This window comes from Symsagittifera roscoffensis, chromosome 2 (assembly GCF_963678635.1).
Source record: "Symsagittifera roscoffensis chromosome 2, txSymRosc1.1, whole genome shotgun sequence".
NCBI classification, from domain to species: Eukaryota; Metazoa; Xenacoelomorpha; order Acoela; family Convolutidae; genus Symsagittifera; species Symsagittifera roscoffensis.
Window position 1 is genome coordinate 16,248,643 of NC_087063.1, and position 67,329 is coordinate 16,315,971.

The 67,329-nt window shown below is 34.4% G+C and overlaps 1 protein-coding gene across 6 annotated transcripts; it reads right to left on the reverse strand.

The window, feature by feature from the left end:
• Nucleotides 1-19,128: 19,128 nt before the first annotated feature.
• Nucleotides 19,129-60,483, reverse strand: LOC134840082 (uncharacterized). Of its 6 annotated transcripts, XM_063855765.1 has the most exons (11): nt 59,967-60,419; nt 59,322-59,587; nt 58,373-59,005; nt 54,953-55,193; nt 40,775-40,810; nt 39,350-39,496; nt 32,482-32,671; nt 30,772-30,990; nt 22,611-22,684; nt 22,096-22,267; nt 19,129-19,359 (listed from the first exon to the last, which is right to left on the reverse strand). In XM_063855765.1, the coding sequence occupies exons 3-11, from the start codon at nt 58,602-58,604 to the stop codon at nt 19,228-19,230; spliced, it is 1,443 nt and encodes a 480-aa protein (XP_063711835.1). In that variant the 5' UTR covers nt 58,605-59,005; nt 59,322-59,587; nt 59,967-60,419; the 3' UTR covers nt 19,129-19,227. The 6 variants fall into 6 exon arrangements, with proteins under 6 accessions (XP_063711835.1, XP_063711834.1, XP_063711832.1 ...); XM_063855764.1 differs by having other exon boundaries at nt 58,373-58,783; nt 59,439-60,483; XM_063855762.1 differs by having other exon boundaries at nt 58,373-58,816; nt 59,439-60,483.
• Nucleotides 60,484-67,329: the final 6,846 nt, after the last annotated feature.

Sequence of the window (67,329 nt, forward strand, 5' to 3'; positions counted from 1 at the left end):
CGCCAAATGTCGAGTAAATTAGGTCTGCCTGTCTCAGGGTTAAGAAATTTAAGTTCACTGCCCTACTGATCCACAAACATTTTTTTAATAAAATTATCTTGAAATAATAATCATTAATGGGCACTAATGCCTCTAGCAGGCCATCATTTAGATCAATATGGCTAAATTGCTTGTAGATTACAGAAAACTTTTAAGAAAAAAATTCAGAAAAGTTTTCAATTACAAAGGAACTTTGTGCGGCCTATAAATCTAATTGCATACATCTTCAGGATACTGAACAATTGGTAATTAGTAACGCTAGTTAAAAAATTGAAATTTATCAGCTTTAATTGTAGAAAAAGAAAACGAGGACAGTTTTGAAAGCACTTCCAAAATCTACTTTGGCTTTCTTTCAGCTTTATTTGGTCATCATCAGTTCAACTGTTCAAACTAGGCTGCATCATCTTTACTCACTTGACTCCTGGGAGCTGAGTGCTATTTGGTCAATCAAGAACAAACCAGCTAGAGATGTTAAAATCGTAAGTGAAGTTGAGCTTGCTTTTAGACAACCGCGAACAGAAAATGGTCAAACGAAGATTACTATCGGCAAGAGCTGTATTTGCCAAATCTTGATTGTTTGACGGAAGACTAGAAGACGCGTCTTGCTGATACAACCCTGCAAAAAGTGTTTCTCATTGAAGTGCTCCCTGCATGCCTGGTTAGGAACTCATATGATGAGAGTTATTTTGATCAAACCCTTGTCCTTTATTCCACAATAATTAATGCGGACGCGAGATTTGAACATGAACTTGACATTTGGAAATCACAACTCTTCGACTCCATCTAACATCTGGAAACGCTTCGACTCTTTCCAACTTTAAGGAAACCTTAGGTGAAGGTTCAAAGGCTCTAATGGACACGGTGCACGCCCTAGGTACCCACAGTTTGAACTTGCCGGTTACTGTCAGGACCGCTGAACGCTTTTAGTTGCGACGGCGTAAACTTTCCGCGGTCATTGTCTGTACGGCCGAACGATTTTTTTTCTCTGACGAAGCTTCTCAAAGTCAACTTGAGATCAACCTGTCGGGAATACCGGTTACCATCGCTGACTGTTTTGTTGCATCATAATATCTTGACGTAGATAAAATGACCAAATGATTCGACGTTTACAATTGAAAATTGACGTTTACAATTGCTATAAACATTTGGTGTGCACAATTTCAAAAACTGCTTGTTGTTTTTTCTGTAAATTCTTTCTATTTTTTTCCTGAATTCAAAATTTTTGTTTCATTGAGTTTTTTAAACAACCCCATCCTTCAAAAAACATTTGCGAAAGCCAATTGGTTAAATTAGGTCTGCTTGTCTCAGGGTCTGCCTGTCTCAAAATTTATTTTCACTGCCTTACCGATCCAAAATTAAACTTTCCTTTAACGTTCCCCTTGAAAAAATTATCACTAACTGAGAAATTATTAAAAAAAAACTTTTGAAAACAAAGGAACTAATTAAAAGCCTATAAACCCAATTGCATAATAGATTTCAACATTTCGAATTATGAGTGAAGTTTCACTAAACAGAAAAGTGCAGCTTTATGAGCTATAAATGTATATAAATAAATTAGAACAGTTTTGGAAAGCACTTATCAATTTTTATTGGACTTTTTTTCAGCGTTAATTGGCCATCATCAGTTGAACTGGTCAAAATTGCTGGCTTAACTATGCCCGACACCTTGGAGCTGAATGCTACTTGTTCAATCAAGTGAAAGCCAGCTAGAGACGTTAAAGATGTAGGCCAACATGAGCTTAAATTAGTATATCGACAAGAGATTCATTTGCCATTTCTTGATTATTTGACTTGAAGCAGCGTCTTAATGATGCAACCCTGCATGTAGTACATTTCATTACAATACTCCCAGAATTTCTGGTTAGGAATTCACGATGAAAATTATTTTGAACAAACCCTTGTCCTTTATTCTGCAATTAAAGCGGACACGAATGTTGAGTATGAGCTTGCAGTTTGGAAATAAATGGTCTGACACTGTCTGCACAGCTGAACACTTTTAATGCCGACAATGTAAGTTGTCAGCCACTGTCTGTACAGCTGATCAATTTTTTCTACGATAAAGCTTCCTAAACAGACTTGAGATCAACTATGCGGAAGTAACGGCTACCTTCGCTTCCCTCACTGATGCGCAAGATTTCAAAACCCGCCTATGCCAGTATTGAAAATTTTGAAGGTCTGCTTATGTCAGTTTTGAAACTTTAAAATTCAAATTTAAATAAGTTTTCTTTTGTAGTTATCCTTTAGTTAGTAATAACTATATAACATAATTGCGTCATCTAGATCAATTTGGCTAAATTTGTTTTTTTTTCTACGGAGAACTGACAAACAACATTAAAAAAATCGTATACGAAGGAATTACTTGTACGGCCTATAAATCTAAATGAAAAAAAAAATCCAGGATTTTTCATCTTTGGTGGTAATTTACAAAATTCAAAAATTGCTATTTTTCGAGCTATAACTATATAAAAATAAAAAACGTGGGCAATTTTTGAAAGCATTTCAAATTTTTTTTGGGCTTTCTTCAAGCAGTAATTGATCATCATTAGTTCAACTGGTCAAAATCAGCTGCACAAAATACGCCAGAATCCTTGGAACTGAAGACTACTTGGTCAATAAAAAAACAGCTAGAGAGTTTAAAGACGTAGACCATATTGAGCTCAATTACAGACGACGGCGTACAAAAAAACGGTCAGCAGAGTACTGTTATCGTCAACAGTTATATTTCCGTTTCTTGACATTTAGATGTAAGACTTGATGGAGCGTTCTGTGGATGCAAATTTGTGAGCAATGAATATCATCAAACTGTTTCCAGCACATCTAGATTGGAACTCAATTGACGAGAAGGTTTTTTCAACAAAACCTGGCTCATTATTTTCCAAAATATTCGGATGCAAACTTTGTAATCGGAGCTTGTGGTGTAGAAAGACATGGTGCGGCATCCATCGCTTTGGCTGCATCGAACTTCAAACTAGATAAAGATGAATGCTCAAAGACTCTAATGGAAGCGGTGCACGCCGCCCTGGGTGTTCAAGGGAAAAGCTTGCCGATCACTGTCTGCATGTCTGGACGACTCTTATACCCATAGTGTATGCTTGCAGGTCACTATCTGAACAGCCGCAAGATCTTTTTCTGCAAAGAAGATTCTCAAAAATTACTTGAGATCAACCATGCGGGAAGACCGTCTTTCTTGACTGTTTTATATATCCATACAAAAAATTTGACGTAGTTGAAGTTATCATACGATTCGGCCTCAAAAGTTAACGAACAAAGTTTCTATACAAATGGTTTTGCTAGTTTTCATAAACCACTGACGTGTTACTTTCTATATATTCACTTTTTTTGTTCTGATTTCAATGTTTTTGAGAAAAAAAAATCCATTTGAATCATTTCATTGTTTTTTTACTCAATTTTAGTGCAATCTCACTCAACCTATTTTTTTTTCTTTTTCTCATTTTTTTTCAGCGCCACGTTTTTCTGATATATTCTGTTTCCAAATTACAAATGCATGCTTAGGGGGATGCTTATAGTGGGAAATGGTGAAAATTCAAGAAGGGTGACCATAGAGTAGGGTTTGATTTTCTTTTTAATAGGAGTATAGGTGGAGATTTTAGGTGTATAGGAGGGATTGCTTACCCAGCCCCCCACTCTCTCTCTCTCTCTCTCTCTCTCTCTCCTCGCTCTTGCTCTCTCTCTCTCTCTCTCTCTCTCTCTCTCTCTCTCTCTCTATCTATCTCTCTCTCTCTCTCTCTCTCTCTCTCTCCTCTCTGTCTGTACCTCTTTCTCTCTCTTTCTCTCTCCTCTCTGTCTGTACCTCTTCTCTTTCTCTCTCTTTCTCTCTCTCTCTCTATCTATCTATCTATCTATCTATCTATCTATCTCTCTCTCTCTCTCTCTCTCCTCGCCTCTCCCTTCGTAAGTGTTGCAATTTAAACTCTACACCTATGCAAGCCCTACTATACAAATAAACTCTACACCTATACTCCTATTAAAATGAATAAATTGAGCAGGGGGGTAGAAAAATGCAATAAAAATGGGTTAAGGGCAAGGGTAGTATAGTGGAAAATAATTTAACTTTCATACAGTTTTTTGTTGCAAACTCAAGGATTGAGTTTAATTTCTCTTTGCAAAAAAATATCAAACAGCAAATTTAAAAAAAGTACTATAGAAAACCAAGTCAAAAAATGGATCATAATAAGGGGTTTTAGAAACTTGATAAGGACAGTTTGTAAAAATATAACTTCTTCAAACTTCACCAAACCAAAAATTTAAAAATACTCAACCGATTGGCCGCATTGTGTTCCTCGAGAACCGTGTATAGTGATTTTTTGTTTACAGTCACCATTAGAAGTTTCATAATGTACCACATTATGAAATTTCTAGTTTTTTTATTCTCATTGGAAAATCACCATGATTTTCATTATTTGTCAATGTAAAACTGTGGGTGGCTTCAAATTCCTTTCTTCTTTTAAAATCATATTGGGTTGTTTTGATCAAAATAAGAAAGGGATAATGAAAAATAGAGCAAGAAACAAAACCCATGAATTGAGGACGTTTTTCATGAAAAAGATTAAAAAGCTTCACCTGAAAAAGTAAATATCTTTTTCAACCTTTGAAAACTCTTCAGATGTTTTAATTAGTTTCGAATAAAATCAACACTCATTGAGATCACAAATTATTCTCACAATCAAAATTTAATCAGCTTGGTGCGGATATTTAAAATTTAATGAAAAAAGGGAAATGTTTGTCTTTAATCTTCGCCGCTACTGGAGTATTCATCATCTGCGTCGGCATCTTTCTTGCGCTTTGCTTTGTTCTTTTTGTAGAAGGGGTCGCATAGCAAATGGTAGATGGCCCAGAAAAGCAGAAGAAAGGCCAACCACACACCCTAAAACGGATGGAGATATCATTTGAGTGCCTGGTCTTCAAAAAGCAAACATTGCTGCGTTTTTATAATTACTTTTATTTTCAAGCAAAACTACACAAGCTCACCGACTCATAAATTAAAGTGGCGGTGTATCGACTAGCATAACAGTCGACTAGCATAGAAGTTTTGAAATTGAAAACTGTATCGACCGGCATGAAAATTGAAACACAAAATTTAAATATTGACAAATTTAAAAACATTACTGAGAAAAAAAAACATAAATTAGAGTTTAGATCGAGTTAACAGCCCCCCCCCTCCACCAGATAGACCACGTTAAAATCTCCCCCCCCCCCCGGGATTTGACCCCTCACCAACTAAAAGGTCCCCCTTTGGTGTTATTTTATGATGGGCTGACGAACCCATCTATTATGGGCCGACGAACCCAAAAGTTTTTTAACGGCGCTTCTGGCGCCAATGTATACTAATTTTGAATGAAGGGGAGCGGCATTTTTGACGGCATTTTTGGCGTTTTTAAATTTATTTGTCAAAATACGGTCTTTATAGTTTTCTGGGAGCACTTGCAAAATCAATATGGTCGACCTAAAAAAATTCTTTTTGTAGAAGGGGTCGCATAGCAAATGGTAGATGGCCCAGAAAAGCAGAAGAAAGGCCAACCACACACCCTAAAACGGATGGAGATATCATTTGAGTGCCTGGTCTTCAAAAAGCAAACATTGCTGCGTTTTATAATTACTTTTATTTTCAAGCAAAACTACACAAGCTCACCGACTCATAAATTAAAGTGGCGGTGTATCGACTAGCATAACAGTCGACTAGCATAGCAGTTTTGAAATTGAAAACCGTATCGACCGGCATGAAAATTGAAACACAAAATTTAAATATTGGCAAAGTTAAAAACATTACTGAGAAAAAATAAACATAAATTACAGTTTAGATCGAGTTAACAGCCCCCCCTCCACCAGATAGACCACGTTAAAATCTCCCCCCCCCCGGGATTTGACCCCTCACCAACTAAAAGGTCCCCCTTTGGTGTTATTTTATGATGGGCTGACGAACCCATCTATTATGGGCCGACGAACCCAAAAGTTTTTTAACGGCGCTTCTGGCGCCAATGTATACTAATTTTGAATGAAGGGGAGCGGCATTTTTGACGGCATTTTTGGCGTTTTTAAATTTATTTGTCAAAATACGGTCTTTATAGTTTTCTGGGAGCACTTGCAAAATCAATATGGTCGACCTAAAAAAATTCTTTTTGTAGAAGGGGTCGCATAGCAAATGGTAGATGGCCCAGAAAAGCAGAAGAAAGGCCAACCACACACCCTAAAAATTCAAGCTTCAATTTGAACAGATTATGACCGTTGTTTTGTACGTCTGAGAAATTAATCTATCAAAATTATGCTAGTCGTTTTCTCATGTTTTCAATTTAAAAATCAATTTAAAAATATTTTAAAAAATGTAGATGTCTTGTCGAAAATGTTTCAATGAGAAATTGTATGTATTCTAGTTATACTTCTAGTTGAATTAAAGGATCTCTTAAACTATATCCCTCTTTTGCAAAAGGGGGATATAACGGTACTAGGTATAAATATCTCATATGCTTAATCGTTGATTCACTTCTTTATAGGGGGAATATTGCTAACTAGGTACCCGAGGGGATATAGTTAAAGATATAATTTTGTCTTAAAATAAGTTTTAAGACAAAACTTGAAGGCTCTTGGTTCCTACTTTCGCGCAAAAGATGGATGATTTAGTACCGCCGTGTTTGTGATATTCCCCGCCCCTATTGCAAAACGTGGGCCTTGAATTTTATAATTAGGTAAAAAAAATTTAATCCACCCCCCCCCCCCCCCACCCACACACACATACCAAAAATAAACATTGGTTTTAACCATTTGTTTTTTTTGGAAAAATGTTTGTACTTGGCAAAACCTCTTCGGACAAAATTTTAAAAAAATCAAAACTGGGCTCTCTACCAGCCCCTTCCCCTCCCCCCCATGATATTCTGAACAGCAAATTTTTTTTGATATTGTAAACTGCAATATAGCGTGCTAGAGCGTGTCAGCAGTCAGAACAAGTGAACCGATTATCCTTTTGTTTCACGTATGCAAGTAAATTGCCCGTACTAACAGTTTCGTAGCAGTTTTACTTTGTAATTTTTGAGGGGCGTAGAAAACAGTTTTACTAACCAAAAACAAAGCTAGACTTTTATAGGGCAGGCAAAACCAAAACGTTCAGGGCTTCGCCCTGGTGCAATAAAAATTTGCGTTGGTTTACGAATCAAGAGAACAATGATGAGCATGAAGCAACTGATGTATGAAATAACCAAAATGAACTGAGCATATAAACTATATAAACTAGCCAAGAAAACTTCGTTTGAAAAAATTCTGCAGATTAGATTGCCAAAACAAAAGTTAAGAGCTTTCTGCGGGTTATTATTAACAATTAAATTTTGATTACGCACCTGCTCATTATTTTTGTCTAACTTGTATGGTAAAAAATATACGGCATGATAATTGCAAGTTCTCCTTTTCTTGAAATTCAGTCGGTTTTATTGCATCGAAGAATGATGGAAGAATGCTAGTCATAGAGTTTTCATACACTTTTAAAATAAAACGCATGGGCCATAGTATAATAAATGTATGACTGGCATTTTATGGCAATCCAAGATACTTCTCAAAACTAAGAATGAATTCATAATTGATGATTGAATTCGAAGTATGATGCATGCAGTGGACTTTTTACTTTTTCTTGTTAAAACTTTGGAGTTATCGAGGTTTTATTAAATTGTTTTTTTTTTGTCAAAAATGACTATTGAATTAGTTTCCACTATTTGCAAAACCTTTTTTTGACATCTGTAAAGTCATTGCATTATTTCAAAAAGATAATTTATCCGTGGAAGATTTTTATAAACTAATACGGAATTGAAAAGGCAGTTTTGATTTATTCAAGGCAATAAGTGTGCGCTGTGCTTCCAGTTTTCTATCAATGCGCATCCAGTTTTTCTGGCTCAAAATCAATCGAAATTAATTTGAGGTTATTCAGAGGAAATTCTGCTTCATTAGAATCAAAAACTTACATCTTCTAAATTGTTGGAAGATCAATTGGAAAACAGTTTTCAAAATTTTTCAGGAACAATCATTGACAAATTGATAAACCAAAGCTCGGCCATAAGATAAAAAATCGTCTTGTTCCGGTTTCATAAGAAAAAATGGTAACAGAATGAGATACATGGAGAGTTAGGTACTCAATTTTTTTTAAATTGTTGCTAGGTTGCATCTCATTAATTAGTTTTCTTGCTTTGAGAAAAAGTAGAAAAAAAGAGAAAATCAAACCTCATTTTCTTTACTCCTCATTTGCTTAAAAATTTTTCTAGCAATTGTTTATATAAGCATAGCCAACAGAAGGTTGGAAAAAAGAAAAAATCAGGAACACAGATTAAAAAAGTTGACTGAAGCTGTTTGAACGGATGGAATTTTTGAAAATTGAAGAATTTCTCAGGTTAAAGTTTTTTGATTTTTGCTATTTTTTGCTTTAACTGTTTTTGATAAACTTAAGCAAACTATGACATTTTCTTTCAGTTGAAATCCAGAATCAAAATACTAAAAATTAAAAATCGAATATCAAAAGTAAAAAAAAATCATTTTTCGAGCGATTGTCGTTGATTGTAGTTTTTTTTCTCTTTGTTTTCCACGCAAAATCAGGTACTACGTTTAATGATCGGACAAATTTGAGTGATATATCAATTTAAGGCTCTTTCAGTCGTAATTCGAAGGTTATTTCAAAATTTTGAAGTTTTTGCGCACAGTGTTGAGAAAAGCCGGTTTCAAATTTTTGATCTTTGGTCTAATTTCGAGCTTTTAAGGTGACAATATATGCTTACAATGGCTTCTTATAGGTTAGTTTAATCATGAAAAATTTAGTAGAAGGAGTTTCTGGAGTTTTTCAGCGCAGTTTTTGGAACCAAACACTTGAGAGCGCAAGAACTTTTTGCAAAAAAAGAAATTGAAAAAATTTTCAACTTTTTTTCAAAGTTAAAAGGTTTTTTTTTTCGTTTTTGTAGTCATTTTTTAGTTCAAATATTTTAAATCACAACATGCAGTAAAAAACGACACCAATTGGTAAAAATGTTTCATGTATCAAAAAGTATGGACTTAAAGTTTTTCAAACTTCAAGAAAAAATTACGAATAAGATTGTACTGATTGATAAAGTTCTGCTGAAAAATCTAAAACTTCATATCCATTTTTCAAAAATGCTGATTTTTGCGCATACCTGTTTTCGTAATTGATTGGAGAGCGAACATTTGGCTGATTAGTTTACCTAACATTTGGTAGATAAATTTGTTCTAAACTGAAAAAATGCATTCAAACCTAAGTGCATCGTATTGCAATAAAATGAATGCACAACTTTAGTTGATCGAGCAGAGGAAAAATTTAACTTTGATCTTTCAAAAAATTTCATCTTTCAATTTTCAAAAAAAAAACATCAACAGTAATTTTTGATGTTTTTCGAATTTCAAAAAACTTTTTCGACATTTTATAAAACGAAAACTTGGTAGGTTTTTTTCTGCTGAAAGTTGAGAATTAAAATCCACTTTTGAAACCAAAAATCGGTCACGTTTTTTTCGAATTTTACATTTATTAAAAAGAAAAACAAGAAAATCATCACGATTTCTATAAAAGTTTTTACTACGTTTTTGACTCTTATTATAATTGTCAAATTTGATGGTGGTTGGAAAAAGCCCTTTTGTTCAACTTAAAACAGCTAGTCTGATTTGTGTTTCTATTTTTTCATCAATGCAGACCCAGTTTGTCGGCCTCGAAGTCAATCAATATCGAATTACGGTTAATAAGTGGAGATGCTGCTTTATCAGTATAAAAAATGTTTTCAACCTTATTGGGGAATCATTTGAAAAACAGTTTTAAAATCTACTTCAAGAGCATTCATCGAAATCTCGGCCATAAAACATGGATCCTTCTTGCTCTTTGTTTTAGTGAAAAAAAACGGTAAAGGACGCTGTGACTATTCCTTAACTGTCCTAGAAATTCCTAAAAATCACTGTCGGCATACTAAAGTTTGCATTAATTCTTGTTTTACTTGAAAGAAGTTGTTCATGATGATGTCAATAAGAGGTTGGTTATAAATTAATTAGATTCTTGAATGCCCATTTGCTTTCCAGTTTTTTAAAATCATTGTCTCAAATCGGTTGATAGATCCCTGTGTTCCAATTAGTAAATAGAGTTATAAGTCTCGATTAGATTATGTTCAAGTTATAGAGTTCAAGTGATATTTATAAAAACAGATAAATTGATAAGGATGATTAAATAAGTATAAATGAGTAATAAATGGATGAACAACTGCCCTAAAAACCAAAAAAGGTGTGGGGTTTTTTAGGTTAACTTACGTTGATATAAACTGAAGGAAAACTTTAGAGTTTTACCTCTGTCAGTTCTGGAATGTTAAATTTTTTAACAGTAACTTTTGTATAAAGAAAAATTAGTGATAAATAAAAAAGGAAAACAATTCTACTCGGTTGAGCGAGTGGGGAAAGGGTTAACTCTGAAGATTCAAGTTGGCTTACTTCCCAACTCTTTGGCTGAGACAAATCTTTACCTGCAGTCTAAGCTTCAAACTTCCTTTTTTTCTTCATACTCTTGTTGAAATTGACATTCGCAACTTATTGAATTTCAGTATAAAAAATCAATAACTTAAACGATCAGGGCAATTTATCAGTGTTGCACTTGCCTTACTTATTTAGAAATTTAAAGTTTTTTTGTTAGGATCGCAAAAGGACTGGGGGCTTTGTCGCCGCTCTGTCTGTTTCTTAAGGCAAGACAGTAACCAGTGCGCCTAACTGGCAAAACTTTTGTTTTCAAAATCCAGGCAAAAAGCAGCAGAAAAAAGTGAGTCCGATCTTGAAAGAGTTATTCAAATCGGAGAGGTATTTAAAATTTTATGAAACTAAGTTAAACCATAAGTTAGTGTGTAGTCTTTGCAATACTACACTAGCTACGCTTGAAAGCAGAAAAACTATATCTGAAAAAAACTCAGAAAATTTTTTATTAACTAATTATGATTCTTGGAATTGATGTACTATTTGCAGAGCAACAAATATTCTCGTCCTTCTCTGTAAGACCCCTACTTGTACTAAATTATCAGAAAAAATATCAAAACCAAAACATATAAGACGCGTCATTGACATACAGGAAAGGTTTGTTGTTTTGAGTCGTTTGCGTCTCGTATTTATTATGTTTACCAAATGCTGGTTGACTGGCTAGCTTGAGTTCAGCTTAAAACCAAATTCAACTGCAGCAAAAAAAATGAATTGACTTTAAAGAGAATAGAAACACTGCCAGCAGAGTTTAATAATTACAAATGAACTCAAGAAAATTAAAAAAAAATGACTTTTTGAAAACGTTCCAGCTTCCGAGTTTCACAAAAATTGTCGGCAGGTAACTTACAAAAAACAACTTGGCAATTGCCTGAAACATTCTGTCTCGACTTTGTCAGTCAATAATGCAAGGCCATGGGTGTTGCTAAATTAATTGAGTTGTTGAGCTTTAAATAAATTTTCGAAAAATCGTCTTTTATTATACGATTTTTCACCTATCACCGGTTTTTGTGTCCAAAGAAGGTGCGCTCCGCCATTTTGAGTTCAATTCTTAGAAGAATTGAAAGAATTTTTTTCATCAATGTGGTTTTTTCTTCAGAAGATTTTTTCTGTCCAAATAGTCGCTTTTGCTTCGATCTGAAAGTGTCTTGGTTTTGAATTAATTATATATTCTCTTTTCAATTCTTTGAAGTACTTTATACGCATAAAAATCAGTTAAAACTGAAAATTTTCCCAAACCTACTGATCATTTTGTTCTGACAATCCAAAATATGGAGCAACTGTGTCTTTGGGTGTGTTACACTAGTGGACAAAACTAAGCGCAAATTCATGTTTTTTTTCTAAACTGCCTGTTTTCAAGAAACATTTTTGTCAATTTTTGCGTGCAATTCTAACAAATTTTACAAAGTTGAGGAGGAAATAATCAAACCTGCTTTCTATGAAATTCTCAAAATTCTGTTCCGAAGACTGAAATGCCAGTTTTCACCATCTGCTCTAAGCTTCACATAGCTGTGACATTTTTTTCAAATAATTGGAGTAAAATAACTCGTTCATGCGGTTGGAAAATTTGTCAGCTAGAAAATTGAAATAATCAGTATGACAATTTAACTAAACTCAGCTGTTTCATAAAACTTCACGTGTTTTGAAAAACTAAGAGCGGATGATGAATACTGGTCTTTTCACATGTGGAAAAAGCTGATCAGCGTTTCAAATTAAAAATTGATAGATTCAGAGAGGAGGTTTCAGATCATTTTATTTTGCTCGAAATAAAAAAATTTGTTAAAATTCAAAGTAAATATTGTCCAAAAAGGCCCTTAAAAGTAGGCTTTTAGAAAAAGAAAACCTTTTTTGCGTTAATTTTGTCCACTTGTGTTTTTCTGTTTTTTTTTGAGCCAAGCAAAACCAGGTATCCCAGACAATCATGCAAACAAAGCTAGTGATTATAGTAAATGCTTTTCAATTGTGGCATTAAATAGTCTATAAAACAATACATAAGTTTCGAGAAGAACCATTTTGAAACTTTTTGTTTTTAGTTCAATTTTATGCAAGTACTCCGATCGAGAAATGTAGTTAGACATCATTCTAAATTTTGTTTCAAACTTACTTCACTTGCTATTAAGTGTCATTGTTGCAGCTTTTCATCATGCAAAAAAAATTTAAAAAACTAATTTTTTCTACGTTTTTCGTTTTTTTTTTTAAATTTTGTCCTTGATTATTTAGATGTGGGTTGTCGGAATTTTCTGTGCAGCTTGCACATCAATCGGCTATACTCGTTTATCTGAGTTATCTGAGGTTAATTTTAGTTTTGAAAAATGATATCGGGCAGGCAAAAAGTTGCCCTGAAAACGAAGTAAAACATTTTATTTTAGAAGAGTTTTTTAATAAATCGAAGTTGCTCGGGTCTTGCTTAACGTTCGCTCGTTCAGGTTTTGCTAAAACCCAGACGGCAATTTTGTCACCAAAAGTAACAAATTTCTGTTCATAATACCTCATAAAAGTATCCATCTTAAACGCTCCACAAAAAAAGCATGGTTTTTCTACTCGCAATTATCCGCAAAGCAGGCGACAATTTTCGTAGTTTCGCCTATTTCACGGATCAATTCATCCTTTTTTAAAGTCTTTTTCCGTTAAATGAGCAAAATCTTTTGCCTTTTCTCCTTAGCATATTCTAACTTAAATTTTTAATTCCTAAATTACTAAATTCTAACTGGTGCAGAGAGGATATGTCAAGGAAATGTTTTCAAAAAATGATCAAAGCCGTTGTTTCATTGAAAGTTTCTCAGAAGAATAAATCCTTGCAGTTAAATTTTTGAATTTTCTTTATTAGAAAAGTCATTGATAAATTTTTGGATACTGAAAGTTGAACCAATTAGGGAGTGAAAAAGGAGAACAAGCAAGCGATACTCACAAACGCAATTGAAGGACCGACAAAAGCTTTGTAATAATCAACATCTCGTTCTGAGTGTTGACACTGTGTTCTCGTCATTTTAGCTGTTGATAAAAAATTTAAGATGACTTGATCTTTGCTTCTCAAGCTTTGCTGGCCTAACTTTACCTAATATGGCAACGTTTTGAGAAGAACAGCAGCAAAAAAACTATGCAAAAATTGCCATGTATGCTACTTTAACTAGCTTAGAAGATTTTATTTTCAAATTAACTTTTGATTTCTTTGATTAAAGCACTTTTTGGCCGAAATTGCATTTTTTGAGGGTTTTTGCAGGTTTACACTAGTGGACAAAGTTAAGCACAAATTAAAAATTTTACTCTGTGAAATTCCTGTTTTCAATGTAAATTTTGGAAAACATTTCCTTCGAAATTTAGTAGAATTTTTACATTGACCGAGACCAAATGATCAGAGCTACCATCTGTGAAAGTATCAATATTTGGTTTCAATGACTAACTAATGTAATTCAGGTCTGAAAATGCCAGTTTTCCTCATCTGCACTAAGTTTTGTAATTCGCATGAATAATTAATAAACGTCTGGGTTCAGTAACAATTTCACACTGATTTTTTCCAATTTCTCGCTGAGTATGTTCCACGTTGCATGAACAAAGTTTTTACTCCACTTATTCAAGAAAAATTTCACTGCGATGCAAAATTTAGTGCAGATGAGGAAAACTGGCATTTTCAGACCCGGATTATTTTGGTAAGTCATTGAAACCAAAAACTGACACTTTCATAGATGGTGGCTCCGATCATTTAATCTCGTTCAAGGTAAAACTTTTACTGGGTTTCGAAAGAAATGTTGTCCAAAATGTACATTGAAAAGAGGCATTTTTTATAGTAAAATCTTGAATTTGCGCTTAATTTTGTCCACTAGTGTGTAGCTAAGAGTTGATTCTTATTTGAGTATTCGAGACTTTTGATTTAATTGAATCAGAAAAACACATAATTTTGTTCACTAGTGTAGCTAAGAGTTGATTCATATTTGAGTACTCGAGACTTTTGATTTAGTTGAATCAGAAAAACACATTCAGAGAATGATTTCTTTTGCATGGTGACCAATCGTACAAAATATTACACATCTTAAGAAGGTTTCAACCAAGTACACAACAGCGGCTCGCAAATATGAGCCTAACAACGCGAATACGTATTTCCAACCACATGCAATGTCAATTACAAAGTGATTTTTTGCCTCTAGTGAGGCGATTTTCTCAAAATAGTTTGCCTCAATAAATATTGGTATAGTTTATATGAAAGAATAATCACCTACAGGCTAATTCAACTGTAATGTTTGTTCTGACCATTGGAAATGGGGAAGGAACTTTGTATTCGCATGTGTTTAGTTTTTTCTACTCAAATTCAAGTATCACAAGTAATAGGTCGAGTAATATATCATTGTACAATCCTTCCAGTAATAGTTCGAATGACACAACAAAATTTTCAAAAATTGTCCCAGTTTCGAGAAAAAGTGATTTAAATTTTTGTTTGATCTGAGATTTTATCTAAATTTGGGCGAGTAATGCAATCGAGTGGCGCTCGTCATATGGAAATCTATTATTAAAACTTTTTCCTTAATTTTTTTTTGTTTTTCAATCATTTTTGAAATCAAATGTTGTTGGTCACGCATAGTTCACTAATTTTCTGCGTAATCGCATAGTTCTCGGAGCCCACTGAAAAAGACGCTATTTTGAAGAAAGTAAAAACAAAACATTTTTTTTTGGATGTGGTCCGAAATTTCTGTGCTAATTGCACAGCAACCGGCTATCCCTGTGTCTATTTGAAGTTTTTTAGATTTAAAAGTTGACAAAAGTTTCAGAACTTTTTTTTTGAAAATGTACCCCGCACCTTTATAAATGTACGCAGTGATCTATTTAGTGTCTAGTAACATCCTCCAGACATCCTCCAGTAACATCCTAGAATTAAACCTCCTCCACACGCTACAAGGAGCCTAAATGCTACAAAGAGACAAAACTATTGGCATTTACTATCTCAAGTTGGCCAAAATAGCAATTTAATAATTCTTAGATTTTTATTAAAAGTGATCACAGATGACCAGTTGTTTTGATTTCGAACAGAAAACGTCACTTTTTTTGAAGATGACATATAGAACAATTTTGTTCAAAAACGGCTCATTAGGACATTAAAAAGCACAAATTTTTTGTCAATTTCTTCAGAACCAGGATTATAACTGGTTAGCCGGCCTGAGGTGACGATGGAACAATTAAGTGCTGATAATTAGCCACTCATTATTAAATCGCGGTACAGTATCAGCATCATAGATAAAACCTTCAGAGCGCGCATAAATTTGCTCAAAACAAGGTTTAATTGAAAACTTATAAACATCCAGAACTTTATGGAAAAGTTTGCAGATGAAACCTATTTTTTAAATTAATATTGAAATAGTTGATTTTCTCATTTTTTTCGCTCCGAATAGTTATTTTAATCGCCAAGACTGATCTGAATAACAAACCGCTGCAATCATCACTGATCATTTTCTACGAGAGTTGAAGCAGTAATACGGGCAATTACTGATTTGCTGACGAAATTGGCAAAGCTCAAAAGCCTACAAAAATAGCAGAGATGTTTTTACTGAGAACACTGAGTAATGATATATTTTAAAAGTAGAAAGGAAAATCCGTTCAAAAATTCAAAAGCGTCGAAATATTAGCATGGAAAAAAACAAGCAAAAACGAGCGAGCAGAACTATTTGATCATTTTTTGAGCTTCAGACTACGCACTTGCCACTAGATTGAATTTTCAAAACAAAAACAATAAATGAAGAAAATGGTAAAAGAAAATACTACTTGAGTTCTCATGCCTCATTATGGTTTTTCATATTTCAATACATTTTTGCTTCTGAATTCAGTTTCCGTTCAAAAACTGTGCTTAATGGATGCTAAAATAATCAATCCTCAATTCAGTCTGAAAAAAAATTGAAAATAAAGTTTTTTATAAAAAAGATTGTAGCGACTCCCAGGTTAACTATCTAAGACTTGTTGCAATATATAAGCATTACACTTAAAGTTAAATAATTTTGATCCAACGAATATATATGTTTATAATTACAAGTGACCATTATGATGATTGATTTTTTTGTTGGTTTCGCACACTAATCTAATTGCTTCTCTTTTAAAAAAAAAAAACTTTTTGAATAAACCGGCAAAACTCACAATTTCTACATTTTTTTTGAAAAACGCATTTAGAGAACTCTTATGAAGCAATAATTTTGATCCAACGAATATATATGTTTATAATTACAAGTGACCATTATGATGATTGATTTTTTTGTTGGTTTCGCACACTAATCTAATTGCTTCTCTTTTTAAAAAAAAAAACTTTTTGAATAAACCGGCAAAACTCACAATTTCTACATTTTTTTTGAAAAACGCATTTAGAGAACTCTTATGAAGCAACAACAACAACAACGTCAAATAAAACTAAAGATTCATTTTTTTTGCTTCTAGTAACCCAAACATTGAAACAAATAACTAGCCTCAATTTATCAGAACTCAACCCAGCTCGAGTAATTTTATCAAATTCCACGTAATTTATACTTACCATTGCATTTGTTAAGGCAACAATAGAGTCTTATGCATCTGAAAAATTGTAATTTATTCAGCTGCAATTATAATTACTCTCTGTTTTTGTGTTTTTAAAATGGCAACATTAAAAAATTTAAATTAATCAAGCAACAGTTGGATTTTTTTTTCCAATTTTGAATTTAAGGTTTATCAAAGATGATTTGGATGTTTGTCTATGATGTCAAAACCAGCTGTATTTCAAGTTATCGTGGTTACAATATGACGTACTAGATATCGGGGCGTTCCAGAGTACCAATGAACAAGAGTGCTGAAATAGAAAAACGTGTTAATCACTGACAAAAGACGACGCTTGATGGTTGTTCATGATCTGTCCTATTTCGATTAGTTTTTCCTCATGTTCCTGTGGACTTAGATTGATACAACTGTTTTGAATTAACTTTGTCAATTATCGATGCAATTATTTGCTAAAATTGTTTGAAAACACAAAATGAGCGAAGTGTTGCTGTTCTAACTTTCTAAAAAAGTTAAGGAATATATACGCTCTGCTCTGTCTGGTATTATTCCTCCAAAAAAATCCATTTTTCCTCCAAGAATTTTTGACCATTTTTTTGTATTGGCCAAAAGGTACTGTTGTCTTGAGCTCAAAATTTAAAAATTAATTTTGAGTATTTTTTAAAAAAGATATGAAGGTTTCGAGATTGCCAGTTTTGTCATTTTGGGACAATTAACGCGCGATATGTTTTGCGCTATTGATGCGTAAGCGGAGACTATCAAATTGCGACTAGGTTGATTTTTTAAAACACAAAAATTTAAATAAAGAAAATCGTAGAAGATGCAAAAAATTACTTAGGTTTTTTTCTGGCCTTGTTTTGATTTATTTTATTTCAAAACATTTTTTTCTGAACTCAGTTTCTAATCAAAAACTGATCCTAATGGAAATCTCTAAATTCAACCCACTCTAAAAATTGAATCTGAAAAAGTTTTTATTGAAACAATTGCAGTGACACTCCAGATAACTATGAGTTTTTGCAAAATATAAGCAATACATTCAAAATCAAATACTTTTGATGAAACGATTATAAAAAATTCTCGAGTATTATAACTGATTTTGGGTTGGTTTTGCACGCTGATCTAATTGTGTTTCAGTGCACTGGAAAAAGTTGCATCATTTTTGTCATAAGAAGAATACACCAAGGTCCTTAAAAGGCAGTCGAAACATTCAAAGCTTTGCCCTGATAAGAGCAGTTTTTTTTGTTTTACAAGATGCACCCCATTTATATTGGCTAATTACCACTGTTTTGTCAAAACTGAGCATCTTTCGATTACTTTTGCTTTTGGCACTTGTTTTGTCACTCTTGAACACTATTTTTTGTCATTTATGTACCTCGGGACTCTTGTACTTAAGTTAGATATCTTCTCGATTACCCATTCAAGTTATATAATAACTATTCACTGTAGCTGGTTTTAGCCGAATCAGTTCAAAGTTCAACCTACATGCGGTTTTTAAAAAAATGCAACAGTGTGCACTAGTTTATAATTATAGAGAACGCTTTGATTGAGATTTTTTTAGTCTGTATCCTCTTGAATCTCTTCACGTGACGGTTATTGTACAATTTAGGAGGCTACCAAAATCATTTTGTCAATTTGATAATAAGTTTTAAAGTTTTGTCAAAATTTTTTGTCACTTGAGAAAACAAAAACTATTGCAGCTTCATTGGGTAATTTCTTTGACTCAACAATTGATCAACGGTTGATAAGTTCTGCCGTCTCATAGTTTACTGAAACCCCCTTTTAAGACAAAAGACATTTTTAACCGACCTGCGTTTGTTTCTAATTTAGTGCTATGTGCTAAGAATGTTTTGCCAATTTAGTTTTGGACCCAGAAGAAAAGAGGCGCAGGAAACGTAAAATAATTCTCAAATGATCGAACGGAATAAGTAAATACGTTTTGACTATTTCTCAGAATTTTTTTTTCAGATTTGGTGACTTTTAAAATTTCAGAGGAACTCTTTAACTAATTTTTTCAAAATGGCGGCAAATTGTTCATTTAAAAGTAATCGAAAGTTTTGAAACTTTTTTCTTGCAAAACTAAATTAATCTTGAATATCATTAAACAGCAAACATAAACGATGAGCAAAAGTTTTTTTTCTGGCTAGCTTAGATTTTCGGGAAGCGTGATTTCTTTCCTTGCACCCAGTTTAACTACTGCTAACTCCGTCCCTGACTGTTGACGTCTGTCACAAAAAGAACGGATCCATTGTGCTTCCCGTTTTTCACAAACAAGTCTTTCTCTCTCGGAATGGCATCTGGGTCATCTACAGAGTCTGGACTTCCGGAAACCTGTCAAAAATACATAGAAAAAAATCTGGCCGTTTTTTAACAGAGACGAAATAACGAAACGCTTGAAAAATTCAAGATACAACAGGAAAAAAATTCTGAACACATCTCAAAGAGGTAAAGGATAACATTTAGGCATTAAAAATTATGGAATTTTGGTGGTATCATTGGCCAAAGATTTTTTGTTGTAAACAAGAAAACGCCTATTTTCATGGCTTTTGTAAAAGAAAAGTTCGAAAAGGTAAGAAGTTTAACAACTCCTAAAGCGACACTTTACTTCAGGTTGCAATTTTGGAACTATTTTTCATTTATACCCCCTGAAGGCGACCTTCAGTTAAATAATTGCTAATGCATAACTTTGATTTGTTGGTGAATGTATTTCAGCCAATCAAATTCGTTTATTCCTCTCAAGACTCGGATATTCTAATACAAGAAAAATGAAACAGTAAAGCTGAGCCATATTTTTGAATCTTAATCAAAAATAGGCGACTGCGATAGATACTAACTAAACAAGACAAGAAAACTCGGACCAAAACACAATCTTGTCGTTTAACGCCTATAAAAATATTTTCATGAAAAAAACTGATGCAATTCCCAAAAAAAAAATTCGAAAAAAAAAAGATTTTTATTCAGATTTTTATAAAAACATTCTTCCCGCACGCTAGGTAAAATACGTCGCTTTTAGCATCCAGTAACCTACTATCAACAGCAAGTAGTTTTCCTCAATTCTAATTATAACAATTCAAGTTGACTGAAAGAGGAGCTCAAAAAATTTAGTCGACTTGGAAAAAAGCCGACAGAATTATTGACTTAATTGAAATTTGGGTTGACCACTCACAAAAATCCTCGATTTAAGATAATCCTAGTTTTGGGGACAGTTATAAGTATACAGTTAAATCATGATCCGCTCGTACAATACAAACATATCAAGGGTCATGCAAAAAGTTAAGGCACTTAATGAGGCACCACCCTGAGGGGTGACGAGACAAAAAAGTAGCGAAACAAAATATGCGCAAACAACCCAAATTTATCGAAAAACATTGTTGCTATTTTGTTTTTATAACAATATTGAAACACTTTTTTGAAATATCCCTTAAAATGAAACTCAGTGAACTTGTCCAAACTATCTGATGAATGATCATAAAAGATTAAAAATTATAAGTTTAGACTAATATTTTGTCTTAAATATATGTCTGACATTTAAGTCAAAAACCATTTCTATGTCAAATGCAGGGGCGGATCTAAGATTTTCTCGAGAGGAAGGCGGATTTTGAAAAAAAAAAATTCGAAATTTTTGTCGACCTTTTTTTTAGATCGACCAAATTGATTTTTTTAGCTATCCCAAAGCACTAAAAAGACCCTGTTTTGGCCAAATTTTGTGCACGGCGTTTTTAGGCACTTTTTAGAAAACTTTGACAAAAAAATGGGTTTTTTCGGCGCGCGCTTTCCTTCAAAATTAATATACTTTGGCACCTAAGGCGCCTTTGGAAAAATTTTAGGGTCAGTCAGCCAAAAAATGGATATCTCAAAATAGTACAAAGGGGGATCCTTTGGGTCGACAGTGTGTCGAATCACTGAGGGGGGAGGGGGGGGGGGGAGGGAAGCAAGCGTCCAACCGCCCTCCCCCCCCCCATCCCTGAATCCCCCCTAAATCTGCTTTTCTAACAAAAAAATTGGCTATTCTTGCTTTTTGTTCCAACCATTGAAAATGAGGAGAATTTTGTTTTCGGGTGTATTGTGTTTTTTTGTTTTCCACGCAACATCAGGTACTACAAATAATAATTGGAAAGGGTAAAGTGATCATTTTAAGGCCCTTTCAGTCGCGGTTCAAACATCATTTGAAAATTTTCAAAAAAAAGTTCCTTTTTTTTGGTATTCATTTTTGTGGAAAAAACTTATCGATCTTGCCTAAATTACTAACTTGCTGAACTTTTGTATAAAATATGAATTTGGTCGGATTTTTGTGTGCTTCTTGCGCAGCAACCGGCTATCCTTGCTTTACTTATATCTATTTTTAACCATTAAAACATTTAACTAAACCTTTATGTAATTTATGATTTACTTGGTCAGTCGCAAAAGGGCTAGAAATTCTGTAAAAAAGTATCCAGCCAATCAGAGCTAACATTTCTCCGAAAACACACGGCAATGAAATGCATAGAGGTCCAGAACAGGGGCAGATCTTGGATTTTTTCGAGGGGGCGGATTTTCAAAAAGTTTTCAAAAATTGTGTCGACCTTTTTTTTAGGTCGACCAAAGTGAATTTCTGAGCCCTGCCAAAGCACTAAAAAGAACCTGTTTCTGTGCCGCAGGCAAAATTTTCAAAAACAAGCCAAAATTTTCAAGAAACAGGTCAAATTCACTCCTTTCTCAAAATTAGTAAATATTGGCGCTAAAGGCGCCTTCAGAAAAATTTTTGGGTCCGTCACCAAATATGGATATCTCAAAATAGTACAAAGGGGGACCCTTTGGGTCGGCAGGGGGTCGAATCCCTGAAGGGGAAGTGCCCGACCCCCCTCCCCTCCCTAAATCCGCCCTTGGTCCATAATACAAAAGGATTATGCTTAGACAGGCTGAACAGCCTTTCATAGACTTTCTGCGAATCACAGAAACCACAACTTTTATACAGTGAAAATATATGTATAGACTTATTCGAACACAGTCTGCTTTTAGGGGTGGAGACTGTACGGTGTATAAAACAGGGGGGTTGGGGTGGGGTTCGATTCTTAGACTACAGACTACCTTCCTGGTCCGGTGTCTATCGTAGGCAGTCTTGTATCTCTTCAGAGTGGTGTAGATTCTGTCTACGGCAAGTACCACGGCAGTGAGGGTGCTGAATACACTCCAGGGGTCAAACGGGTTGTACGAGTTCGTCTCCCGAATCAGTCCGTCGAACCAGCGGAATGTGCTCTCACTACATACCAATAAAAGCCATGTGATACAATGTGTGGCATGCAGTCAGATACAATAAAATAGCAAACCCTCAGTGATATACCCACCAACGAAACCACCTATGATTGGACACGTTCGAGAAAACTATCATGAAAGTTTAGTAACACACTATATTCCAAAAGATTCAATTATAACTAGATACAATAGGTACTTGAGACATGTACATGTTTATAACCACTTGAAAATAGTTTGAATGACATGAAATCATAAAACATATTTTCCAACGAATGTGGAAAGCCAAAATTTTCGATGAAAAAGCTCTAAAGTTTCATCTAACAAACATCTATCAAACTGTATCATATAACCTGTATGACATGCCAGGCTGAGTTCCTCCGCATAGAGCATTCATCATATCGGGAATGCTTTGGTCGTGGTCGTTCTAAACAGAAAAAATCGTACTGTTTGAAACAACAAAACTGCTCGTATCCGGGTAAAGACTTGAATGTTCTGATTGCCCTTTGAGCTGACTCAGTAAGTACAGATTTGAAAAAAAAAGAAAAAAATCCAGAATTTCGATTTGATATTTTTTCTTTAAAAAAACATTCTTCCAAGCAAACTCCGGTCAAAAGCGGTAAAATCAATCCTATATGCAGGATTCACAAGAGTTGGATTCTCAACCAGGGGCGGATTTAGGGGGGGGGGGGGCGGACGCTTCCTTTTCCTTAAGGATTCGACCCCCTTCCACCCAAAGGGTCCCCCTTTGTACTATTTTGAGAAATCCATATTTGGTGGAGGACCCTAAAAATTTTCTAAAGACGCCTTCGGCGCCAATATATAGTAATTTTGAGGGGGGAGCGCGCCAAAAAACGCGATTTTTCGGTCAACATTTTCCAAAAAATGCCTAAAAACGCCTTTTTTGACCTGCTTTTCAAATTTTGCCTGCGGCGCAGAAAATAGGACTAAAACAAAGGTCGACAAAGTTTTCGAAATGTTTTTGAAAATCCGCCCCCTCTCAAGAAAATCCTAGATCCGCCCCTGTTCTCAATTCAGTTTAGAGTACTAATATACGTCTTGTTGTGGTATTTAAAAAATTAGCCTTCTCATTAATCCATATTAACTCCCCACTGCGTGGTCAGATCACCAAGAGCAGTATAATGAACTGTCTAAAACTTCACTGGCGTGAAAATTATGATTAAAAATGGCTCTTTTTCTTTTCCCCCCCACCTCACACAACCATCAATTTTATGGTGTAACGAGTGGTTTTACAAGGTTAATTATGAAGACCAAATGTGTTTGGAACACCTTACTTAGTCCGCATGTAAATTTTCATAACGATCGGACAATGTGAACAGTAACTTTACTAGTTAAAAATGCAGGTGGGGGGAAAAAGGAAAAAGAGCCTTAAAATGTATCGACTTGCATAGAGAACCCACGGGACTGATTGTATCGGGACTCGTTGATTATTCCGACTGTTTCTAATGTCTTTGAAGGATTGTTCGGTTTGAAAAATTTAAAAAAAAAATAAAAAGAATAAAAGTTTTTTTTTTGATTTTTTTCTGAAAACCATTTCCCACAAGCTATCTAAAAAGCAAAATCAAACTTTAAGCATAAAGCATCGTTTTAATTGGGACAAGTAACATGCCTCAAAATAATTTGGAACAATTTCTGAGCCGGAATAAATCACATCTTCGTAGTAGTTAGCACATAGTTGAAGGCGAGGGCATCTTCAACTATGCTCTAACTGTTGAAGAGTATATTTTTGCTCTTTCTGAGGGAAAGATCCCAGAAAATTGCGAAAGAGCCCGGAAAAGTGCGCGAAAGTATGCAAATGATTTCTTTTTTCATTCATGCTCTCTGATATTTCATTTTTCACTCATGTCTTGTCGTGAAAGAACATAAGTGAAAGAGCAAAAACATACTCTTCTTCGTTAAAAGCACGAGGTGCATTACGCGTTAATTATCCCATATTGAACAAACTGAAACTTTTCAAACCGTCGTAGATTTGCAAACAAGACTGTTCGTATATCAAAAAGAAGCCCTGAAAGTTCCGACTGCACTTTGGGTCTAGTTGAAACATTGTCGAAATAACCGAAAGAATTTTTTTTTTCAATTTAATCCTCGACACGCTGATCCGAACTAAAAAGAATAATTTAGAGTCTGTTTTAAGGATAATACCGCATGATTTGCCCGATTCCATTTAAAACGATATGATTTAGTTAGCAATTTTCAAACACATAACTTCTTTTCAAACACATTTTTAAACACAACAATTTTCAAACACAACAAAAAATGATAACGTGGGATTTTTTTTCTTACATCTGAGCTCTGGATAACAATATCTTTCAAGCTGTACAAGAAACGCTCCAACAAAATTGGTAAGATAAACAATCGAAGCTGAATGAACGAAAAAAAGGCTCCAGCCTAAATATTTCGTTTTCTTTGAAATTCGTAAGAAAAATGATCACAGATAAAATACATTTTTAATTTTGAGCTCAATAAATCAAAAATTATCACATGATATTTAAAAATATTGTGAAAAACGTCTATTTAGAAAGTCGAATTTTGTCTGGAGAAAAAACTATCTCACTAAAAAATATTCAGACACTTTCTTCGAAAGACGGAGCAATAGACAAAAATTGATGTAAAATTGAGAAGTAGATAAGACTACCACACTGCGCTTACATTTACCTCTAATGTTCTAATGAAGAAACTCTCAGTAAAACTTGATTTCTTCATAGTACTATAGGCTCTAGCGCATTTGTCCGAAAACATATCTATCTTCGGATCTTGTTAACTATTTCCCCCCTATGGTACCATGAAACGATTTTCCCACCCAATAAAGAGAGAATTGATCAGTTAAGCTTATACGAATTTGGCACCTTGTTACAAATCCCCCCCACCCCCTATTGCAATAGGGGGGATTGTTAACAAGATCCCTATCTTCTTCTAAATTTATGCCCTCAAATTCTTTGTTGATAAATATGCTCAATGCAAAATTTTTCTTCAAGTCGGTTCTTGCTTCAAAAAGCCTCAGCTTTAACAACACCTCTCCAGTCATATTTGTTTCAAAATCTCCGCAAAAAGTTTTGTAAAAAATTTTCGGATTTATGTCATTTAATCAGAATGCCAAAACTTCAAGTGTAATAAGGACATGTAATGGTTTTGTGCTTTTAGTGGTGTAAGTTATTTGATCATTATGCTGAGAGAAGAACTTCGTTTTTCTGAATACTTTACTAGCATTAAGCTGGATAAGAAATTAAAATTCAAAATACTATAATTTATCTTCAAATATGTCGATGACTTCTCAATTTGATGGTTTTTTTCTAAACTAAAAGAGTTAACTATAGTTAGCAAAACTGATAACAACCAGGTGGAGTATTTATTTTTCCGATTGTCTTTTAGAGTGTTTGTTAATATCACGCGCATCAGTTATCTCAAATTAGCCAAGATGATCATAAAATCAACCACCGTATTTTCATGAGAAATGATTTAAAAAAATTTTGAAGAATGTGACGGAACATTTGTGCTCGGGTTGGTTTTTTCTCTTGGCAAATTTTGGTTTTTAACCAGCAATTTTCTATATTCTATATCATTTTGAAATGGTGTTCTTCTGATCTCAAATTTAAAAGAATATTTTACCAGGGATCAGTTTTTGTAAAGTTATGGGGGTTTAAAGATTGCCAATTTGGGACAACTAACGCGCGAGTTTTGAAAACTTTTCATTTTTTACAAAGAAAACTTCAACAAATTTTTAAACAAACACTACGCCATAGACATTAATAGGCAGTCGGAACATTCAAGGCTTCGCCCTGATACGAGTAGTCTGGTTTGAATTTGATCTCAAGGCTTCGATGTCTTTTAGTACTTTTAAAACGTTGAAATCAGCAAGGCAATATCAAATTCCAAAATGACCAGCCCGAAGACAACATAAAGCTGTCATTTAACTTCATGATAGTCAATACATGGCCCTTTACATTATTAGTTGGCTCCTTTGGGTATTTTTTTCCACAAGGACAGATTTCATGTTCATTTACTTTCAGATAAACACTATTAGATAAACATTATTAAGGGGTCGTTCAGAAAAACACTTCGAAAGTAAAGTGCGAAATCTTCGCATATTTTTAAACCCAGCGCTGCCATTTTGTTACTATCCAGATAAAAAGATAATTTTTGCACGCTGACAAAAAATTTTCATGCCTTAGTCGTTCTGAAAGTGTCACAAACAAAAATTTCCCATGTTTGTCGATTGAAGCCATTCAAATGTAACAACTCAACGTCAGATTAAAAGTTTCAACAAACGAAGTGCAAATACAGCAAAATTGAAAAACTAAAGCAATCAATGCAGATTCGATTCTACAAAGGCAAACGCTAGAAATCTTATTTTTGCTTAAACTCTATGGAACTTTTGAATGCTCGATGAACTTCCGAGTTCCGGTAAAAGTCTAACTTCCTCCAAAAGTATATCAAGATCATATTTTTCACAATGACTTTTTTGATAGTTTAGTTTTTTTGGACAAAAATGCATTTCTTCAGCGCGCGCTGCTCTCAAACAGTATATATTGGAGCAGGGGCGGATCTAGCATTTTCTCGAGGGGGGGGGCGGATTTTCAAAAACACTTCCAAAATTTTGGCCTCTTTTTAGGTCGACCAAATCGATTTTCCGAGCTCTGCCAAACCTTTTTAAGAAAAACATGCAAAAAGGGCGTTTTTAGGCAATTTTTGGAAAATGTTGACCAAAAAATTGCGTTTTTTCGGCGCGCGCTTCCCCCTCAAAGTTAGTATATATTGGCGCCGAGGGCACCTTTAGAAAAAACTTAGGGTCGGTCGGCCAAAAATGGATTTCTTGAAAAGTATCAAAGGGAGGACCCTTTGGGTCGGCAGGGAGTCAAATCGGCCTCTGTATTGGAGCCTTTCAGAATGTCTCAAGGTTTGTCAGATCAAAATTGCTGTCAAATACAGGAAGCCCTTCGAAAAAATTGGGAAACCAGAATTAAAAGCCAGAAAAATTGGGAACGCTACTGGCTTGATGGCTCAAGTGTTAGTCGATTGAAATTTTTGTGCCGGGTTAAGGTAGCTTAGTTAAAATCGAAACTATTATTCGTTGAGCAACCTGCGCAAATCAGACCAAGCCACAAAAACATTGTTATGACATGGCAGTTTTTGATTACGAAAGGATTTGTTCTGAATGCACAACTTATTTGTTAACTTATAACTTCTTTACTTCTCTCGGCTAAAATAAATGAAAAACTAAACAAGTATATCGTTAGTGAAAAACTAAACAAGTATTAGTATTTTTTTTGCAACTTCCCAGAAAGATGCGGATACGCATGTTTGAACAATTCTCGAACCTTAAGTGCTTTGTTAAGTTTTTTCTTCAAATTGATAGTTTTTTGTGCTTATTTTTGGATTTGTTTATCCTCGGCATCATGGAGTTTTCAGAAGCTTACAATAAAATCAAAATCACGGTTGAAAAATTTTTAAATTTTATGTATTTATTACTCGACCGTAAGCAACATGACATGTCTTTGTTGCAATTTTGGTGCTCTCTGCTACTTTAAAATTATGATTCTGCCAATAAATAGCATTTTGAAAACATAGCCAACAGACAGACAAATGTAAAAGAGTCAATGAAAGCAATTAAATAGAACTTAAAATACCGACTGATTTTCTGAACAAACACAACTCGATGAACTTCCGAGTTCCGGTAAAAGTCTAACTTCCTCCAAAAGTATATCAAGATCATATTTTTCACAATGACTTTTTTGATAGTTTAGTTTTTTTGGACAAAAATGCATTTCTTCAGCGCGCGCTGCTCTCAAACAGTATATATTGGAGCAGGGGCGGATCTAGCATTTTCTCGAGGGGGGGGGGGCGGATTTTCAAAAACACTTCCAAAATTTTGGCCTCTTTTTAGGTCGACCAAATCGATTTTCCGAGCTCTGCCAAACCTTTTTAAGAAAAACATGCAAAAAGGGCGTTTTTAGGCAATTTTTGGAAAATGTTGACCAAAAAATTGCGTTTTTTCGGCGCGCGCTTCCCCCTCAAAGTTAGTATATATTGGCGCCGAGGGCACCTTTAGAAAAAACTTAGGGTCGGTCGGCCAAAAATGGATTTCTTGAAAAGTATCAAAGGGAGGACCCTTTGGTTCGGCAGGGAGTCAAATCGGCCTCTGTATTGGAGCCTTTCAGAATGTCTCAAGGTTTGTCAGATCAAAATTGCTGTCAAATACAGGAAGCCCTTCGAAAAAATTGGGAAACCAGAATTAAAAGCCAGAAAAATTGGGAACGCTACTGGCTTGATGGCTCAAGTGTTAGTCGATTGAAATTTTTGTGCCGGGTTAAGGTAGCTTAGTTAAAATCGAAACTATTATTCGTTGAGCAACCTGCGCAAATCAGACCAAGCCACAAAAACATTGTTATGACATGGCAGTTTTTGATTACGAAAGGATTTGTTCTGAATGCACAACTTATTTGTTAACTTATAACTTCTTTACTTCTCTCGGCTAAAATAAATGAAAAACTAAACAAGTATATCGTTAGTGAAAAACTAAACAAGTATTAGTATTTTTTTTGCAACTTCCCAGAAAGATGCGGATACGCATGTTTGAACAATTCTCGAACCTTAAGTGCTTTGTTAAGTTTTTTCTTCAAATTGATAGTTTTTTGTGCTTATTTTTGGATTTGTTTATCCTCGGCATCATGGAGTTTTCAGAAGCTTACAATAAAATCAAAATCACGGTTGAAAAATTTTTAAATTTTATGTATTTATTACTCGACCGTAAGCAACATGACATGTCTTTGTTGCAATTTTGGTGCTCTCTGCTACTTTAAAATTATGATTCTGCCAATAAATAGCATTTTGAAAACATAGCCAACAGACAGACAAATGTAAAAGAGTCAATGAAAGCAATTAAATAGAACTTAAAATACCGACTGATTTTCTGAACAAACACAACTCTCGAATTTCAAAGAAAAAATAAATGCCCTTAACGCTCTTTCAATTTCAAAAACATTTTATGATTAGAACTTTTTCAATAAAATTGACCCAATTTGAGAAAACTGGACCAAGGTACTTTTTTAATTTTGCTGGAAAATCTGATAATTATATTCCATTTTTAAAATCAAAAGTCAAACCGCGAAAAATTTAATTTAAGCCTGATTAAATTGTAAGATTTTTCTTGACAAAAAACGGAGAAAAAAAATCATCGCGACCTATATAAAGGTCTGAACTACGGCCAAGTTCTCTTAACAAATTGAGCATATCTGTCAACTGTTGTTTGTGAGAACTCAATTTAATAAAAACATCAAAAATTGCCTGACATGGTTCTTGATCATATGCCAAAATTATGATAATAGCCATTTATTACCAACCATCTACTGTTTTTCAGACAAACTCGCAAAATGTGAAGGAACTATTGCGTAAGATCTGTTTTTTTTGCAGATGATTTAACTGATTCTAACGAAGCTTGTTGGGGACTCAAGTAGGATATTGTATAGAAAATCGATTAGCCGCGACTCGGATTTATAAAAAATACCCAAAAACTCCTCAGTGTCGAAAAAGCTGATATGATTTTTTTTTCAGAGCAAAGTTTTTCACATGGCTTTTCCCCACAAACTACCAGTACAAAAAAGAAACATTTTACAGAAAGTTTCATATAAACAACTAGCATGCTTAAAATTGATTTGGAAGGCTTCTGAGGCAAATTAAATCACATCCTACGCGTTGATAGCACAGAGAATATCGCGTGTTCTTATACCAAAGTGGTTAAACTGGCAATTTTCAAAGCCTCATAACTTTGCGAAGTATGCTCACAGAAAAAATCTCTTTCAATTTGGGCTCAAAACATCAATATCTCAAAGCGGATATTTAAAATTCTGTAAAATATTTTTGTAGTTTAAACTATCGTTATAAATTGAAAAAAAAGGGGAAACAACTTTATAACTTTTTATCAAATTGTTCGTCATCTTTTCATCCAACAGGTATTTTGATTGGCTTTAAAATGCAGTCGAAACATTCAGGGCTTTACCGTGATATACGATAAGAGCAGTCTTGTTTGTATTGAATGATCTAAGTATGAAAATGATCTAAGAATAACTCTTATAAACATTTTATTTAAAAAAAACTTCCCGTCAAGCGAAAAACTTACTGTCAGCCATAAATAAAATCAAAGGAAAGCGTAATCGGTGACATGAACGTTTCAGGTAGGTCTGAAACCAACAAACCCGCATTTTCAAAAAGTCGACACCTAGGTCTTGTATTGTGCTTTTGAAAAAGTGAACATAAAGTTAAGGACAATTTTATGCGGGAAAAAAGAGATGTGGTTCAATAAAAAATTGGGTAAATTTCCCCGCAAGTCTTAATTAAATTAAGTTAACTCTATATAGAACTATACTGCGGTTTCTAGGAAGTCGAAACCTCGATCCGGGTTATAGCATGATCCATACTTTTTCATTTTTGGGATGCTCAATTAATGCATCTTGTTTAACTATTGCTACCGCGAATCTGAAATTTTGTCTTTTATCTTACCCAGCCTTCGTATTCAAATAAACTGTCCCAGCTGGTAGTGTTTTCCTCCGGCGAAGACCACAGACCACTATATGGAGATTTCGATGTATTGTTGTTGTTGCCCGGGACGGGATAGGCAGTTGCATTGTCTAGGGGGGTGGGGTTAGTTGATGAGTAATATGTGCCCCCCTGACAACTGTCCATGTCGTTTGTGTTGTACATGGTTGTCGAAACTGTGGACTAAAATAAAAACGAATCAACTGAAATCCAGTGCTATAGGAGGTGTGGATCTACTTAACAAACCCCCCCCCCCCCCCCCCCCTGTGGCACTTACTTAAGAATCTCCACCCCTATAAATCAATACAGTAAATTAGCACTGAGCTTTCTAATTTTGCTGCATTCTGATTGAGAATTCGAATTTTGCTGCCTTCTGATTGGTCAAAAAATTGACTATTTTGATCAAATTAACAATCTCCCCCTTTTCTTGAAAGGGGTGGAGATTGTTAAGTAGATCCGAAGGTACCTTTATTTGAAATGGAAACACGCAAATAAATTGCAATTTTTATGATCAAAGATGTTCAAAACTGCCATTGCACCTTAAGATCAATCCTTCTTAATTTTCAGCAGTTTCTGATAGTTCTTTACAATTTTGCTGTTCGATAGTGGAATTTGCCTTCCTTTGAACGATAGAAATGCACTGATAGAAAACCACCGAAACTTGGAAGTGAAATATTTTTTTTTCTACCTTTAATCTGAGGAAGTCGATACTTTCAATGATATATAAGTTTTGTTTGTTAAGTTTTGTTTTGCAAAAATTGACTGTATAAAAATTCAGCTCCTTGGGTAGACGGAACAACAAGCGACAGATTTTAAAAAAGCACCGTCAGTTAGCGCCGCTGCGTGTAAATTTGGCACGACTGATTTAAAAAGGCAGTAATCTGTGTTTGCCGCTTAATCTACTTTTACGAAATGTCGCCTGTTACGACGATTCGCCTATCATATTTTGTCGCTTATTGCGAAATGTCCCTTTTTCTCCCGAGCGTAAAAATTTGGTAAGTTTCATCGAAAGAGAGAACAACAAGCAAAGTTGAAAAAAGCATCGTCAGTTAGCGCCGCTGCGTGTAAATTTGGCACGACTGATATAAAATGCAGTTATCTGTGTTGGCCGCTTAATCCACTGTAACGAAATGTCGCCTGTTCGAAAAATATGACCTAGCCAAGTCTTAGTCTTAAACGTCCGTAAATCTAAAGGCTAAAATTGAAAATGTCGGTTATTCATGTTTTCTTGTGCTGATTGCTTCTGCACTTTTGTTTACCGAAATCGCAATTCGCGTCTTCTTAGAGGAAGAATTTGAATTAATTAATTTGAAAATTTTTTTTAAAAATCACAAGTCAAACCGCGAAAAATCAAAATTGAGCGTGAACAAATTTTAGGATTTTTCCTGAAAAAAAAAACAAAAATGATCTTGGTCCACCTAATTTTAAAAGATGGACCAAAAACCTACCCTATTTTACCTCATCCCCAACAAGAGGTAATTTTTGTTTGCAAACGCCAGTCTTTTAAACGCAATTGATGACTGAAGGTCGCTTGAAAATTTGCGCACGTAACTTAATCAAATTTTTGCTTCTGGTTAACTATTTCCAGTAATAACCACTTAGACACTAAAAAGCTTTTTTATCGGCGTCCAAAATAGCTTAAAAAATTCATTTTTTGCAACTTCGCTCGCATGCCTCTAGTGTGATTCTGGTGTGGAATAGATGCCCCTCCCTGTAGAACTCCTCCTTGAACATGCTGGCCAGAGACATGGCCTCAGTTGGCAGGTATCTGAACACTGCCTTGTCCCTCTGCAACACCCCCTGCAGAGTGTCCAGTGCCTCCAGAGGGAGCCCATTTTTGCTCAGCACCTCACACTCGGTCAGACTGGAATAGGGTAGAAACATAAATTCAGTTAAAAAAAGAAGCAAATTGAACTGAAAAGCAAATATCTTGGATTCATGTTTAGGTTATTACTTCAGGTTATTATTTCACGTTAAATGCGCTGACCAAAAAGAAGTCATTTAAATTTTCATTGGATCTACTTAACAAAACCCCCCCCCCCCTGTGGCACTTACTTAAGAATCTCCACCCCTATAAATAAATACAGTAAATTAGCACTGAGCTTTCTATTGAGATTGAGAATTCTAATTTTTCTGCATTCTGATTGGTCGAAAATCGACCATTTTGATCTACTTAACAATCCCCCCTTTCTAAAAGGGGTGGAGATTGTTAAGTAGATCCTTGTCATTTCATGTTAATACCATGTTATTAAAAAAACTAGTTTTGAATTTTGTGCCGAAATAGGTCTTTTTAGCTTTCTGAGAGCGATGGCAAAACAATTTTGTTGGCCTAAAAAAAGATCGTTGACCTAAAAAAAAAGAAATTTCGCTGGGAAATTAACCCCCCTCCTAACAAAAATTCAAAAACTGTCCTGATTGATTATGTTGACAGAGGTAAATTATCCCCTCTGTGCAAAGCAATCATTTGAAGTGAGTAAATTGAGACCATTAGTCGCAAAATAAACATTTTCGGCGCAAAACAATCATTTGCAGTCCCAAAATGAGGCCATTAGATGGCAAATTGTCAACTATAAAAATAATATAGGAACCGATTTGTCCACATTAAGTGAACAGGATGCGCATATGAGCTGTTCAACTCTTTGAGGAGAGCATTGCTTGACTCCTCGGGTAAAAAAGGTTTTTTGTTATTATACTGGATGGATAAATCTTGTCTCTCTCAAACAATACCAACACGAGCGCTGTCAATCTTACCAAATGTTTCATAATCTCCTCCCCAGCAATGAGATTGAAAAATGCACAAGCTCAGAATAAGTTTCACTGCCTATGAATTTAAGATTAAACAAGACTGCTCGTATCAGGGCGAAGCCCTGAATAGTCCGACTGCCTTTTAAGACTTTTGGAGCAGTAGAAACAATAAAAAGTTAAATGTAAAAAAAAAATGAAAAAATTTTTTTTTTCTAAAATTTGAAGTCTTTTATGAAAATCATCCCCCCCCCACAAGCCATATGAAGTACAAAAGGATAGATTTCGTTCCTTGTAACAAATCAATTAGGACAAATAAGCTTCTTTCAACCAATTTGGAACGATTTCTAAGACGGATTAACTCTCCGCTTACGCGTTAATAGCGCGAAATATATGGCGCTTTAATTGTCCCAAATTGGCCAAAATGCCAATCTTTAAACCCCCATAACTTTACGAAAAATGATCACAGGTGAAATATCTTATCAAATTTGAGCTCAAGACAACAATACCTTTCGAATGATATAAAAAAATTCCGTCAAAAATGGCTAGTTAAAAAGTCGAAATTTGTCTGAAGAAAAAAAAACCCACCCCGAGCACAAATATTCCGTTACATTCGTATCGAAAGTCGGAACAAAAAGGTGAAAACTATTGAGTTTAGCAAAAGTGTAGTCACAAGTTTAACAAACGAAACAAGGAAGTAAAACTGAGCTTACATGGTTTCGGTCAAAATTTAATTTAGGACATTTTATACACAGTGGAAAGGACAAACAAACTAGGAGAGCTGTTCTATTCATAAAAGAAATCAGTTTTTTTAACCCCTGTTTAATATCTACCTGCTTTTTTTCCGGACCGAGTGTTGCTTCACTCGCAGACAACAACCTAGGATCATAGCGGGTCTCGAACAACTGACCCGGGTTGACCATCCTACAAAAAAAATCCCCTATCTTAGAACTTTTTATAAAATTTTAGGAAATTTCAATGCTCTTATACGAAAAGTTTTAAGATACTTTGTCCAAAAATTCAAAAAATCACTAAAATAATTTTGAATGAGTTTCTATATCGTAATAACAGATAAAAATCAATTATAAGTAAGTTTTTTTTTTCAATTTATATTTAAAAGTTTAAATTCCGAAACGAGAAATTTGAATTTTTGTAACGAATCTTTTAACTATAGGTAATTAGCGGTTGAAAATTATTTTGGAGACGATAAAAATTCATTTTCGACGAATATGTCATATAGATGCGATTGTGCTGTATGTGGGGTTCAGGTATATATACAAAATATCTAGGAATCAGCAAAAATAAACCTTATAAAGTTAGGGGGTTTCGTTTCTGTAATTGTATTCTGCGTCAGCGGAGAAACTTTAAAATGGTCATAGCAAAAAAATTTGAAAAAGAACATCCACAAAAAATTGAAAAAAAAATTTGTAAGAAAAGTTCCTCTCTTACAACTTTCTTGTAAGAGAAGAGTCACTACCTTACAACTTTCTTATTAGAAAGAGTCCCTATCTTGTAACATTCTTAGAGACTAGTTTTGTGAGAAATTTTAAGATTATTATAAGAATAAATCTACGATAGCGACTTTTGGTCTACCGGGGGACATTTCGACTGAGAGGTAAGAGCTGCTTCTCATTAGTCCATGTGAGATTTGAATTTTTGTTATTTTTTGAGAATAATTATTGTCTGCAAGCAAAACCTCCAAACCACAGGCAATATAATTATTAAGAACCAAAAAAGGTAATAAAGCAATGTCCAAAAAGTGAACAAAAAAGAAACAGAACATGGAATTTTTTCCAAAATTGATCAGGACGACCACAAAAATTTATTACTCAATCAAAAATTGAGTTAAAAAAGTTTTGCGTCGAAAAATTGACCCACTCTAATTTCAAAAATATTCTGTATCTTGTACTCAAAAGATAGCTCTAAGTATCTTTTTTGCCAAAAGTACCCAAATTTTTTTAAAAAACGCCAAATTATTTATCATTTTACACAGATTTCTTTAAATTAGAAAACGAAACAGATGAGAGTTATTTTGAGATCAGTGCTTAGACAAAATTTTCATTTGACTTCTTCACAATGTTGCTAACAATTTTTTTATAAAGAAGGCGGCAACAGGTAGCAAGGTATTGCGTGACCGTCAAATAAGGCGACAACTAATTTTGATGGACTTCTAGACCACAAAGTACCTTTATGACAATTAATTACGCGAAAAGATTGTTCCAACTAGCGAACTACATTTCTGAGAAATACAAAACGCGAAATGATTGTTTTAAATAAGTTTCCGAGAAATAAAAAACGGATAAACACAACAAATGAGAAAATAACTCGGCTAAAATTCTCGTAATTAGGCGGTTCGTTATCTGTAAAAACTTATTGGGGTGGGGCTAGTCTTTGTAGTGATTTTGGATCCTAATACAGTTTTGTTATTAAATACCTTGTAGTCTTAATGTCCTGTCGCCGTATTTGTCTAGCACCAATGTATTGGCACGAAGCGTACGCTTACTCAGGTTCGCTTACATTCAGCACGAGAGGAATACTGTTTTTGAATCAGTGTTTGCCTCTTAATGTACTGTTAAGAATTGTCGCTTGTTACGAATTGTCGCTTGTTACGAACTGTCGCTTGTTACGAATTTCCGCCTGTAACAATTTTTTGTCTCCGGGATATTCAGGCGTAAAGGTTAGTTTTATCTTTTATTGCAAACTTAGTTTTATATTTTCAATTTTTTTTGGTTCATGTAAATTAACCCAAGGCTAAATTGAGTTTACATGTTTGCAAAAAAAATTTTATACAAAGCATTTGACCTACAGAAATAACAGGTGGTCAATCTAATCAAAGTAAATTTGAAGCAGGCCAGAAGATCTTATAACCTACCCGCACTGGAGTTCCATGGATAATAATCGATTATACTGTCATTTTATAGTCAGTATTTATAAAATTACAAAAATTATCGATTATAATCCATCAAAAATGGATTTTAATCCATTATTTTTTTATCAATATAATCCATTATAATCGATTATAATCTATTAAAAATGGATTATATTTCTTATATTTTTTATGCCAATATAATCCCTTATATTCGGTTATAATCAATTATAATGGATTTTTTCGAGATGTTAGTCTTGAAACTTACAATTTTTTTCAAATTTATCACATTTCCTGTTTAGTGTAATTGCTACGTATTAGGTTTCAAAACGTTACATTTCACTTTTCAATTTTTATAATTTTTGTCTTATATACCTCGTTTAACCCCGCCCCCCCCCCGTTTACCTCCCTAATTACACCGCCAACCCCCCTCCCGTCTACCCATCTCTTCCCCAGTTTAATCACCCCCTTCCACAGTTTACCCCTCCTCAATTTACCCACCATTTTAGTGGGGGAGGGGGTTTGGGCAAATGCGAACGGATGGGGGAGGGGCAAAGCGGGGGGGGGGGGGTTAATTCAAGAAGGTTTAGATTGCGAGTAGGCCGTAAGTAAAGCAGATATGTTGCAAGTTTTGCAAATGATTTTGCAAAAAAATGTATAGAATTATACTGGATTTTAAATGGATTATAATCCATTATAATGGATTTTAAATGACAACATTTTAGACAACAATTTTACATTATAACCGATTATTATCCATGGAGCTCCGGTGCGGGTATGCTTTCAAAGTTCAAAACGCTACTCTTTTTGTATCTATTCTTACAGCTGTATTTCAATAAACTTTGATGAATTTATCTTTTTCGTTATCTTCTTGTTATATGACGATAAAACTCCGCCTTCTCATATAAAAATTGATCCGCCCCTGCTTATGGAGGAATGAATTAATTTAGTAAGAAAGTTTGGCATAGAACTGGACACTAGATTAGTTCTTTAAGCCCTTCTCAGAACTAATTTAGACCGTAATCGAAAGAGTTCAAAACCTGCATAAATTATCACTGAATCAAATGCGACAATCGTCGAGAGCAAATTAGCATTCTTGAAGATTAAGCCTTCCCTATTTATCCCTTGCATAAATGACGGTGTCATTGTCAAGTCAAAATCTGTCAAAAGAGTACTATTTTAAACATCCAGTTTTGGCTGATGAACCCACCTAAATTTGAATTTTTCAGAAAGCGCCTTTAGTGAAATCCTAGATACCCCCACTCAGAAATCTTATATCTGCCCCTTCTATGGGCGGTGCTTTAGCCCCCCCTTCCCCCTCCACTTTTGTAATCTGTGTTTGCCGCTTAATTCAAATTCTTCTTCTAGGAAGACGCGAATTGCTTCCTCCGAGAATTGTTCCTCTAAGAAGACGCGAACTATCCCTTACATAAGTGACACCGTCACTTATGTCTGGGATAACAAGGGAAAGCTTATGCTTCAAAAATGCAGTAATCTCTACTGTTACAAAATGTCGCCTGTTCGAAAAATATAACCTAGCCAACTCTTATAACCTAGTTTTAAACGTCCGTAAATCTAAAGGCTAGAATTGAATTTGTCGGTCATTCACGTTTTTCTTGTGCTGATTGCTTTTGCACTTTCTTTTACCGAAATCGCAATTCGCGTCTTCTTAGAGGAAGAATTTGAATTAACTAATTTGAAAGAAATTTTTAGAAAATCAAACGTCAAACCGCGAAAAATCATTTTTGAGCGTAGCTAAATTTCAAGAATTTTGCCTGAAAAAAAATCGCAAGAACAAAATAAAAGATAAATCACTTCGTTTATTAATACTTGATCAAAAATAAATAGATTCAGAAGAATGTATACCTGCTCTGCCATCCAACAGATTTCTGTTTATTATACAACAGACAAATTTGTGCTTCCCGATTTCCCTTATCCCCTACAAGAGGCGAGCAAAGAGCTATATCAGTTTTGTGTAAAAAATATAGATCATATGGCGTAATGATTTTGCTAAAATTTACAATCTCCTCGTAATAATTTTTTTCCTAACTTTTTGTTAAAAAATTTCTATAAAATCCAGTGGCTCAGAAGTTTTTCTAGGGGGTAGTTTTTCTGAAAATTTTGCGGACATTTTTTTCTAGGTCGACTAATTTGATCTTCCGAGCTTCCCAAAAATACTATGATGACCCTATTTTGTCCAAAGTTTTCTGCGCCGCAAGCCTTAAGACAAATTTTGAGTTTGGTCATTCAAAAATGGATGTCGTAAAGTTGTTATACCCAAGGCGGACCCTTTGGAAAAATTTTGCAACCAGAATTCAATAACATCGAAGCAACATTGATTTCGGCGCATTAGTACAATGGCTAAAAAAACTGGTGTAATTGACCCTTATTTTGTCCTCTTAACCGAAAAAAGGAAGAGTAATTGAGCCAAAAACGGAAACTCCGGATGCTGAAGTTGTCCCAATCGTTTCCTTTTGGCTCAAATATTCAACATTTGACGCCATCGAAGTAAACGTCAAACGAGGATTCGTTGCGTGACAATTTGGCATCCGTCGAACAGGCCAATGCGACCGTTAATGGCATCTAAATGGTCGCTTTTCGCTTTTATAGAGTTCGCATTGGTATAATAACCCTAATGTAAGCGAATAAGTTTATCTGACTGGAGATTGAGCCATTAATTGATTTTATAAAAGGTATCATAATGTTATAACCGCAAAAAAGTAATCTAACATTCTAATCGGATTCGATACAAAGTGTTCACAAGGGTTGAAAGCTTAAAAAAGTTCAAAAAAGTTTATAGAACACCTAACTAATTGAGGGTTCTGTAACATTCAAAACCCGCTTTGCTGTTTAATGTGATCTGTACATGACTTTATCTTATAATAATTGAAAAATTTCTCAAATTCAGATTCAAGTTGGAATAAATTTAAGAACCTGTTTTTGGTTTCGTTGAAGCTGCCCAGAATATAGAAAGGGTGAAGGACGTTTTCTTTGGGTGCCAACACCCGCATGTAGATAGCGTCCTGCTCCACCCATGTGGAGGGACCCCTCACTATGATCAGACTGATGGTCAGATTTTCCCTAAACATAATTTATTAACAAAAAATTAGTAATTATTATAACTGAAATCAGTTAGAAATGCAGAAATGCAGATGTGTCTTTCGGGATTTGTTTGAAAAATGACCTTATTGATTAAAAATATTATATTTTTTGCATATTTTTTGAAGTATTCAAACATAAGTAGTCTGTCAATTGGCAATCTAAGTATTCGGTCATCGCCTCAGACAGTAGGGTGCATCCAGGATTTTCTCGCGTGGGGTGGGGTGGGGGTGGGAGTTGGTCGGTTTTAAAAAAATTGAAAATCTTATCTACCTTTTTTTGGTCAACCAAATTGATTTTCTAATCGATCCCAGAAAACTAAAAACAAAACTTTCAGTGCCGCAAGCAAATTTTTGAAAAAATAGGTCAAAAATGCCGTTTTTGGGCACTTTTTGAAATTGCTTTAACCAAAAAGTTGCGTCCCCCCCCCTAAATCTGCCCCTGGCCTAAGACAATTTTGAAACTATGATTGATTAGAATACGAGTCAGCCACTAAGGCCTTTGGTAATGAGAATGGTCCGTATCTTTCAAGCTGTTGGATGATGGGAAACAAGCCATTAAAAAGAGGTCAATGACAATAGAGAGTTTTTTTGGTTGAATAAGCGGAAAATAACTTTGTGCAGCACATACCAATGGAGATGAAACATTCATTCAGATGAACGGACATTCATTCAAGGGCACCAAAAAAAAATTCAGAGGTGTGAGATACTTTATAAAGACCATCACCTTCTTTAAAAAATGGGGTGTCCGTTGCGATTAGCATGAGTGGCTATTAGCATGCGATAGTTGTTTTTAATTGGATGTGCATTTAGATGAAGAACAAAATAGCTCAGATTTTCAAATAGCTTCGAAGACCATTGGATTTGTTAAGGAAAAAAAATCACTTTCGCCTAATTAAAAACTTGGCTAAGTGTGCGATGATAAAAATTGCTAATTTGAGTTAACAAAATTTGAAACAGCAAGTTTTTAAACTATATGCTTTTACATGGGCATGCTAATCGACACTCATGCTAAAACGCCGGTTCCCTTAAAAATTTTTGTTTATTTAACCCGGGTCTTTTCGGTTTTATCGGGAAGACCCGGCTCTTGTTACAGGTAATTCGACAAAAAATGCGCCGTTTGTTTCATTTCACGCTTTTAAAGTTTGTGCTGCAAAATATATTCATTGGGGGAGGCAACCGAGTAACCAATAAAACTTTTAACCCGATGAACTCTTTAATAGATAGGAACCCAACCCAGTTCATGACATTTGGATTTTACTTTAAGCTTCGCATAAAATTGACGCGCTTCTGTCTTCTGAAACAAAGAGAAGAAAGGGGCTAAAGTTTGATTTATTTGAGTACATTGATACAACTGCGAGTTAAATAAATACCGAAGTTCGGGGACCCTCTGGTTGGTGAGGGGGTCGAATCCCTGGTGAGGGGATCGAATCCCCCTTCTTAAATCCACCTCTGTACTGAACCATGATAAAATTAAATAAAGCAGAAGCTTGCCATGCCAAATGATAGATTGGCACCAATATTTAGAGCTCTACATTCATTAGAGCTGCCATCTAAATGGTAAGTGATTTTTCTAAAAATGACTTTGGTTTGGGATATTTAACATTTGTTTATTTAAACAGATTTTTTATTTTTCTGCGATAGTTTCACGGTTTAATGCATGACTGACCTTGCGTTGCCAAAAGTGTGAAAATCAAGATGATTTCAATATCTTTTTTTAAATTGTTATGACGAACTTTATTAGTTCGAAAAAGGTTCAAATTGAAACTTGGAAATCATGAAACGGATCGAAGGCCTTCTTTATTATGAGCAACCAACCATACCATAACACAGCAATATGTTATTGTGCTTGATTTTCTGTAAAGATAACTGCGGCGTGCAAACGGTCATCGAGCAGACACCCTTATTTCATACTCGTTAGTAAGCAGACAAATTTGACAAAAACTCAAATTTGATTGGCTGAAAAAAAAACATTAAACCACTTTTGCAACATTCGCACCATATTGTTTTTTTAACTTAAAATAATTTGAAATTTGATTTTTTTAACTCAGTTTATGTTTAGAAGTTATTTTAAATTGAATTAATAACTAAATTTCAAGAAATTGCCTTGGAATTACAGCTTTTGCTTGCCAAAACCAAATTATAGATAAAAAATTGAAAAAAATGTCTGCTTCCTGATTTGCTTATTAAATATATTGTCTGCTTACAACTAGTTAAACTGATAAGCAACCAATGAATTACCTGATATTGTGACTGTTGCCCCTGAAATTCAATTAATCAATTGACAAACGCGTAACTTAATGTAACCAATATTTCACAGGTATGTGTCATCAATTGGATTTGGAAGGAAGAATTGAAGAAAAGACGTATCTGATCAGCAAAACGTCGTCTCAAAAAATGTCAGCAAAGCGTCGTCTTCAGACTCCGTAAGACACGTCTTGAAATTGTTTTTAAATTTAATTTTGAAAACCAATTGTGATGTCATACCTCAACGTATGATCTTCTTATTCTGGAATCCGAATAGATGGATAAACTGATATTCTAATACGCAGCGAGATAAAACAACTGGCCTTAACCAACGTTTATTTTGGTCTGACCGTTCGTTCGGCCACCGTTCGTTCGGCCACCGTTCTGGAGAAGGTCTCTCAAGGTCGACCAACCGGCCGAATGTATGGTTATAACATAAATCATAAGCTACGCGTAGCATAAATAACATATATATATATATATATATATATATATATATATATATGAAAAATCATTTCCCTTTTCTTCCAAATTAAACAAGACTGCTCGTATCAGGGCGAGGCCCTGAATGTTCCAACTGCCTTTTAAGACTTTTGGAGCAGTAGAAACAATAAAAAGTTAAATGTAAAAAAAAATGAAAAAAAATTTTTTTCTAAAATTTGAAGTCTTTTATGAAAATCATCCCCCCCCCCCACAAGCCATATAAAGTACAAAAGGATAGATTTCGTTCCTTGTAACAAATCAATTAGGACAAATAAGCTTCTTTCAACCAATTTGGAACGATTTCTAAGACGGATTAACTCTCCGCTTACGCGTTAATAGCGCGAAATATATGGTGCGTTAATTGTCCCAAATTGGCCAAAATGCCAATCTTTAAACCCCCATAACTTTACGAAAAATGATCACAGGTGAAATATCTTATCAAATTTGAGCTCAAGACAACAATACCTTTCGAATGATATAAAAAAGTTCCGTCAAAAATGGCTAGTTATCAAGTCGAAATTTGTCTGAAGAAAAAAAAACTCACCCCGAGCACAAATATTCCGTTACATTCGTATCGAAAGTCGGAACAAAAAGGTGAAAACAAATCAGTTGGCTTACTACCAAAAACGTTCAACAGGTCAAAAACTACACAGCTGACTATTTTTAGCTCTTTGCTTAAGATAGCCGGTGCGCAAGTTACGCTGCAGTAGCCGCCTATAATTTTTAATATATTCCTACCCTTTATTGGCAAACTCGCAACATGTTGACGCACCTGAGGCGGTTACTTTTCTGCTGTTTAGTTTTATGCTGTTTTAGAAGTAGAAAATTAGTTTTATAATTTGGTGGCTCCTAATTTGACTAGCCAAATGTCGAGTTGAATGATTGGGAAATTATTCAATATGCTCTCAAGTGTACTTGGAAGGCAAATTTTGCTAAATTTTACAGACGAGATCAAAACTTTCGATGGTTATTGCTCAATTTGTAATCTGATGACTTTAGTTTCCAAAACAAACTGTAAACAAGACTGCTCGTATCAGGGCGAAGCCCTGAATGTTCCGACTGCCTTTTAATGTATATGGAGCCGTAATAACAAGAAAAAATAAGGATCAAGTTAACATCCTAAACGACTTTGGGGTGGAGGATGTTAACTTGGTCCAAAATTAAAATTAAAAAATAAAACGAAAAAAATTAAAACTTGAGACTTTCTGTGAAAATCATCTCCCCACACGCCATAAAAAGTACAAATTGATAAATTTCGCTCCTAGTAATAAATCAGTTATTGCAAATAAGCTTCCTTCAACCAACTTCGAACAATTTCTAGGACAGATTAAATATCCGTTTACGCGTTAATAGCGCCAACAGCGCCAAATATATCGCTTCTTAGTTTTCGCAAATTGGCCAAAATCACAATCTTTAAACCCCCATAACTTTTCGAAAAATAATCGCAGGTGAAATATCTTTTCAAATTTAAGCTCAGGACAACAATACTTTTGAATTATATAAAAAATTCCGTCAAAAATGGCTAGTTCAAAGGTCGAAATTTGTCTGAAGAAAAAAAACGGGGCAGCACAACAGTGCCGAAGTAACAACAGTGCCGAAAAAAAATTAGTTCAACAGTGCCGAAAATGAAAACTTTGTTCAACAGTGCCAAAATTATGAACAAACATCAACATATTAAATGCGTCAATCAAAAATTAAACGGCAAAAGTTTACAATCTTAAGTGACACTTAAAGATTTGGCTCTTTTTTAGTCCTCCTCCTTTCAAATTCAGTTTTGAAAAGCTTATTTAACGTTGTCATAATGCAATGAAATTTGGCGTGGTGAGCTAATCGACAGCTGTGAACAGATTTGTTCTTCATCCTTTACAGCGTAACATCACGCATTTAGCCGTAATAACACGTAAAACAAACATAAAACTCGGTATTTTGAAAGGGGTGGGGAAACTGAAAAAGAACCTAAGATTTTGAGAGAGAAAATTTGCAATTTAGACGTTTTGGTGCTAAAATAATTGTTTAATTTACAGTTCCAGACATTTTCGCGCCGAAATTGGAGTGATTTTCTTTGATAATTAGCGTCAGTAATTTCCCGCTTTTTGGAAAATGCGTTCAAGTTATTCTGAAATTTTCCCGCCTTTTTCGGCACTGTTGTACTTCGGCACTCTTGAACGCCCCCGAAAAAACCCACTCCGAGCACAAATATTCCGTTAATTTTGTTACGAAAATCGGAACAAATATGTAAAAAGCTTTCGCAAAACTTGCACTACTTTAACAACGTGGAAATTTCACTAATTTAATACGTAGCAATAGGTTTAATAGCGATAAGAAAATGTGTATTTTGTAAAACTCTCAAAATTGATTAATATGCACTTAAAAGTTTTTGTTTCCACACTTTCATGCAATTGTTACACGTATCTCTCCTCTTGAAAGAAACATTTTCAATCAACCTCTTGTGTACAGTTTCAACCAATTTTTTGGGCCGAATTAAACATTGCTTTAAAACAATAAGTGATTGAAGACCGATCAATGACACTTGACCAGCTTCATCAGAGTATACAGATCAGAAAATGTGACAATATTTCAAACCTATAAGTGATAAAAGACCCTTTGAATGACAGTTCGACAGCTGAACTAGACAATAAGTGAGATGTTTTTTGTTCAACATTTTGAGCACTTCGATTTAGTGAAAGAAAACTTGTTTCTAAAGTTACTTGACTTGATAAAAAATAGCCTGCTTTTTTTTGTTAGCAAATTTTTTCAGCGCTCAATATTTGATTTTAATTGAAAATTGTTGTTCCGATTTTTGATACGAAATTAACGGAATATTTGTGCTCGGGGTGGGTTTTTTTCTTCAGACAAATTTCGTCTTTTTAGCTAGAAACTTTTGACAGAATTTTTTATATCATTCAACAGGTATTGTTGTCTTGAGCTTGAATTTGAAAAGATATTTCAACTGTGATTATTTTTTGTAAAGTTATGGGGGTTTAAAGATTGCCGTTTTGGCCAATTTGGGACAATTAATACGCGATACATTTCGCTCTATTAGCGCGTAAGCGGAGAAAAAACCCGTCTTAGAAATCGTTCCAAGTTGGTTGGAACAAGCTTATTTCCAGAACTGATTTGCTACAAGGAGCAAAATCTATCCTTTTGTAATTAATATGGCGTGTGGGGGATGATTTTCATAAAAAATTTCAAATTTTAGAAAAAAAAATCATTTTATTTTCTAAGATTTATTTGTTTAAGTTTATTACTGCTCCATATACCTTAAAAGGCAGTCGGAACAGTCAGGGCTTCGCCCTGATACGGGCAGTCTTATATTATTTTGGGTGTCTCCGAAATCAAAAATTGAGAACATTTTGAGCATACACTAATGTCTTGCCCGATATTCACCATTAATGCAAAATCATGAGTAAACTGAATTTCATATACAAACAAGACTGCTCGTATCAGGGCGAAGCCCTGAATGTTTCCGACTGCCTTTTAAGTTCTATGGAGCCAGAAACAACATGAAAACTTTAAAGGTAAAAAAAAACAAGACTACTCGTATCAGGGCGAAGCCCTGAATGTTCCGACTGCCTTTTAAGGTCTATGGAGCAGTACTAACATGGAAAGTTCAAATGTAATAAAATGAATTTAAAAATTCAAATTTTAGAAAATTTCAGATTTTCGTGAAAACATCCCCCCACACGCCATTTTAAGTACAAAGTGATAGATTTTGCTCCTATAAACAAATCACTCATGGCACATAATATTCCTTGAACCAATTTGGAACGATTTTTAAGACGGATTGAAACCATCGCGCGGTAATTGTCCCAAATTGGTCAAAATGGCAATCTTTAAACCCCCATAATTTTACGAAAAACGATCACAGGTGAAATATCTTTTCAAATTTAAACTCAGGACAACAATGGCTTTCGAATGATATAAAAACAATTCCGTCAAAAATGGCTAGTTAAAAAGTCGAAATTTGTCTGAAGAAAAAAAAACCCACCCCGAGCACAAATATTCCGTTACTTTCGTATCGAAAGTCGGAACAAAAACTTTGAAATAAAATGTTTTTTTTTTGTAAATTTTATCCATTTTTTCAATAGAGTTTAAAGTTCGTTCGAAACAATCGCACTGAAACAAACAGTCTTGGTTGAATTTTTCGGTCGAACGTTCAGGTCTTAGAATGATGTCTGAGACTCGAATAGGAGTAGATTTTAAGTCACAATAGTCATAGACAATCAAGTTTGTAGGAAATCGGTTTAAGTTTTCGGCCAGATTTGATCACTAAGCCTAAAATTTAGCTCACAGTTTTCTTGCCATTAGCTTTGGCTTAGACTTACTTTACTGGCAGCAGTAGCGTATCTAAAACTTTCCCGGATAATTTTTGTACCTTTTTTATAGTAACAAATTGATTGTTTATCTCTCTTTGAACTTAGCGAACTTTCTCTTTGACTTAATAGAAGAACATCACTTTGAACATTTATATGACTTGATAGAAAAAACTTAGCTTTTTTTCTCCATCCTCACTGAAGCATCAATTGTATGGTGTAACCAGGGGTTTTACAAGGTTATGTATGAAGATCGAACATGTTTTTCACGGCCTAATCAGTCTCCATGCCAATTTTTGTAAAAATCGGACAATGCGAACAATAGGTCTACTGCTAAAATTTCGCAGATGGGAGGAAACGAAAAAGAGCCAAAAAATTTGAATTGCATGAATAGTTTTGCGAGAAATGTGGCAAAACTGTCTTTTACACACATTTAAAAAAATTAAAGTCGGGAAAAAAAGAACTCTTCCGATATAATAGGACAAAATGAACTTTTGGATGGTGAAGGTGAAAATCTGCAACATCATATTCATAACCGCTCTGATTGCGTTGAAAGGTTTTCAACGAATGAGTGGCAATACGCATACGCGCATACTTTCTGTGGAGAGCCATTCTGTAAACATGTCATACCAATATTTGTGCTCGGTATGATTTATCTGCAGACAAGTTTTGACTTTTCATATAACAAATTATGACAAATTTTTGAAAACGACGAAATCAGAAAAATATAACATTGAAAAACTTTTGACTGAAATCAAAATTAAAAAGAAATTTAAAAATGGATTTTTTTCTCTAACGTTATCACATGGTCAATATGGGATAATTGAGGCAACATACTTCGACCTAATTAGGCCTTAGCGGAAAGTAAAACAACTCTAAACTGAATAAAACAAGACTGCATTGCACGTAAATCAGAGCGAATAATCCGAAATCATTTTAAATTTCAAATTTTAGAAAAAAAATCATTTTATTTTATAAGATTTATTTGTTTAAGTTTATTACTGCTCCATATACCTTAAAAGGCAGTCGGAACAGTCAGGGCTTCGCCCTGATACGGGCAGTCTTATATTATTTTGGGTGTCTCCGAAATCAAAAATTGAGAACATTTTGAGCATACACTAATGTCTCGCCCGATATTCACCATTAATGCAAAATCATGAGTAAACTGAATTTCATATACAAACAAGACTGCTCGTATCAGGGCGAAGCCCTGAATGTTTCCGACTGCCTTTTAAGTTCTATGGAGCCAGAAACAACATGAAAACTTTAAAGGTAAAAAAAACAAGACTACTCGTATCAGGGCGAAGCCCTGAATGTTCCGACTGCCTTTTAAGGTCTATGGAGCAGTACTAACATGGAAAGTTCAAATGTAATAAAATGAATTTAAAAATTCAAATTTTAGAAAATTTCAGATTTTCGTGAAAACATCCCCCCACACGCCATTTTAAGTACAAAGTGATAGATTTTGCTCCTATAAACAAATCACTCATGGCACATAATATTCCTTGAACCAATTTGGAACGATTTTTAAGACGGATTGAAACCATCGCGCGGTAATTGTCCCAAATTGGTCAAAATGGCAATCTTTAAGCCCCCATAATTTTACGAAAAACGATCACAGGTGAAATATCTTTTCAAATTTAAACTCAGGACAACAATGGCTTTCGAATGATATAAAAACAATTCCGTCAAAAATGGCTAGTTAAAAAGTCGAGTTTGTCTGATGAAAAAAAAAACCCACCCCGTGCACAAATACTCCGTTACTTTTGTTACGAAAGTCGGAGCAATAACTTTCGCTGATTTAGAAAAAAAAAACATTAGGATAATTAATGTTTAGAAAAGTAAATACAAATCTGGGTAATGTTTTCTCGCCCTCAAACAACTAGCACGGATCATGGTAGACTTTAAACATCCGACCTTTCGATTGAGAGGCGGAAACTAACCACTTCACCACCGCTCCCTTGCTTGTCTTTTTTTTTACATTTTAGAGGCACATCGCCCTTCAGTTGCAAATGAATTTTTTCTTCAACTTTAGCGAATTGCCGATATACAAATGTCGGTTTTGATCATTTTGTCTGCCTAAACTCTCTCGTAGTTTTCCATAGCTCTATGGTCAATGTTGAAAATTATCCCTACAATCCAATAACCAAATCAAAGTGTTCCCATGCTGTAATTTGACCCAGACCTTTAAATATTTTGAAACACATGTTTTCTTATGCTTGAAAGATGTTTTTTTTAAAATTTAAAACACATTTTTTCTAATGCTTGAAACATGTTTTTTTCTTAAACTGATATGTTTAAAAAAACAAGTATTAAAACACCCCATCCGTGATTGATTTTCATCAAAACTTTTTAAATAATAGAATTTAAAATGTGCAGAAAACCTGAAAACCTTTATCTGGAAAATGGATATGCTCTCTTTTTTCAATGTCAAAAACAAAAAAAAAACAAGTTTATGTGCTAAAAAAATTCAAGTAACAAAAAATCGAACACTTTAAATTCGTTTTTTTTCAATGGTCTTCAATTTTCTTCAATTAGTTATTAATAATTTAGAGGTATCCTCGTCTTAAAATTTAGTACATACTGGCGCCGGTTTCAAAGGCGCCAGATTTCAAAATTGTCGCCGAGTTAAAATTTAGTGCATATTGCCGCCGAGTACAAAATTCAAAGCTCAGTCGGCCAAAAATGGAGGTCGTAAAATGATAAATTGGGTGGTCAGGGTGTTGATCTCCTGAGAGGCCGGCGTGCATCCCCCTCCCCTGTAGAATGAAAAAAAAAATCGCTCGCAAAATCATGTTTTAAAGCTTCGTGTTTGCATTTCTTCGGCTATTCCTTGGATATTGCACTATGATTAAAGGTTGTTTATTTTGACTGCATCTTAAAAAGCTTAAAAGAAGCTAAGTTAAAATGGCTAGTACCTTTCATGGTCCAGTAATTCAGCAATTGAAAACATTATTTGTTGAAGCGGATATCCAGCAAAGGAAAATAAATATATTGATCGCAACAAAATCGACCTGCACTCTCAGATGAAAACGTGTAGAAAACGAAGACATGAAGTTTTTTCTTTGAAGCTTTTTATGGTTATTTCTTAAACAAAAAACATAAATTGATAATTTGAGACCTTATTTTATTGGTGTTTCTTTTGATTTACAAATGATGCTAAAGTATGGCGCAGATGTTTTAAGTAAAAGTAGGCATCTTCGTCTAGTTTTTGCAAAGTGAAAATGGCCAAGAACACTTCGTGTTGAATATTTAAAAGATCATCTGAATATTTGAGACATAGTTGCACACTTCTTTGGCTACACATTCTCGCTGTCTCCAAGTGCTGGAAGTTTTTTCTTGCATCTTTTTTTGTAAGATATAATGGAGAGTTGAAAATATTTTTGAACTTTTTGTTCCCGCTTCGGACGATGGAAACTGAAAATCAACGCTCGTGGTGGTTTTTCCTTCAAGCCATTTTAGTTAATTCAAAGATGCCATTAAACTGTTATTTGATGAAATTATAGGATTTTGAAATTGCCAATTAATTCTTAATATAAATTTATCTATCGAAAGAAAATTCTGCAAAGAAATCAAGTAAATAAATGAAGTAAATCAATTGTGAAATAAAACAAGACTGCTCGTATCAGGGCGAAGCCCTGAAGGTTCTGACTGCCTTCTAAGGTCTATTGAGCAGTAATAACATGAAACAAATTAAATGTAAAAAAATGAACCGTTTTTTTTTATTGAGATTTTTGTAAAAGTCATCCCCCCACACGCCATATAAAGGACAAAGTGATAGATTTCGCTCCCATTAACAAATCAATTTGGCATATACGCTTCCTTCAACCAATTTGGAACAATTTCTAAGACGGATTAAATCTCAACTTACGCTTTGATGGCGCAAAATATCCGCGTTAATTGTCCCAAATTGGCAAAATGGCAATTTTTAAACCCCCATAACTTTACAAAAAATGGTCACAGTTGAAATATCTTTTCAAATTTGAGCTCAGGACAACAATATTTTTCGAATGATATAAAAAAGTTCTGTCAAAAATGGCTAGTTAGGAAGTCGAAATTTGTCTGAAGAAAAAAAACCCACCCCGGGCACAAATATTTCGTTACTTTCGTTACAAAAGTCGAAACAATAAAACAATTTTGCTGGTATATTAAGGCACATCCCTGGATGTTCCGACTGCCCTTTTATTGGTCTCGAATAGTTTTTGGAAAAAGAAAATATCGGAAAACTATAAGCAAATATCGGAAAATATGGACAATATAAGTACAAGTGTGAAAGTCTTAGTCGTACGAAATGAATATGACCAATTAGCTAGCCTTAATTCAATTCAAAACTACTTTTTTGTTTGGGATATTACGCCACCCCACGCATAAATAATTCGTTTTGCGCTTTCAGCATTATGGATGATATCTTCAAAGACGCTTAAATTAGTCTAGAGCTTTTCCAAATTGGCTAGTTTCAAACCCCCCAGAACTTTTCGAAAAACAATTAGAGGTAAAATATATCTTTTTTCATTTTTATCTAGCGGAGTCCATATTTTCAAGAAATTTTACTTCACTTGCTGAAAATTGACTGAATAAAACACAAAAACCACACCAAGCAAAATTATTCTGTTATTTCGAAAACCGGAACAAAAACTGAAAAAATCAATTTTGAAATGAAGTGAACTATATCAACAATTAACAATCAATTTGCATAGCGAACTCAAAATTTTATTAAAACTGGGTTTCTAATAAAACTTTCTTTTTATCTGAGAATTTCAGAGCCCAAAATGTTTTTAGCAGACTATTTTCCTCAGGATTACGATTTTACCGGAGTTATAAGTAGAGGATTATAAAGGATTATCAGTCAAATTTTTGCAGCATTTCATCAGCCCTGAAATGACGCAAGGACAGTGGGATGTCCATGGCTTCTCAATATTTTTTCAGACTTGAGTTGGCGCTGATTCAGCCGTGAAGATCCAGTTCTGAACCAAAGCCAGTTGCTTCTTGAGCATAGAGGAAGGCCACTTATCAGAGACTAAATTAGCAAGGTGCAAGTTCAGAGAATTCGCTTATTCAGCAAAAAATATCTATTAAAAGTCAACAAGCCGGGAGCTGATACTGTTGTAATAACTTATACTTTGCAGCATTTTTATAACCCTGTCTCTTACTTTTTCAAAGCAAACAGTTTGTTTCTATGCTAAGTGCCTCCTCTGCTTTGAATTGAAATCTAGCACACACCACTCAGGCAATTTTGAAAACTATAGAAAAATTTTTCGTTGAAAACAAATTGAAAACCAAAATTTGTCAAACTATTGAGCAAAAAGTGGGAACTTACCCCAATCCAGACGACAGATAGAACAACCCTGCCATTCACGAAACAAACTTAAGCTTTCTTTAGCTTTTATATACACGTACATTCCTGAAATAGATAAATGAACTCCAAATTTCATCTTAATTTGAAATTAGCGCCAAAATAGTAATAAATCAAGGTTGTTGATGGTTCTTTCAGCTCTATTCCAGCCCTGGTTAAGCGCAAAATAATGACAGTTCATGCTTTTTGCCGCATTATTCTGCCCTTGAACTAGCGCTTGTAAATAACGAAGAATCCGGGATGTTCATGAACTTACGGTGTTATTTCAGCCCAGATATAGCGCTGATTTAGCAAAAAATTCTGGGTGGTCACGGTTTTTCAGTATCATTTAAACACTGTTTAGCGCTGATCAAGCCCTGAAGTTCTACCACTGAGTTAGAGCTAAATGTTTCTCTGTCATGGATAAAAAATCATTTATCAGGGACTAAATCAGCGAGGTACGAGTTTGAAAGTTCGCTGATCCAGCATTAATTATCTATGAAATGTAAACCACCCCTGAGCTGCTACTGACAAAATATCTTTGCCCTGGTATCATTCTAATAACCCTCCCTCTGACGATCTCAATGGAAACATTTTAATTTTATGCTAAGTGCCTCCGCTGCTTTGAATTAAAATCTAGCATACATCGGTTCAGTCAATGTCGAAATCTCGAGACACTTTTCTGCGTTAATAACAAACTGGAAAGCAAAGTATGTCATAATAATGGAGCTAAAAACTGTGAATATTTGGAAAACTTTGAGCTAGCGAGAGAATAAAACATTCCTGCCACTCAGGAAATGAAATAAATCGGGAACGGTTTTTCTCGACGGGAAACAATTCATTTATTTGACTGAAAAGAAATATTGAGTGCTATTCAATCAGCAAGGATGGTTTTTTAAATAGCAAGGTTTCAAATTGGTTTGGAGTATTGCATTTCTGATAGTTTTTAGTAGTTATTTTGATTTTTCAGTAAAGTTATTATCATGAACTATTTACTGATCTGTAATGTCCATTTTAGCCGGATCCAGTAATAAATATCTAAGAAAAATCAAGCACCCGTGAACCATTATTGAACAAAATAGCTATTCCTATAGGCAGCATTTTAATCGAAAGCAAACAACTTATCTCTATACCAACTGGAGGCTAAGAAATTACACAAAAAGCAAAGTAGACGGCTCTAATAAAACGGAACTTAGACCTTAATTTTTTTGGGAAACTAGCAGTTTGGACAAAAAGCAAACGGCTAACAAATGTTTTTATAAAAATAAAAAAAGAGTTAATAAACCTTTTGCATATCAAAGTATTTATCATAAAAAAATTATAAAACGCCTATCCAAATATTATGAAACAACTTTGAATTGCATAAACTATACAGCTGCGACATGTAAAAAATTTGATTCGCATTTAAGAAAGCTCGAACTTAAGTTAAATGAAATCAGTAAGCAAGTTTCACGCATATAAACTAAACAATTACGTCTTGTTTCCCTTATTTGCAGCTTTGTTTTGACGTCTAAATTCAACTTATTGGTCACGTCTAATCAGCTTTTTCGTCTAATTTCCTAGGCCCCATGCTAAGTGCCTCCGTTGCTTTGAATTAAAACCTAGAATACATCAGGTAGTTGAATTTTGAGTAATGCTATGTTCGCTTATCTTCTACATCTTAGAGTATTGATTTGAGGCGGATTGATAGCAGGCCATTAAACTCGACGGTCCAACAACAAAAATTTTACCTAGCACTGTTTTCTTTCAAAGAAAAATGAAAAAAAAATTGGATCCAACTGTACATGTAATGATATTGAAACAAAGCCCAAAGATAGTTGGAAAAGAGTAATGAACGCGAGGAAATTGAAAAAAAAACAGACTTAATTTTTCAAAATTCTTCAATTTTTGAATTTCGAAGAAAAAAAATGGATGGCCTTAAAGCTTTTCGAATTTGTAGATCAAATTATATTGGACATGAGAAAACTGGATCAATAGGTTAAACTTTTATTTCGCCGGGAAATCTGATAATTAAACTCCGTTTTCGAAATTAGAAGTCAATCACGTTTTTGTGACCTTAACAGTTTTGCTGTTCGATAGTGGATTTTGCCTTCCTATGAAAAATAGAAATGCACTGAACTTGAAAAAAAAACAAAAAGTCAAACCGCGAAAAATCAAAATTTACCATGAACAAATTTTAAGACTTTTTCTGAAAAAAAAAAAACAAAAAAAAGCAGCAAGACCTATAGAAGAGTACTCACTACCAGGCGCGGATCTAGGAATTTCTCGATCTGGGGGGGGGGGATTTTCAAAAAAGTTTTGAAAATTTTGTCGATCTTTTTTTAGATCGACCAAATTGATTTTCTGAGCTCTCTGCAAATCACTATCGAGCGGCAGGCAAATTTTTGAAAATAAGGCAAAAAAAAAACGTTTTTAGGCACTTTTTGTAAAACTTCGACCAAAAAATCGCGTTTTTTGGAGCGCGCTCCTCCCTCAAAATTAGTAAATATTTGCGCCGAAGGCACCTTTAGAAAACTTTTATGGTCAGTCAGCCAAACATTGATACCTCAAAATAATACAAAGGGGGACCCTTTGGGTCGGCAGGGGGTCAAATCCCTGAGGGGGAGGGGTGAGGCGGAACCCCCTCCGCCCCCTAAATCCGCTACTGCTCACTACGTGCATTACTCTTAAACAAAAAGACAAAGAGTTCGTTTTAACAAAAAGTATGCAGCGAATGGCGTTGCGCGAATAGTTTCAAAAAGATAAACACTCAAATTTGATTTGTGATTTCCAAATTTAATGTATCCAACTCTGATAGGCATTGGAATCTCGTTAGAACTCCAAGTTTGGTTCAAAAACACACAATAAATGATGCAAAAAATTGTAAAAGATAGGTTGCCTGGAGTTAAATTTAACAAATCAAAGCTAAAAATCCGAAAAAACATTTGGCGCTAAATTTTATTTTTATTTGATAACGTGTATCTGAAACACTCGTAGAACTTTGAAACTCTTCCACAACCTGAATTTTAAATATTTGACTAATGAAAACAAGAACTAAGAGGTCAACTAAAAATGAATATCTTACTGGTCGATTTTCTTCTGCATGAGTTTGCGGACAGTAGTGCTGAAATCTGACTCGCCATTGCTAAACTGTTGTTCATGCTCTTCCCAGTTCTCCATCATGTCCTGTGTGAAGTGGATGTTGAAGCTCTTCGACACACACGACTCCCCATCCTGCAACATTCCAGTGAAGTCAGTGGACCCGGCTACTAGTTTGAGACTCCTGCACACGTCCAGAGAGAATCCGACGCCAAAGAATAAGAAACCTGGAAAAGATCAAATGAGACATTTTTTTTTCTAAATGAAAACGTTATTTATTTATTGTAATGTTTTGGTTAACCAGCCAGAGGCTTAACTCGAAGGTTAATTTTTTAAGGTTAACTAAGCTATGGCTATCTTACAAGAGCTCGCCTCGTAAGTTTCAGCATACGTGCGAACTGAACCCGCAATCATATGATTGCTGGGCACCATCATTACCGATGCTCCACAACGCCACATCAGAGAAGACATTATTTGTTCAAAGGAAAATTTATCAAGAAAATGTATATTACATTGCGGAGAACAACTGTTACTTCTTTGATTCAGAGCTACTAAAGAATTTGGATTTCCCTAATTTGCAGTTCCCTAAATCTGAGTTGAAATTGTAGGCGACGAAATTAAAGTAAAGAAAACCCAATTTACTGAACCGCCTTACAAATGTACCCGAAACAAAAACACTTGTCCTGGACTTTTTCGGTCAAAATTTGTAAAAAAAAAGGACTAGAATCTTTTACCTCTTTTACCCGTTTCCCAGTTTCTATTAAGTTTTTATGTTGTATCCCGTACCCAGAGTTGCATAAAAATCTGATGTTTCTTCTCAATTGATTTAAATCCAATTTTTATTTTTTTTCTTAGTTTATTGATTTTTATTGGAAAAGTTTTTGTTTCAAAAATTAATTTATTCAAGTGAAATTACTGATTCCGCACCCAAAAACAGAACACACACGTTTCACACATTTTTCTATTCCCAGTTGGTTTCTGAGGCTGAAATGAACAACTCCGAAGGTGCTGAAAAGTCTTTCCAAGCTCGACTGTAATGCTTATGCACGAAAAAACTTTTCTGATTTGCCCTTTATCGTTCTCGTAAACAGTGGCTAGTGACCACCAACTAGCTGGACTTACGGTCCGTGCCCAAAAATTTTTCTGAACTGGATAGAAATTTTATATAGATAATCTTTCTTAATTTTTTCTGGTTTTTGTACATAAACAATCATTTTCTTATCTAAAATTAGAAAAAAATTCTTGCTAAATCTAAACTCAGTTCACCACTCAAATCTCTACATGCAAATGATTAGCAATTAACTGGCTATACTTCGAAGCTAACCAAGCATTAGTTGCTTTAATTTGCTTCGACTATAATATTTTGAGGTCTTCGCAGGACTTACGCCGCGGCCATAGTGGTCTAGCTTCTTATCACGCCAGTACAAATCCGTAAAGCTTGCGTCGAGTTTCGAAGTCGCGGAAAACTCAGCAGTTGCACGAAGTCGCGGCATAGCGAGCAACGGTCGTGCAAAGTCTCGTCTCTCAAGTAGAGCTTTCCCGTCTCTCAAGGAGAGTTTTTACCGCAAACTGTAGAAGTTTCGAGGGAATACCTGTTGAAGTTTAAAAAATAAGGGTTCTCGCTGAAAATAATAATAGCTTTTGCATAATCGAAATACTGGTTTAATTTTCAAAACAGATTTGGAACAAAAGTTCACTATATGCCCTGCAAACTATTGGAGAACCTCTGGTTTCACTACAATTAAATAATATTTCAGGGAAAAATATGTTTTGTTCTGGTCAACCATCTTCACGGTCACACAAAGTCCCTCAAAGCTTTTTGATTGCACAATGTGACGACATAACCGTTTTGAGTCGCGATGATTCTAATATATATGCTTTGAGTCGTCATGGTCGCACCCATTTGAGTAGCAATTGTTGCGCGATAACTTGTGGATCTCTGGCCTGGTTGTGACTTACAGTTTGACGAGATTGTCTACTAAGCAGGCAAATGGAGGTTCCAATTCCCCCAGGACTATATTTCTGGTTAGAAATGGCCTTTAGATAAATTATGACCAGCAATCAGATTTGAAATAATGTATTATGGAAAAAATACATTTAATTAAGAAACGTTTTTTTCTGGCTAAGATTTCTGATCAGGAAACAAGTATTTCTCGTCAAAAATAAAATACTTCGTTGGGTACAGGATAGAAGGATCGAATAAAAAAAGCACTTCCGGGAGAAGTTACATTTTAATGTCTATGAGAAGATTTGTTTACCAGGCTTTTCGAATGATCGGATCGAACCCCCTATACCTAGTAACAAATGGTGACTCAGAGTTTCTCAATTATTGATTGCACAATAAAAAAATCAATTGTTTGAGCAAAAATCAATTAATTGCAAGGAAAGAGTGTTGAAAACCAATATACTGCAAATAATTGTAATTAATTGAAATGCTTCATGTTCCTGAGTTAATCGCTCGGGAAACGCTCTTTTCTGTCCAGAATGACTCGTTTGGTTTCAAAAACAGCTGCATCTACAAATTTTGCGGCAACAGACTTTGCCGCAAATCGTTAAATGAATATTCTTCTCCTGTAAAATCTCTCAATCAGGTTAGATGTGGGCAGAATGAACTTTGTATTAAAGAAACTGCTTTTAACAATTTTTTGAGACATCTCGAGTCTTCTCTTTTTAAGAACGGCTTCGGCAAATTCATCTGTTTTGAAAGGACTTCCTCAACTTCGATTGGAATTTCGTTCAGTAAACCTGACAAAAGGGCTTTTTCGGTTGCGAAGAGCACATTTTCCTGGTTGTTGTGAACTTTCGCGATAGCTTTTTCGAAATTTGGACTGTGAACAATATTAGCATCGGCTGAGAGATATTTTGCCAAGTTTATATCCCGGTGTTTCAAAATAGCTATCCAAAATTTCACGAACTTACCACCCCATATAACTGGACAAAACCCAGACGAGAAACTTAAAGTTTTGAAACTTTTGACACAGAAAACTTCATGCAAAAACGTTTCTGGTTGTCGCACTCATTTTGCCGAAAATAGAGAACTGCTAATAGAGAATAGACAACGCAAACAGAAAGCAAAGCAAACAGGCAGCAGCAACCAAATCACAGCAGCCGGTCAAATTTGTTCCTTATTCCCCGGCCAAGAATTGCTTTCTAATAATTGCTCTCTCGCAATCAATTAATTGCAATGTTCTCTGTTAGCAATCAACACATTGCGCCTTTCAAAATTGACAATTGATTGCAATTAATTGGAGTGGAATTTATTTTTGAGAGGCCCTGTTGTCGCCCCTATAAAGAACTAATTCAACGGCTAAGGATATGGGAATTTTGAAAACATAGCAACGAACCCCTTTTTTGCCAAAGAGGGGAACTATATTAAGAGAGATCCGAAGTTTACAAACAAACTTACAAGGGTGCACATGTTGATTTACATCTCTGAGTTCGAAGTTGGTCACATTGGACCCTGTGGCGATAAAAGACCTGATGGTGACAGCTACTGACAGTAACAGACAACATAGCAGCACGAGATAGAACACTGCCTCTGCCAGGTCGGAGAGAGTTGCGGGCATCCGGAACAGACAAAAACCGGACGCCGGCTTGATTGGACTACCATGGTCGCCCCCGCCCTTTTCTGGAGGCATATGCACTTACGACAATCACTGAAGGAAAGTAAAATATAAGAGATGAAATCAAAAATGACAGCATGAAAAGACAATCTGTTCACGCAAAATTAAGTCAGGAAGAAAACAATTTCCTGCCCTTTGAAGTAAATGTAATGGTAAAATTATATAAGATAATGCTGGAAAATGTCGATAACTTACTGAAAGACAAAATAATATGACATTGACATACGCTAAAATAATGAAGATAATGATATCGATTTTCTTTTAACTTAAAATATGGTATAACCAAGGTAATGCTGAAAAATTTTTATGGCTATAAAAGAATTTTTGGATATCAATGAAAACTATTTTTTACTAATCGAATTTTTCATGTTTCAGACATGTATTTAAATGAAAAAAAAAAATTTCGGTTTTGCCCCCTAAATGATGAAAATTCGAAATCAAGTTTTGTTGCAAAATGTATCAATATAACTTCGAAAAGCTGGCTTAGGCTAAGAAATCAATTGCGCAGGCCGAAACGAAGCAATTTTATCTAATTTAGCGTAAAACAGGTCCTTTTTCTTGTTTTTTTTTGTTGTTTTTTTTTAATATAAGTTTCACAAATATGATCCAAATGCGTTCTGAATCGCCGTTTTTTTTGCAGTTTTTCGGGTTTACTCAATGTTCTGGATATCACCGTTGTTTCGTAGTAAAATAAAAAAAAAATAATTTTTTGCATTATTTAGGGGGTATAACCGGAAAAACCCCAATTTTTGAATCTGCAGACACCAAATAAACACTGAATACTTGTGCAAATAAAAATAAGAATAATTTTACTCGCAACAAGAAGCAAAGAACTGAAATCGATACTACTTCTTCACAATTCGCTCTTAAAAGCTATAACTTGATAATAATTTAAAGTGATTGATCATAAAACGAATATGTGCGATTTGTTTACAATCCTTGTTGTTCCCTGTTTCATAGGTGAGAAAGTGGTTCACTGCTTCACTTATGAAACTTGACTTGAAATAATTTTTCTTGAGCAAATTAGCGTAAACATATTTTTAATTATAAAGGTCTCAAGATAATGATAATTAAGAATTGTCAGTAATAATGAATTTTTACACACAAAATGTTGGGGGAATTTTGCAAGTTAATCAAAGATTTAAATATTATTTATTTCATGGATAAACGGTCAGTTCATTTGGTTTAGGAAAAATGACGAAATTTTTTGGCAATAACTGCCATGACTTGATAAAGAAATATTTTTCAAAATTTTCTCAAAAAGTTAAAGCTAAGCCCATATGCAGTGAATTGATATATTGTTTAGGCATAAAACTATAGAGACGCTAAATAATAAATAATGAATAAATTTCAGCGAGCAGCTGGTTAAAAACTCACTCTTTGGAGCCAGAAAATACTTGAGCAAACACGAATAAATACTTTTTGAGATACTTTCAAAAACTTCCCGCTGATTTTTTAAATTTGTTTATAAGAGAAAAAAAAATAAGCGACGAAAAAAAATTGCAGAACTCCGGTCTCAAAGTAGAAATGTTTATTCTTCCAAAATCTAGAACTAGGAAAGTCCGTAAACACTGATCGTGTTTATTTTCCTTTGACTGAAGAGGAAGATTAAGAAAGCTTCGATGGCCTATATGTGAACAATTTCCTTAATTAGCTAGCAAGTGAACGCGCAAGCCCCCCTAAAAATAATTGGTAAAGTTAAGAAGTAAAGCCAACGTGCAAAATGCTGAGTTCTGATTGGCTGAAAAAATATGCTTTTAAGTGAATTATCATATCTATCTCTTCTCCCTGAAATAATTTAGAGGGAAATTGTTCATTTGGTCAGTTACATTGTTTTTTTTTCAGACCACTTTGTTGGTAATGAAATTATATGTGGACGCGGATTATTGAAATATTTTAATAATATAAAGTACTAAATAAATACAACGCCATATTTACAAACAAAAAGCCGCTTTTAAGTTTTTCTTTCAAAATGAAGGAATTGAACAAGTTATAACTCTCCGATCTCTATCAAAGACATATGTCATAAGCTATTAACTTGAGATTTTAAAAAAAAATCATTTTTTCATTGCACTAAAGCAGTTTTTTGTCATTTTATTCAGATAAGTGTTTTTAAAATATATTTAATCATTAAAATGGATTCGTGAAAAGCTGCGGGGAGCCAAAAGCACACCTCTGGTGACGGATCAGCAGTATGTTGCGATAATTAGAAGACACATTTCTTTTCCGCCTTTTTAAATGGTGAAAATACACTTTAACAGTCTTCTTTTCAGCCCTGAAGATAATTTTTTCAAAAGAAATGAACAGTTTTTTTTTGTTCATCCTACATTTGACGTAAATTTCCCGTTCAGTCTATCTCAGATCTTCGGAAACTGCATGCACTATGTGGAGGGCCTAACTTTTTTTGTAAATTCATTTTATATATAGGAAAAGTTTAAGTGGAAAGAAAAAACCAGCTAAAAAAGATGGCAAAAAAACTTTAGATTTGAAAAAAATTTCGAAAATTTAATCAGCTGACATAATTATCAGAACCAAATTTTCAGAAATAATTTTCAGAAATAGTTTTCAGAAATAGTTTTCTAATCAGCTGAAATAATAAGTGGTACTCGCACATTTCGCCCAATAAATAACTTGCCCCTATTAAATTTATTGGCACATTTCAACATTTCGCCCCTAACAGAACCATCGGCCCATTTTTTTTCCAGTCTACCAGCCATAGGCCTAACCCAGAAGTTTAATTATTTAAGTTGACAAGAGCTCACTTAACTATAACCACTAAACTATGACTAACTTGTAAGAGCTCGCCTTGCTGATTGCCGTGTATGTTCAAACTGAACCCGCTACCATATGTTTGCTGGGTCACCAATACAACTGGAGCCCGTCAATGCCAAATTTAGCCCCCACTCAACTTAGCCCAACAAAATTGAATAAAATCGGACTGATACATAGGACTGATACGAGTTGTGTGCTTGTCAGTTCATGGACACTTACTGTTTGTGAGAACGGCTAGCGTTGTCGTATCCAACGCCATGCCACCCGCAGAGAATTTATATTGACGTCTATTAAACGTCATATTAATATTATGAGAGAAATGTAGTAAAAACAATGGGCAAAAATTTCGGGGCAAAATGCGTGAAAGAATTAGGTTCGAAAAAATTGGAGCGAATTTTGTGAGGAGCAAAAAGTACCACATTGCTTTGGTAAGTATACCGTTTTGTAACTCAGCTGGTAACATTTTAATGAATGATTTCCAGTTCCATTTTCATCTAACACCTGTGTTATCTGCTGAGCGCATTTTCTTCAACTAAAAATGAGCCTGCTGTGATTAAAACAACCACTCTATCAACAACCACTCTAAAAATCTGGATTCAAATTAGTCTTTATTGGGTAACTGTTTAATTTTCAACATGGGAAAAAAAATTATTTAAAGTTAAATACCATATAACGGCAGGTCGGTTAAAATAGCGTAGCTTGGAAATGTTATATTAGGAATAACTCATTTTTATAACCTGACCAAATTGAAAACAAAGAAAACATCGAAGCATCTGAAAATGAAGAAATGTAAAAGTCTGATTACTATACAAAAATTTGGACTTTGATTGCTGTAATTGAAAGAAATTGATTCTAAGTGATTGGTGTCAGTTAAGTCTGCAATCGTTATCAGAACTTAACATTTTTTTCTCCAACTATTACAGCAAAAAACAGATTTAAGCAATGGGCTTCTTTCGTGCAATTCTTACTCAAGCCCAAATTTTTTTCGGAGGGCAGTCCACCTCTTTTTAGAAATTAAAGCTCAGATGGAAACATACATACTCATATAAAAACCATCTAAAGACAGTATGTGGATGAAACATCTTAGTTTTTTGGGTGACAGTTGTTTAAAACCAAACAAGGCTCTTGCTTGTACATCAAGGCAAAGTCCTGAATGTTGCGACTGGACTTCAAGACCCACTTCAGAATTTTAGTTTACCTGATTGGGCCCTCAAAAACGCTGTAATCAAAATTGAAAATCGCAAACACTATGAAGTATCGATCAACCGCAATTGTGAGAGAACGTACCAAACAGGCAGTGTAGACAAACCCTTTGACTCGGTAGTTTTTCCAAAGTAAACAGACCTGTGAGTTATAATTGCTACGCTTCGCATCTTAGCAACCAAAAGGTAGGGACCAATTGTGAGAAATAGTTTTGTTGAGGACTCAAACATGTGATCTAGTACCAGTTTTGCATTGAAAAAATGATTAAATAATCAATGTTTTCCCTTTAATCTCCTCACAAGCTGTGTACAGAACACAGGGATATATTTAACGGGTCTAGGACAACAAGCCGACGGGACTTCAAGCCGAAGGGACTTCCGGCCGAAATTTAAACTTTACATGCACCTCAAATTACAATTTTTTCATCTGAAAAACGTTGCTTTTCAAAAATTAAGGCAAGTTTAATCCATAATAGGCGTTATTCATGACAACGAATCACTTAGAATTGGCGCTCGTTAATAATTTCAGACAGTTTTTGAAATGCATAAATTATAAACAAGAAAATTGCCTTCAACCGTGTTTTATGTTTCAACTTTCCTAAACATCATTTGGAGGCTTAAATTTTATGAAAAAGCCAATGATTACTGAAAAAAAAAATCATAACAGTAGGAAATTTTTTTAAAAAGTTTTCAAATTAATCCTATTTCATCATTTAATGAGAAAATTTTCGGCTTGAAGTCCCTAATTTTACGATTCGGCTTGAAGTCCCGTCGGCTTGATGTCCGGCACCCATATTTAACTTCTCGCATCTTACAAATTTGATCAAATAGACTCGCATAAGTTCCACTTTAATTAGCCGCTTAGGCATGTAATTAGAATGCTATTTATCTGGCATTAATTGTTCTATCTTGGCCAAAATTCCAATTTCCAAATGACCGTAACTCTCCAAAAAACAATCACTAATGATACTTTCTATTAGCCTAATCAGTGAACAAAAATATCTTTCAGATGGTTTAAAAAAATTCTTCAAAAACGCTTTAGTAAAAAGTCGAAAACTAAGTGAAACAAAAACGAACTCACGCTCAATAGTTCATCATTTTCTCAAAAAATGGAACAAAAATTTTTCCACTCATTTTCAAATACCAAAAGCCACTAGCTATCCTAACAACAAGCCTGCTGCTATCATAAAGAAACCCCTAGTATTATGCTGCTGCTTGAACGAAACAAAACTGCTCGTACATCGAGGCGAAGCCCTGATTGTTGCGACTACATTTCAAAACCAGTTAAAAAATGTTCGTAGTTGTAGTTTACTTGAGTAGTCCCTCAAAATTGCTGTATTCCCTAATGAAAACACTTCCAAATATCGATCAACCGTAATTGTGAGAGAAAGTACCAAACAAGCAATGAACAACTTTACACTGGCAGTTTTCCAAAGTAAACAGAGCTGCAAACTATAATTGCTACGCACCGCACCTTAGCAACCAAAATGTAGGGACAAATAATGTGATTTATTTTTCTTGAGATTTCAAATATGTTAATTGGCACCCTTTTGTTTGAAAAAATTGATGGAATAATGGTTTTTCCCCTTTGATCTCCACAAAAGATATGTAAGATACACAAAATTATATATTTAGCTTTTCGCATCCTACAATATTGGTTAAATGACACGCCTAAATTCAGTTTGAATTGAAATCAATGAATCTGTAATAAAAAAGCAACTTGTCTGGTGTAAATAATCTCCAATTGGCCAAATTGACAATTTGTAAATACCCCCCAAAATTTTACAAAAAATTTATTTATTAATTTTTCTTTTTTTTTGATCCATGAACAAAAAATTATTTAAAAAAAACCATCAAAAAAACTGAGGTGAAAGTTTGAAAATTGGTCAAATAAAAAAACCACTCACGCTCAAATATTCATCATTTTCTTCAAAAATAAGAACAGAAAAATTTGACTCAATTTCAAAAATCAAAAGCCGTTAGCTATCATAACAAGAAAACTTATACTATCCAAAAAAATCCCTTAATGTCACGCTGCTTTTTGAACCAATCAAGACTGCTCGTACATCAAGGCAAAGCCCTGAATGTTGCGGCTGCAAAAAATGACCAATTACAAAATTTCAGGGTTTTAGTTTACTTGATTGATACATCAAAAATGCTAAAGTCTACAAGCATACTTCGCAAAAGTTCTAAATACTAGGTAAAATTCATTAAACGCAATTGTGAGAAAATGTACCAAACAAGAAAAGTAGACAACTCTTTTACAACCGGTAGTATTTCCAAATTAATCATCCTACAATTTTGCTTAAATGACTAGCCTATATTCAGTTTGAATTGATTCTGTAATAAGATTGGCCAAATTGGCAAGTTCCAAGCGCCCCTTTTAATTTACAAACAAATTAATTCTTCCTTTCTATTTATTTTATCCATAAACAAAAATATCAAATATCTCTCAATTGTTCTAAGACAATCCATCAAAAAACGCTAGAGTGAAAGTCAAAAACTGAGTGAATAAAAAACCATACCACGCACATATATTCGTCACTTTTTACAAAAACTGGAACGCTAATTTTTCGTCTGTGACTGGTTTTTAGAAACCAAAAATTGTTAATTTTCAAACGAATGAGCGTGCTATCAGAAAAAATCCTGATTTAATGCTAATTTTTGCAGTGCCAAAAATTTTTGATTCTTCGAAATTTTACTTTTTTTCCAAAAATTTTTTTTTCCCGAAGTTTCATGTTAATTTCTTGAAACCCTTGATTTCTTATTCAAAATCAATTTAAATCTTAAAACTTTTTTAAACAGTTCAAACATGCCGCATTTAATCAATGAGACACTAAAAGCGCATTAACACAATGCGATTAAACTGGAATAAAAAAGATTGTTTCAAGTTTTCACTCCGTTTTTTTGGCAACAAATGGGCATAGAAAAATCTTTTTTCTTTTAACCTCAGTTAAGAAATTTATTGGTTGTTGTGCACTTTAACAGATGCCCTAAAACATATCAAAACTTCACGTTTTATAAAAACTCGGGTTATACAGATCGCTTTTCACGAACCCTCTCTAATTTTGCAATTATTTGGGTAGTTGAACGGATATGGGTAGCATTGAACGGAAAAAACCTGGTTTTGATGACGTATTTCTTTAAATGGAAATTAAAACATCAAACCAAAAAACGTATATGGGTAGCATTGAACGGAAAAAACCTGGTTTTGATGACGTATTTCATTAAATGGAAATTAAAACATCAAACCAAAAAAGAACACCACTAAAACGGGAAAGTTTTTTGCTGTAAAAAAAGAGAGTAAAACAGGCTCAATTGCAGTTTTGTTACATCATTGTACAGCTTAATCCTAAACCAATTGATTTTAGTTGCTTCGGTGTTATTGCTTTAGGTTTTTGTTTGAAATTTTGTAAAACGAATTGCACCATAGAAAAGACTGCAAGACTTCAAACAACTTTTGTCCTGGTTTTTTTAATCCAATGTTAACTAAATTTGATTCTCAAAATGGCGCCTTGCTCATTTTGTTTCGTGGCCTTAAACCAAATGTATTAAAATTTTGCTCAGCACAAATTGGAGGAACATTAGGCAAAGGGAAAAATATGAGTGAACAAAAATAGTCTAACTTAATGAAATCAATCATCAAAATTTGGCGAATTTTTGATGGCTATTGCAAAACGAAAAGTCTTCAAAAACCCAGAAACATGTGAAGTGAGAGAGGATTCACAAAAAACGCGTTTGGAAACACAATGTATTTTACTTTGGCACTAAATTTAAAAACCTTATTTCAAACGTACTTGCCTAAACTTCAAACTCAACGACTTCTCGATTAGTTTTCAAGGAATCCTTGAGTTTTATCATTTGGCAAAATGCACGATATATTTTGAGCTTGAAAGTAAAAAGAGATAAAAAGTCTTTAAGGTTTCGATGACAATGTAAAACAAGAAACGTAATTTTTGACAACATACAGAATAAAACTTGCTTAAATAAGCATATACTTTATAGTTTTTTCTGAAGATAACCTCACACGCCCTTTCGAGAATGAAACAATAAATTTTGAGTCGTTGAAGCAGTAATCAAGAAACTTAGCTTGCCTCAGTTCAATCTGAAAAGAGTCCTGCATACACTGCGCGCTAGAAAAGTTAAAAACTTACGGCGAAAGAATTATCCAAAGTTGGTAAAATTAGCCATTTCTAAACGCCCATAATTTTAGGCAAAAAGGAGCAGTTGAAATAAATTCTTGATTTTGAGGTATAGTTAATAACAATTTCAGAGTGCATACAAACTTGTCGTCAAAAATTACTCAGTAAAAAGCAAAATAATTCTGGAGGAAATGAAACCATCTGCTTAACAAAAAACTTTCATCTTTTTTGAAATCCAGAAGCATCCCATCTCTCAAACAAAAATAACATCAAGTTGCTTACAAAAAAATTAGATGTCAAAAGAAAGTAGTTTTCTATTTAGAGTCAGTCACAGGCATGCGCGCTGTCGACGACAATCCCTGAATTACAGTGTTCAAATAAAAATTTTAAATCGAAGAAAAAACGAAACAGAGGGCGAACTGAATAACAAATTGATTATACTTTTCAAGTTTTATTTCGATGTTATTTTCTGTTGCAAATAATAAGTCTTTCATAACCCTGACTATCAGCAGTAGTATTTTATTGACTACAAAATTTATGAAATACGTCAAAACTTGTATAGCAAAGCATTTTTTCCAAAAAATTGTACCTAATTTCATTTGACCCTGAAGTTCGCTTACCGTA

Coding starts and splice junctions, on each gene's coding strand:
- LOC134840082 (XM_063855764.1), bottom strand. CDS start 58,604: ATGCCTCCAGAAAAGGGCGGGGGCGACCATGGTAGTCCAATCAAGCCG. Junction 55,194..58,372: donor AAATCAACATGTGCACCCTT/GTAAGTTTGTTT, acceptor GATCTTTTCCAG/GTTTCTTATTCTTTGGCGTC. Junction 19,360..22,095: donor ATAGACACCGGACCAGGAAG/GTAGTCTGTAGT, acceptor TATTTTTGACAG/GTTTCCGGAAGTCCAGACTC.